This window comes from Zootoca vivipara, chromosome 8 (genome assembly GCF_965207765.1).
Source record: "Zootoca vivipara chromosome 8, rZooViv2.hap1.1, whole genome shotgun sequence".
Classification (NCBI taxonomy): Eukaryota; Metazoa; Chordata; class Lepidosauria; order Squamata; family Lacertidae; genus Zootoca; species Zootoca vivipara.
Window position 1 is genome coordinate 84,612,635 of NC_142591.1, and position 70,074 is coordinate 84,682,708.

The 70,074-nt window shown below is 46.9% G+C and overlaps 4 protein-coding genes across 4 annotated transcripts in view; 2 read left to right on the forward strand and 2 right to left on the reverse strand.

Annotated features, from left to right (window-relative positions):
- Positions 1-4,844: 4,844 nt before the first annotated feature.
- On the forward strand, positions 4,845-9,889 carry LOC118089686 (ly6/PLAUR domain-containing protein 2-like). Its single transcript, XM_035124454.3, has 3 exons — positions 4,845-5,035; positions 6,483-6,602; positions 8,130-9,889. The coding sequence occupies exons 1-3, from the start codon at positions 4,984-4,986 to the stop codon at positions 8,339-8,341; spliced, it is 384 nt and encodes a 127-aa protein (XP_034980345.2). The 5' UTR covers positions 4,845-4,983; the 3' UTR covers positions 8,342-9,889.
- Positions 9,890-10,445: 556 nt separating this feature from the next.
- Positions 10,446-23,553, forward strand: THEM6 (thioesterase superfamily member 6). The gene is made up of 2 exons (XM_035126302.3): positions 10,446-11,338; positions 21,031-23,553. The coding sequence occupies exons 1-2, from the start codon at positions 10,829-10,831 to the stop codon at positions 21,142-21,144; spliced, it is 624 nt and encodes a 207-aa protein (XP_034982193.1). The 5' UTR covers positions 10,446-10,828; the 3' UTR covers positions 21,145-23,553.
- A 6,282-nt stretch (positions 23,554-29,835) lies between these two features.
- On the reverse strand, positions 29,836-37,169 carry LOC118089688 (ly6/PLAUR domain-containing protein 2-like). The gene is made up of 3 exons (XM_088676056.1): positions 37,007-37,169; positions 32,957-33,076; positions 29,836-31,270 (listed from the first exon to the last, which is right to left on the reverse strand). Exons 1-3 carry the CDS (start codon positions 37,056-37,058, stop codon positions 31,047-31,049), a joined length of 396 nt encoding a protein of 131 aa, XP_088532182.1. The 5' UTR covers positions 37,059-37,169; the 3' UTR covers positions 29,836-31,046.
- Positions 37,170-61,239: 24,070 nt separating this feature from the next.
- LOC118090479 (lymphocyte antigen 6E) overlaps positions 61,240-70,074 on the reverse strand; it is a 9,946-nt gene continuing 1,111 nt past the window's right edge. Inside the window, exons 2-3 of the mRNA XM_035126251.3 lie at positions 66,331-66,450; positions 61,240-62,132 (exon numbers count right to left, since the gene is read on the reverse strand). Coding sequence (XP_034982142.1) covers positions 61,924-62,132; positions 66,331-66,450 — 329 coding nt within the window. The 3' untranslated portion in view covers positions 61,240-61,923. The remainder of the gene's footprint in view (positions 62,133-66,330; positions 66,451-70,074) is intronic.

A 70,074-nucleotide genomic window follows, 5' to 3' on the forward strand; every position in this document is an offset into this window, starting at 1 on the left:
ACAGGGTTTACACGATTTCCATCACGAAATCTTTACAGAATCCGCTTACATTGTGTGTTTCGATCTCCTGCTCAGAGCTCAGCATAAGAGCAGGAGAAGAGCCTGTTGGATCAGGCCAATGGCCCATCTTGTCCAGCCTCCTGTTCTCATGGTAAGCAACCAAGTGCCTGTGTGGGGAACCAGCAAGCAGGATTCGAACCTGAGAGCAGCAATCTCATTTCCTGTGGTTTCCAGCAATGGGCATTCAGAAGTATTGTGGTAGCACAGCAGAACCACCACTGCACAAAATGTGATGGATGCAAACATACCTTTTAGCTGACTGCATACTGAATGTTTTATTCTGACTTGTATGGTAGGAATTGTGGCCTGTTCACTAACAAGTCCACCCACCTGTCAAATCTGGTCCATTGGGTGGGGTGGGTGGAGAAGATAAAGATCTGGGTCACTGCCCAGATCCAGTCTCCCCAACCCTGGATTAAAGGGTTTAGTGAATGGCTCAAGCAGAAGAAATGGGTTTTATTAATTTCAACCACTGTGATCAAGCAGCAATGTGAGGTATCGGGCAGTCTCTGAGATATCCCAGATCCAAGTTGCTAAGGACCTTGAAAATTAATACAAGACCCTTAAACTGGGCCAGGTAGCATATGGGCAGCCTGTGGAAAAATGTCAGAACTGGTCTCATACCCTCCAATATTTGGTCTTGCACTCTGGTATGAGCCAACTGACTTGCACCACTAGGCAGTACGAGAAAACACCCGGCTTTTGGTCCCGCGCTTTGGTGTGGCCTGAGCACGGGAGCCAAAATGCAACCTCCTAAACTGGAGAGGTTTCTGTCAATCCGGATTGTCCCCCTTAAAATGGAACAGATGTGTATTATGCCATCTGCCCCCATCAACAGTCTAACCGGCGTGTTTTGCACCAGCTGTAGTCTCCAAGAGTGGACCCACATAGAGCCCATTGCAGTAATACAGCCTTGAGGTTACTGGAGGATGAATTGTGCATTTGAATGATTTGAAGGAAGAGAAAGAGATACTGTATATTCCTGCGTATAAGACTACAGTACTTTTTAACCCAGGAAAATCTTCTCAAAAGTCGGGGGTCATCTCATACGCCGGGTCGTATTTCTTATACGACGAGTATATCACAAACTCTATATTTTAACTGGAAAAGTTGGGGGGGGGTCGTCTTATACGCCCAGTCGTCTTATATGCCGGAATATATGGTAAAACTCTTAGGAGGTAGCTTCAGGATTAGGGGTCAGCAAGGGAGAATGGGAGGTGTGGTTTCAGAAAACAGAGGTTCTTCCAGTTTTCTGAGGATGGTTGAGTTGGAGGAGTGGAGGTCCCAGGGCAGGGAAATGTGAGGGGGGGGAGCCATGAAAAGTGCTGGATACAGAAGGGTCTAATTCAGGCATCCTCAAACTTCAGCCCTCCAGATGTTTTGGACTACAATTCCCATCTTCCCTGACTACTGGTCCTGTTAGTTAGGGATCATGGGAGCTGTAGGCCAAAACATCTGGAGGGCCGCAGTTTGGGGATGTCTGGTCTAATTAATCTCAAGAACACAATAGTAGTCTGCTGGATCAGGCCAACGGCCCATCTAGTCCAGCATCCTGTTCTCGCAATGGCCAACCAGATGCATCTTTGTGGAAACCAGCAAGCAGGATTTGAATTCTAGACCACTCTCTATACGGCTTCCACTTACCACTGGGCAATAGCTAAGATCAATTCTTGCAGGCTCCATATGGTCTCGATTTATATTGATTATTCACAGTAGTGCAGTAATTTCCCTTCTACCTCAGTCACAGCAGCCAACAGGGCCAGCTTACCCATAGGGGCTAGGGGTGCGGGGCACCTGGGCGCCGGGCTCTCAGGGGCGCCGGGACGGGGCCAAGATTTAGAGTCTGGGGATTGAAGAGCCAGGCCAGCCTACAGCTGTGCCAAGCAGTGCAGAGCCTGTTGGAGTGCCGCAGGCTTTTTTGCTGCGGGCACTGAGGCAGCCAGCCAGCTACGCCCTCCTGCGCACCTGTGATTGGTGGGCCATCGAGAGGCCTCCCCAGCACACGCACACTGCTCACAGGAGGCGCACAGCTTCCCTTCCAAGCCTCTGTGGGGATTGCTCTCCTCCCTCCACCCGCAGCGTCATGGGAGAGAGTTGCGTGCCACCCCCCCCCCAAAAAAAGCTCAACAACTCTGAGCTGCCCCCTAAAAGAAGCTCAACAACTTTGGCCTGCCCCCCCAAAAAAATAAATAAATTGGGGGTGCCGGGCAGTTTTTTTGCACCCCTGCGCCAGGTATGCTAAAGACGGCCCTGGCAGCCAATATGGAGAAATGATCTTAACACTTTGGATCGAAGCAGACCTTGCGTGGATGTGAGCTGAATCTGTACCGTAAAATATTTCCCAAGCCTGTGTTGATGCCATGTGGACAACTGCATGCAAGACTTAACATCTGTGCCTGAATTCCTCCCGGAAGACAACTCTTGGTTGCTCTTTTTTATTTTATTTTTAAAAAACACAATAAAACAATAAAGTTTGTAATGAAAATTTTAAACAATTCTTGCAGGCTCTTTGCTGCTCCTCATATTTTTGGTGGAGACTGGACACGAACTTGCTGCAGACGCCAGTCTGCTGAACCCTGGGCCAATTACCTGTTGCTTTTGGGGACATGAATCATCGTGAATCGGCACAAAAATCAGGCGTTTTAGGAGGTCACCCAGAAGCACTTGTAAAAATATTGAACCTCGTGAATCATTGTCCTCGTAGCGGCATGTCGCTTTGGGTTTAGGAGAGGCCTTTCACAGCAGGTGAGCACCAAAGCCTTGACAAAAGGACATGTATTTGTGAGAGAGGTGTGCCCCTCTCAGGTGGGGCCCTTATTCTCTATCTCTCCAGATCACCCTGCCCTCCCAAAAATGTACCCAAAAAAGAAGTTTTTTTTCTGGCCTGAGGCCTAGGAAGGCGTGTCGTTTCGAGACAAAACATTTCGAGAGAAACTCAGCCAAGAGCGGAGAATGGTTTTCTTTTTTGTCCCCACATCTTGGCCTAAGAGATTTACTAGCACTTAGGATGGAATGATTTGTTACCGTACAACAAGGTTGAAAAAAGAGCAGCGAAAAATATAAAGCACCAGCAGAGTTTGAAGGCCCTGGGGAAATGGAATAAAAAGTCTGTTGTGCTTAAGGCTGCAATGTTAGTTACACCTGGGAGCATGCCTTATACACCCAGGTTGTGCCCTCTACCAGCAGGTCTGAGTTGCCTCTGCCACAGTGGGAACTTGCCAATGGAAATTTCTCCTGGTTAACCAGCAGACTGCTAGGTTCTGTGCACATGCAAAAAACAGTCGCCAAGCTGGAAGGCTTTAAAAAAAGGATTTGGTGAATTCACGGAGGGGAGAGGACTATTATTGCAGGGGGTTGGACTAGATGACCCTCGGTGTCCCTTCCAACTCTACAATTCTATGATTGGTGGCTACTACTGTAGCCCCAATGGCTATGCTCTGGCTCCACAGAAGGAGGTAGCAATACTTCTGAATCCCAGTTTCTGGAAAGCAGAGGAGGGGACAGGTGCTCTTGTGCTTGAATCCTACTTGGAGGTTTCTGCATTGGGGCATCTGGCTGGCCATTGTGAGAACATGATGCTGGCCTGATCCAGACAGCTCTTCTGATGTTCTTATGTACACAGGCTCTGATTTTGTACTGAATTGTCCTGCCTTAGTGTTGCATTCATCCCCTCAAGACACTTCTGCCACCAAAAGACAACCTCTCCTCGCCAAACCCTCATCTCCACATTTCCATCCCTCAAGACTCATCTACTGTATGAAGTCTCCGTGGGCTCTGATTTTGTACGAAATTGACCCGTCTGCATTCACCACCTTGAACACAGTGGTGGAATAATAATCTAAATGGGCCAATATTTTCAGAATATCACCTCTACGCAGCATTAATGAGGCTGCATTAATAGAGTGTCTCATTTCAGGGGCCGAAACTTAACTTTTGCAAATTTCTTCTTGCAAAACATGCTTTGGGGTTTGAGGAATTCAAATCTGCTTTTATTTTTTGTGATTGCACAATATCTAGCTTGGTGAGTCTACGTTTGACAAAGAAGCACATAAACAGCTTCCACAAAATGAAAGACTTTTACTTTTCCCTCCTGAAATGTCAGGCAAAATCCTAAATATCAATCAATCAATCAGTAACAATACATAACTCAGGGCCGGCTCTAGGGGTAGTCTAGGTGGCGCAGGGCGCCAGGGCGCCGGCCCAGTAGGGGGGTGACGCGTGGTGGAGCTGCGCGGAAACTGCGCTGTGCCCGCCCACCAGCTGCGGCAAGACACGGAGCGGGGCGGGGGTGCTGGAGCGATCTCCGTACCACGGCGCCAGGGCGCCCAACGTGCTTGAGACGGCCCTGACATAACTGCTAGTACTTGGCAATCATTTTTAATGGTTTCTGTACAATTTTAACACACATGTTACATACCAAGCAAAATGAAATTGCATTGATTTGACCATGCTACCTGTTTTTAGCACCCCTCATTTTGGGAAGTGGAAAGTTGAAAAATTCACCATGCCCTGCTGCGATTACCCTCACCACAAATGGCTTTTGCACCGTCAGAGGCCCAAGACCCCAACAGACAAGAGAGGACTATCTGCACAGATCTCCAGCAATGAGCTCCAGGTAACCCTTCAGGTGCTTTTCTCTTTTCTTTTTTTCTGACACCTCTCTGTTCCCTCTTGTTCCCTCTTGGGCATGTCCCTAGAAGAACAGGGTGGAGGGTGGAGGAGGTGTGGCCGCAAGCAAAGGGATATCTTCTTCTCAGCAACTGAGAGAGCCCTTTCTCCTAGATAGCACAGCTGAGCACAGGACAGGAAAAGGGCGGTGGCCAGGTATATAATAAGGTCCTAGCAGAGCCCGGCAGGGACTTGGAACGGGCGCAGAGGAGCTGCCTGGGAGTGTTCAGAAGCCTCCAGAGTTTGCCTGCAAGGATGAAAGCGTTCCTGGCCGTTGGGCTGGCCTTCCTGGCATCCCTGCAACTTGGTAAGACTCATTTCTATCTAAGGGTGTTGCCGGCGGCTTGGATGTGAACCTGGAATGGTTGCGCGAAGGAAAGAGAAGCTGATCCTTGCCCTCAAGGTGTCATGGCTGGCTTTGGCCACCCAAGGATGGAGAATCTGGAGCTGCACTCTGTACAATCTCAGGGGTGCCCTATGATTTCTTAGAAATCGTGGCATTGTAGAGTTGGAAGGGAAGCAACGGGTCTTCTAGCCCAAGCACCTTTGATGCTGGAATCACAACTAAAGTGGGAGGGGTGGGTTGGTTACTGCTTTCTTCACATTCTTGTTTTCATTATGTACTTCGTGTTTTTTATCTTGTATTTCTGTTGTGAGCCACTCTGGGATCTACAGATCTACAAATAATAATAATTGTAGGGCTTAGCCTTTTTTGTGATGCTGTGGGGTCCTCATAAGTAAGTTCTTGATTGGCTTCTGTGACGGGGGAATTAACGAAATTAATTATTAGTAGTAATAAGAACGTTCAGTCTGTCATTTGACAGAGGGGAAGAACATGGGGTTGTAGACAGTGTTAGTCCTACTCAGAGTAGACCCATTGGCATTAATGGACGTGATCCACCTGGAATTATTAATTTCAGTGGTTCTACTCTGAGTAAGTCTCCGTGGCATGAACCATGGTTTTTTGGTGCTTGATGTCTCAGGGTGCAAGACAAAGGAAAGCTTCGACTTACGACTCATGAATCAGGGCTCACTAGACAGATCTGTCCAGGACACGGGGGGGCACTGTGCTCTAAACCACTGAGCTTCTTGGGCTTTCTGATCAGAAGGTCAGTGGTTCGAATCCCCGCAACGGAGTGAGCTCCCATTGCTCTGTCCCAGCTCCTGCCAACCTAGCAGTTCGAAAGCATGTCAAAGTGCAAGTAGATAAATAGATACCACTGCGGCGGGAAAGTAAATGGCATTTCCGTGTGCTCTGGCTTACGTCACGGTGTTCCGTTGCGCCAGAAACAGTTTAGTCCTGCTGGCCACATGACCCGGAAAGCTGTCTGTGGACAAACGCCGGCTCCCTCAGCCTGAAAGCGAGATGAGCGCCGCAACTCCCATAGTCGCCTTTGACTGGACTTAACCATCCAGGGGTCCTTTACCTTTACTTTTACCTAAATAGATCTATAGCTCAGTGGTGGAGCAGCTGCTTTAAATGCAGAAATTACTGGGTTCATTCCCCAGCATTTCTGGGTAGCACAGGGAATAGAAACTTCCCTGAAACCACGGAGAGCAGCTGCCAGCCGGTGTAGGAAATGCCGAGCTTGATGGAGCAATGCGGTTTGACTCAGCGTATGGCCGTTTCTGACAATCCTTGCAGCGATTGGGCACATTTAATTGTGTAGTGCAGGCAGAACCAAAGCTCCTCTACCGGAGGTGAAAAGGCAGCTTCAGGCATGACGCTCTAATTCCCTTCCCTCCTCTTACAGGACTCTGTTTGCAGTGTTACACCTGCCAAGACCCCACTGACTTCGGCAGCTGCCTGACTATCGCCAACTGCTCCGCAGACAGCACGCACTGCAAGATAACGGTGCACTCGGTGGATTCAGGTAAGGACGTGGGGATGCAACCCAAACCCTGGGTCAGCCCTCCGCCAACCAGGGGCACCCTGGTTTCGGACCGCAAATCCCATTTGGCCATTGGTTGCGCCGGCTGTTGCGAGATGTAGCCCAGAACCCTATGGAAGGCGCCAAGTTGGCGAAGCCTGGCCTAAAGTGACCCTTTCCTCTGTTCCTGTATTGGCCTTTTATAGAATCGTAGAGTTGGAAGGGACCTCCAAGGCTCATCTAGCCCAACCCGCTGCGATCACAGTTAAAGAATCACTTTGATGATGTGCATTCAAAACCACTGGTACTCGGGGAATCTTCCTTGATCCTGCATTCACTGGTTGCATGCAAGTGATCTACTCTGGGCGCACCGGCCAGCGTGAGGATCTGTTCATCTCAACAGAAGGGGGCAGTTTCATGAACTGTGCTGCCTCCCTCCATTGAAGGCAGTGGGGTGTAGTGGTTAGAGTGCCGGACTGGGACCTGGGAGGTGAGGGTTCAAATCCCCCCCTCACTGGGTGACCTTGCGCCAGTCATTGTCTCTCGGCTTAGCCTACCTCGGAGGAGAGTTGTGATATAAATGATCTTAATTACGACACTAGTTAAATAAGAAATCAAGGTGACAAACTTTTAATGAAAGAAATGGAAAATGGTTTATTGAATATTTACTACAAAAAAAACCTGTAAGCAGATAAGAACATTGGCAGGATTATTGTAATAACCTGCAGTTATCATATATTTAAAGTAGATGAATAAACGGTCAAGTTAAGTTAATTTGGATATGCAGAAAATATTAAAATTAAATTTAAGGAACCACAGAAAGAGGGAAGTTCTAAAATGTTAAAATGAAGGTAAATACATTACTGTATTGAACTGTATAAAACTGAAAAGCAAAAATAAAATTTAAAAAAATTATGACACTGGAGCACTACAGGAGCCCTGAACAGGGGTGTAAGAAGCTCCAAGTGATTAATTAATCAATTTATATATTTTAAGCCCACTTGTGATTTGTACCCCCTAATATTCAAGCTAGGCACACTGCCCTTGACAACTTGCGCCTCTGCGCACCTGGGATGCTATCGCCAATGCACCCTTATCTCAGTCTTTCTCTGCCTCCTCATTCCCAAGGGAGCGTCACTGTCCCAAACTGTGGTGCGCATTGCATTCCAAGGTTGCAGAGAGATTTCCAGCCATCAGGAGTGCATCTCCTGTTTATTAGCTCCCATTGATGCACCACTTTGGGGAGATCATCCGGGACATTTAGCAAGCCGTCAGCTAAACAAAGAGCGTCCTCCCAACATCCCTAACAATAGGAACCAGGATATTTCATAAAATCACAGAATTGTAGAGTTGGAAGGGACCACAGGGGTCATCTAGTCCAACCCATTGCAATGCAGGGATATTTTTGCCCAGCGTGAGGCTCGAACCTATGTCCCTGAGATTGAGAGTCTCATGCTCTACCGACTGAGCTACCTTGCTTTGAATAACAACCTTGCTTTGAATAATAACCCTCTCTCATTCTCCCTCCAGGATACCCCTTTTTCGGAAACATCACCGTCACCAAATCCTGTTCCAAAAACTGCGTGCCTTCTGACCTAGATGGGATCGGTGAAACTCGCCCGGTCTACTGCTGTGACACCGAGCTCTGCAACATTGGCTCCGGGCAACAGGCCAGGGCCGCAATCTCCGCCACGGCTTTTATAGCTGCCCTCACTTTCGGCCTCCTGTGGACCAGACTGTAAGGCTTCAGGAAGAGGGCGGATGGATTTTGGAGGAACATCGCCCAGGAAACAGAAGAGGGAAAGGAAAAAAAACTTGGCCATATAATCTAGAGCAGGAAAACTTCAGCAATTTCCAAGCTGTTTCCAAAGGTTTATTGGCATTCTTCCTTCAAACAGACATCAAGGGGTCAAGAAAACTTTGAGTAAATAATTGCACAAAAGAATGAATAGCAGGGCTGTATAATCAGCACCCAGCACACCTTCTGCCTGTAACCTGCTTAGCAGTTAAAAACACACACAAAAAATATTTTAAGGCCTCCCCTACAGGGTTGTTGTGAGGATGGGCCAGAACAGGATTGCAAAACCATTTTGCATGCCTAGTGCTAGATGTCCTTAGCAATAAATAAACAAGAGTGGTGATATGCATATAAATTTGCTTCCTCCCTAACCAAGTGGTGCAAGTTAACGACATTTTGCAATCTGATTTCTGGAAGAGAAGGATTTCTGAAATAGGAGGTTGGGACAGGGACGCTCCAGGTGTCCTTCAAATGACATGGAAGGATTGTTTTTTACAGGGTGGGCTTGAGATGGCAGGACCTCTGAACCGCAAGTGGGGTCTGAGCGCCTCAAGTACAGCGTAACAGGGATCATTCGGGAGACAGGCGGTGCTTGAAAACTGAGAACGGTATAGAAAACTGCGAGAACGGTTTGCAAATAAATATATTTCTGCTTCTACAGCACTTGCCCCTTTCTTGTTGCAATGCTGTTAGCATTTGTAAACAGATGTTTTAGTGTACCTTATCTGTTAGAATTGTTAGATTTGGCTGTTTTAAGGATTTAAATAAAAGTATTTTTTAAAGAATCCCATCTATCGATCACATTATGTTCTGTATCCATCATCACACACACAACACATTCAATATTCGAACATATTACTTAACGTCACCTCTTCACTGAGAAGACGGAGCTATTGATAGAACAAGGTCTTGGTTTTGGTCATTAACATCGTTAAAGAAAGGGGTCCGTGTTTCTTCATTTCATTTCAATTCTTATATTTCTATGCAAACCTTATAGAGGCACAATTACTATTCCATTTATGAAATCTTGTGTTTCAGAAACATGACTCTTATTCCCAGAGGGCCTTCTCGGTAGTGGCGCCCGCCCTGTGGAACGCCCTCCCATCAGATGTCAAAGAGATAAACAACTACCTGACATTTAGAAAAAAAAATCTGAAGGCAGCCCTGTTTAGGGAAGCTTTTAATGCATGACATTTTGATGTATTTTAATCTTTGTTGGAAGCTGCCCAGAGTGGCTGGGGAAACCCAGCCGGATGGGCGGGGTACAAATAATAAATTATTATTATTATTATTATTATTACCGGTATTATTAACAGGATTGCTTTAGTAATACTTATAATTCTAGTTGTTTTAACCCGCTGTTCAGCGACTCTTGTCTCCCTGCTCTTATTCTGGCTTGTTCTTATAATTATTGTATCTTGTAAATTGTTGTATTTTTAGCTGTTTTTAAACCACTAGACTATGAGCGTAATAAACTGGTTGGCTGGTTGTATTTCGATGCCGCTTTTCACTCGCACGAGTCACAAATGTTAACATCATAGTGCATCACAATCACAACATACCGGTAAATCATCGGTAAAACAATGACAAGTCATTAGTATTTATTTTTTATTATTTGTTTGTTGAATTTATATACTGCCCTATACCTGGACGTCTCAGGGCGGTTCACAGAAAAGATCACAATATATAAAATAAGAATAGAAAGAATAACCCAATAACACCCCCCTCAAAAAAAGAGCCATGTTTTAAAAGGGTATAGGATGTCAAACAGGTCAACCAAAGGCCTGGTTAAAAAGAAATGCTTTTGCCTAGAGCCTATAGGGGTATAATGAAGGCGCCAGGCGAACTTCCCTGGGGAGAGCATTCCACAGACAGGGAGCCACTGTAGAGAAGGCCCCGTTCTCCTGTTACCACCCTCTGGACATCTCGAGGAGGAGGCACACGAAGGAGAGCCTCAGAAGATGATCTCAGGGTCCAAGTAGTGAAACAATCACCTTCTATTAACAACACAAGTAATAATAATAATAATAATAAAAAGGCTAAACAGCACAACCACAAGAAAAGGCATATGATAAATTTCACATATTATAAAATTCCTGGAAGGTGTTTTTTTTGCATGGCATTTTTTAACTGTTGAAAAAATAAAAGTAATAATTTTGCAGAGAGCTGGCGATGCACAAGGGGGAGCTATCCAGCAGGCTCGTGCAAGCAAGCACCATCATCGTTACATAAGGCCAGCCGAGGAGACGCTGAACCTGCGCAGGAAGCCGGAGAGGCGGCTCCGCGCGCAATGGAGGAGGAGGGCGGAAGACGGCAGAAGGAAGAGGAGGAGGAGCCCTGCCGGTGACCTTCGCTCTCCGGCGCCGGCTTTGCAAAACGGCTGCAAGCGCAGCACCGCCTCGACGGCGCGCCCAGCTCTTTCCTTTGCGCCATGGCGGAGCTGGCGTGGGCTCTGGGGGCCTTGGCCGCCCTGTTCGCCCTGCTGGACGGCTGGTACCTGCTGCGGGTGCCCGTGACGCTGCTGTACGCGCGCTGGGCGCTGCCCACGGTGTGGGACCTGCTGGAGGAGCAGAGCTTCGCGAGCCGGGTGCTGCCGTCGGACCTGGACTGCCTGGTGCACATGAACAACGCGCGCTACCCGCGCGAGGCGGACCTGGCGCGCTTGGCGCACCTGACGCGCTGCGGGCTCCTGCGCGCCGTCCGGGGCTTAGGCGCGCACACGGTGCTGGCCTCCTCGACGTGCCGCTACCGCCGCTCGCTGCACCTGCTCGAGCGCTTCGACGTGCGCACGAGGCTGCTGGGCTGGGACGCGCGCGCCTTCGTCCTGGAGCAGCGCTTCGTGCGCGCCCGGGACGGCTTCGTTTGCGCGGTGCTCCACGTCCGGCTGCACGTGGTGGGGGCCAGCCCCGCGCAAGCCGTCGAGATCCTCTGCCGCAGGAAGGTGAGTGGGAACCGGGCGGGGGCATGAGCTTAGCCAGGGATTGGGTTCTTGGGGGGCAGCCAGGGTTGCTGAGCTGCTTTTGGGGTTGGGGCAGAACCTCAGATAATGGAGAGCTTTCAATGCTTTTCGATAATGTTTGTGGATCTGCCACCCCCCCCCCCCCAAACAAAAATTATACCATATTGCAATTTGGATTCTATGAAGTGCAAACTGTAATACGATACAGTCCAATATATGAAAAGTGTAATTCGAAATCATATAACATCTGGATCAGGGCATTGCAATGGTTGGGAAATCAGCAAATTCCTAATTTCTTAAGCTCCTCCACTTGGTCCCTACTTTGATGCATTTGAAGAAGTATATTGCAGACCCCTACAAATTCACTATTCAGGAAGACTATTCAGTTAGAATGGTTTTTACAGACCCTCCAAGTGTACCTGTTTTTCAGGGACAGTCCTGGATTTACAGAAGCCGTCCCGGTTTCTGATTTGATGCTGGAATGTCCTGCTTTTCCTTAAAAAGGTAAAGGTACCCCTGACCGTTAGGTCCAGTCGTGAACGACTCTGGGGTTACAGTGCTCATCTCGCTTTATTGGCCGAGGGAGCCGACGTTTGTCTGCAGACAGCTTCCGGGTCATGTGGCCAGCATGACTAAGCTGCTTCTGGCGAACCAGAGCAGTGCACGAAAACGCCGTTTAGCTTCCCGTCGGAGCGGTACCTATTTATCTACTTGCACTTTGACGTGCTTTCGAACTGCTAGGTTGGCAGAAGCTGGGACCGAGCAACGGGAGCTCACCCCGTCGCAGGGATTCGAACCACCAACCTTCCGATCGGTAAGCCCAAGAGGCTCAGTGGTTCAGAGAAAATGTTGGAGGGGATGGAATTATGGAGCTAAGGAAATAACAATACAATCTATAAAGGAGGCCTGTTCAGGGAAGTTATATAAAAACATAATAAAACATTAAAAGTTAAATATGTTGGAAGCAGCCCAGAGTGGCTAGTCAGATGGGGGTCGGTAATAATAATAATAATAACAACAACAATAGTAACAATAATAACAACAACAATTATGGAATGTTGTTGTTGTTGTTTAGTCGTTTAGTCGTGTCCGACTCTTTGTGACCCCATGGACCAGAGCACGCCAGGCACTCCTGTCTTGCACTGCCTCCCGCAGTTTGGTCAAACTCATGTTCGTAGCTTCAAAAACACTGTCCAACCATCTCGTCCTCTGTCGTCCCCTTCTCCTTGTGCCCTCAATTTTCCCAACATCAGGGTCTTTTCCAAGGATTCTTCTCTTCACATGAGGTGGCCAAAGTATTGGAGCCTCATCTTCACGATCTGTCCTTCTTCCAGTGAGCACTCAGGGCTGATTTCCTTCAGAATGGATAGGTTTGATCTTCTTGCAGTCCATGGGACTCTCAAGAGTCTCCTCCAGCACCATAATTCAAAAGCATCAATTCTTCGGCGATCAGCCTTCTTTATGGTCCTGCTCTCACTTCCATACATCCATATATCACTACATTGATCCCCTTCATGGATCAATGCCTTGTCGTGGCGAAGGGGCTTGAGTAACTCAGAGAAGCTATGAGCAATGCCATGCAGGGCCACCCAAGATGGACAGGTCATAGTGGAGAGTTTTGACTAAACATGATCCACCTGGAGAAGGAACTGGCAAGCCACTCCAGTATCCCTTCCAAGAAAACTCCATGGACAAAGACAACAGGCATATAATTATGGAATAGGATGTCCCAATTTTCATCAGATAAATGTTGGGCGGTATGTTTCTATAATTCAGACGATCCCTTTGAGTTGCCAAATTTTGGCCTCCCACAGAGCACCATATTACAAAAGATTGCCACTCTTGGTAGCTTCCAACTTATATAAAAGCATCATGTTATCGTTTATTATTATTTATGTTGGCAGAGCCCCCTCCATCGGCTCCCTCAGTCGTAACATGGCTTGGGAACTGGAGAGATATTTCGGTTAAATCAAAACAACTTAAACAGTTAACCTGGATAGTTCAGTTGGTTAGAACGCGGTGCTATGGGGACCATTTCTCCTGCATTTCAGGGGGTTGGACTAGATGGCCCACAGGATCCCTTCCAACTCTTATGATTCTATGGATTTAGTTTTGCTTGGTAAGTAAGATGTGTGCAAACTTGCATATGATTGCAAACGATTGCCAAGTACCCTACTTGCAGTTATATGTTGATCATATTATTATTATGATCCAGTATACCTGAAGGAGCGTCTCCACCCCCATCGTTCTGCCCGGACACTGAGGTCCAGCGCTGAGGGCCTTCTGGTGGTTCCCTCACTGCGAGAAGCCAAGTTACAGGAAACCAGGCAGAGGGCCTTCTCGGTGGTGGCGCCTGCCCTGTGGAATGCCCTCCCACCAGAGGTCAAAGAGAACAACAATTACCAGACTTTTAGAAGACATCTGAAGGCAGCCCTGTTTAGGGAAGCTTTTAATGTTTAATAAATTATTGTATTTTAATATTTCTCTTGGAAGCCGCCCAGAGTGGCTGGGGGAACCCAGCCAGATGGACGGGGTATAAATAATAAATTATTATCATTATTATTATTATTATTATTATTATTATTATTATTATTATTATTCAGCATTACCTGACATTTTCAGAAGGTAAAATTAAAATTCTCTGGCTTTCCAAAAGCTGCTTATGTGCTTCTTCATCAGGCTTCCCAAGTTGACTGTTGTCCAGTCACAAAAATGATAGCAGGTTTGAATTCCTCACTCCCCCAAAAAAACATTTATTAGGTGTTTTTTCTCTTGCGTTTTTATGCTGTGAATTGCCCTGAGATCTACAGATGAAGAGTGCTATAGAAATTTCATAAATACATTTTTTTAAAAAAACTAAAATGTATTTTAGAGCCATCACTAAAAAAAAATTGGCAAAATAATAATAATAATAATTAAGTTTCACCGGCTAAAACAGCACGGCCTACTGGAGGCAGCCATCCCATAACTGGGCCAGCTGGTCGTGATGGGAACAACCGTTAAAAAATTGGTCCCTGAGTTTTTTACTTTTAGCTTCCTCTTCGCTTGCTCTCCTTTTTCCCTTGTGTGTAAGCCTGTGGGTAGAGACTATAGATTATATATAAGCTCCTCTGGGAGCCTTTTGGGTTGAGCAGAGGGTACAGATGCTCTAAAAGACAGGAAGAACTACTTCCTTTTTCCTCCCAGGAGTTCAAGAGGCAGCCTAAATGCTTTCTCTCCCGTCTCATTTTTGTCCTCACAACGACCTTGCGGAGTAGGTAGGTAGGTTCAGCTGAGAGAGGCACAGCGACTGGCCCAGGTCACACACACACACACACCCCGAAAAAAAGTGCTTCGTGGCTGAGTGGGGATTTGAACCCGAGTCTCCCAGGCCCAACCCTGCCTTTGTATGGAGCACTGTCCAGTACAATTACAGCAAAAGGCCGCCAACATAGGTAGCTTCCTGGGTCCCAGCCACTGTAGAGCAGGCACGTCCAACAGGTAGATCGTGATCTACCGATAGATCACTGGACGTCTGTGGTAGATCACTGGTAGATCACTGGCTCCCCCCAAAGCAGCTCAACAACTTTAGCTCCCCTTAAAAAAGCTCAACATTTTTGCCCTGCACCCCCCAAAAATGTGGCTTTCCTCCTCCCTAAAAGGTCAACAACTTTGACCTGAACCCCCCAGAAAACAGGGCCTTCCTTCATAGAAAAAGTTCAACAACCTTGCTGAACCCCCCAAAAGGGGGTAGATCACTGCCAGTTTTTAACTGTGAGTGGGTCGCAGTCTCTTGGGAGTTGGCCACCCCTGCTGTAGAGTAATCAGCACAAAGTGTTTCCATAGTTTATCTATGGAACTCCCTGCCACAAGAGAAAGGGCTGGCCACCAGCATTTAAAAGAGGGCTGGACAAATGCATTTCCCCATGCATGTTGAATTGTCTAAGGAGATCGATGGGAGACTTTAAATTAGACAGTCCGTATTTCTGTCCTGGCAAAGCTTAATTTGCTCACACATGCCTTCCAAATGTGATTTCCATAGATTAACTATACTTCTGCGTGAAGGAGTTCCCTCCTCTTGTCTGCCCTGAACCTTATTTAATTCCATTTATGACTCCCTTTCCATAAAATATCTCAAGGCGGTTTTGCAATAAAAAGCATCAGCAATAACAGACAATTACCCAGTTCCATATGTGAAAACAATTAGAACAATTAAGAGTGCTTTCATATGTAAAAATAATTTAAAATCCAGTTCGGAAGCCAACCGAGATAAAGGTCTTCCAACATTCAGCTTTGTCGGAGGCAGAAAGGCTCCAGAATACGAGTCGTTGGAAGTCACGGGAGGAGAGAAAATGCTTTTGTGCTTGAATCCTGCTTGCAGGTTTTCCTTTTGGGGCAAGTGGTTCGGCATTGTGAGAACAGGAGCATAGAACTAGAGTTGGAAGGGGCTCCCCAAAGGCCATCCAGTCCACCCCCCTGCAATGCGGGAATCTCAGCTAAAGCATCCATGACAGATGGCCATCCAACCTCTGCTTAAAAACCTCCAAGGGAAGAGAGTCCGCCACCTCCCAATGGGATGGCTAAGAGAGGCCGTAATTATACCCACTATGACAAGCGCAACTGCGCCATTAGGATCCAAACATGCTAAAATCCTGCTGGCCTTTTTTAAATGTATACAGTCATATGTTGGAAGTCGAACGGAATCCCTTCCGGAACTCCATTCGACTTCCCAAAACGTTCGGAAATCAAAGCGCCGGCTTCCGATTGGCTGCAGGAAGCTCCTGCAGCCAATCGGAAGCCCCGTTGGATGTTCGAGTTCCAAAGAACATTTGCAAACTGGAACACTCACTTCCGGCTTTGCTGCGTTCAGGAGCCGGAACGTTTGACTTCCAAGACGTTCGGGATCCAAGGTACGACTGTACTTCTAAAACTGCTGGTTTTTAATTGGAACATTTTCAGGAAAGCGTGTTCTTGACACCTGATTCCATCAGCATTCATAACGCGCGTATTACGTTTTGTGTAACTGCTTAGAGGTTTGGATTAGGGGTTGGCAAGGCTTACCGGGCATGGGCCGGATCACTCCCGCGGAGTGCGACTCCGGAAATCGCTTCTGCACATGCCCAGATGCTGAAAAGTGTGCCTGCGCAGAAACAATTTTCGGCATCTGGGCACGTGCAGAAGCAATTTCCGGTGCTGCGGACATGCGCAGATCCAATTTCCAGCGTCTGGGCATGCGCAGATCCAATTTCCAGAGCCGCGGAAGAGAGTCCCCGTGCCGTGCTGCGCCAGTTTAGCGCAGCGCGTGGGGACTCACTGAGCGCGTGGCTTGGCCAGTTAAACGATCCTCATGGCCGCTTCCGGCCCACGGGCCTTAGGTTGCCGACCTCTGCTTTTGATGATGAAGCATTGCGTAAATCCTGTATAATTAAATATTAAATTGCCACCACCTCCAAATGCCTTCCACCTAGAAAACTAGCATGTCAGGGACAAATTGTGAGCTCCCTGACATCATCTGGCTTCCCATGAGCAGAGAAGCAGAATTCATAGGAGAAGACAAACAACCTCCTAATTAATTACAAACGGGCCAGCTATGTAATTTACAAAGCTTTTGGCAAGGAGAAGTTGCATTAATAAGGCACTTGGAAGATGCTCAGGGGAGAATATTATTGCATGTTCACTCTCACATGCATGCGTTCCTCCCATGTGTCAGCTTCTGTGTCCCAGTGGATTGAGGGGAGTCTGCTACGTAGGATTAGAGAAACAGCAAACAGTCTTACTACACCTTAAAGACTCCCTCCTCCGTTTTTTCTATTCTAAGGGGGCCTTATTCATCCCTGCGGCCTTGAAAGTGTATAGCATCAAAGTGATGGCCACAATGGCCTATGCTGCACCTTTATGGGCGGCCTTTGCAAATCTCTCACCTTTAGAGTCACTTCAAAGCCAATTATTACGCCGACTTCTAAAATTACCAACATGCGTAAGTAATGCGGCGATTCGCTTAGAAATGAAGATCCCCTCAGTGGAGTTAGTTTTATGGAGGCGAGTTTTGATTTATTGGATATCCCTATGGCATAAACTCCCGAACCACTATCTCATTCAATGCATGTGGCGGGATGACTTCACAAATTTGTGGTCAGGAAAAATCCATGCCAAATTGCTGTCCTATGAGATCTCGCCCACTGAATTGCTCAAACTGGATCTAAATGCGGCAAAAAGGTGTATAAATCAAAGGCTGGATGATGCGGAGCTATACCAAAATTTCCTAGCCGGTGGTGGAGTATGCTCGCCATTAAATTTCGGCATAACCCCTATCTACCGTGCTCCGTCCTATTTAACATCGCTTATGGCCGCGTCTCACCGATATGCCTTCATTAAAGCTAGGTTTAATGTTTTTCCAACAAACGTGCTGAGACATAGATTTACTCAGGGCCAAGTCTCTTCAATGTGTGCTTGTGAAATTAAAACATCTGAATCTCTACACCATGTTATGTTTATCTGCCCTATGTACAGTTCGGCTCGTGCTAGTATACTAAATTCCATAATCCAGCCTATGGCTGACAAACCAGTTGACCTACAGCTTGCCTGGGTTCTTCAAGATGTGGACCCTTATATTACTCTACAGGTTGCTAAATTCCTAACAGCCGTCCTCTCGTACAAGAGGCGGAATGGAATGTTAGCTGATTATTTATAGTTATAAGAATTTTCTATAATGACATCAGATATTGATTTTAGCGTAGTGCCTAAATTTTTAATCATAATCTTAAACTTTTCTTTTTAATTGTTAATATTTGTCCTTGTGAGCTGTGAATTGTGTTTTATTATTTGTGGCTTGAACGAGTCCGCTGTTTTATTTGATTTATTTTGTTGTGTTGTGTTCTATGATGGGCGTAAAGCCGAATAAACATCCTGATTGATACACCTTAAAGACTTAACAGGCAGGGTGGATTTGATTTAAATCAAATCGATTTAAATCACAATTTAAATCAAGATTTAAAACACTAGTCAGTAAGGCTTGATTTAAATCACTCGTCAGTAAGACTTGATTTTAATCTTCTTTTTTCCAGAAAGACTCATTTTTGCTGGTGTAATCTTAATATTTACAACCAGAGGAAGATTTCATTTTTGGAATAATAAACTTTTAGAGTACAGTGGTACCTCGGTTTACAAACACAATTGGTTCTGGAAGTCTGTACTTAACCTGAAGCGTACTTAACCGGAAGCGAACTTTCCCATTGAAAGTAATGGAAAGTGGATTAATCCGTTCCAGACGGTCCGTGGAGTACTTAAACTGAAAATACTCAAACCAAGGCATACTTAAACCGAGGTATGACTGTAGTTTTTACAGTAATATCAAAAATTACTGATTTGGTTATACTAGATAGAAATACATAGACAGGTAATTATGAAATTATTGCGAGGTTTAATAAGTGAACTGTTTATATTTGGACAACTTTTCTGCTGTACTTTATTGGAAGGAGAAATATAATCATTTCCTTAATAACAATTTAAACAATTTATTTAACTATAGCAATAACATAGCATATGTATCCGTGTTTGTTAACTGAAGTGGTTAAACAATTAAAAAAAACTTAGACTGAGTTTTAGCACACATGAAAAACTTAAAACAAATCCTTATTTCCTTTGGACTATAATGTAACTTAAATAGAAAACCATCTTTAGAAAGATTTTTCCTCCAAAAGCATTTCTTTTTAAAAATCTGATTTAATTTTTTTTAAAAAAAATTGTCAGCTGCTTGAAGTGATCTCTTAGCTGGCAGGTATATATATACATACCTGTAAAGGAGGAAATCTTGAGCGGAACGGCAATGAGTTGCAAAAATTAGTGAGTGGCTCCTGTGGTGCAGTGATTAGAGCAGAGGTCCCCAAACTTATTTGGGAACCACGTTTCCAGAAAAAGATTACTCGGCGCGCCCCCTGGAAATCTGCCTTCTTTAAGCGGACGAACAGAGAGATGCAGTGCCAAATTTGCATTCTTTTATGTTTCTACCTAACGGATCTATATTTCTACCTAACGGACTGAGGTTGAATCCTGACAAGACAGAAGTACTGTTTGTGGGGGACTCCCTGTCCTGATTGGGGTCACTGTGCCCCTGAAGGACCAGGTGCGCAGCCTGGGAGTCATTTTGGACTCACAGCTGTCCATGGAGGCGCAGGTCAATTCTGTGTCCAGGGCAGCTGTTTATCAGCTCCATCTGGTACGCAGGCTGAGACCCTACCTGCCCGCGGACTGTCTCGCCAGAGTGGTGCATGCTCTGGTTATCTCCCGCTTGGACTACTGCAATGCGCTCTACATGGGGCTACCTTTGAAGGTGACCCGGAAACTGCAATTAATCCAGAATGCGGCAGCTAGACTAGTGACTGGGAGCGGCCGTCGAGACCACATAACACCGGTCCTGAGAGATCTACACTGGCTCCCAGTACGTTTCCGAGCACAATTCAAAGTGTTGGTGCTGACCTTTAAAGCCCTAAATGGCCTCGGTCCAGTATACCTGAAGGAGCGTCTCCACCTCCATCATTCTGCCCGGACACTGAGGTCCAGCTCCGAGGGCCTTCTGGCAGTTCCCTCCCTGCGAGAAGCCAAGTTACAGGGAACCAGGCAGAGGGCCTTCTCAGTAGTGGCACCCGCCCTGTGGAACACCCTCCCACCGGATGTCAAAAAGAAAAACAACTACCAGACTTTTAGAGGACATCTGAAGGGAGCCCTGTTTAGGGAAGCTTTTAATCTTTAAGAAATTAGTGTATTTTAATATTTCTGTTGGAGGCCACCCAGAGTGACTGGGGAGGCCCAGCCAGATGGGCGGGGTATAAATATTATTATTATTATTATTATTATTATTATTATTATTATTATTATTACCTACGTCCGACAACATTGGACAAATAAAACAGGCAAGCTGTGGTCCACTTCCTGGGCGTGGGGAAGCTTGAAAGGGTTCCCCCAATCCCCAGAAAACCCCTCGCCTCCAGCACAACCGCCGGATCCAGGGGAAGCGTTGTTCCTGTCCCACAACGGTTCCCAACCTGGTGGCTAGCGTCATTATACAACAGATGAAACATATACAAACTGTTTTTCAAAAGTTTCAGATACCTGAAAGTGCTGTGGCAGTCATTCAGATTTGGCTCTTTTTTCACGTTTAGAAATCAGATTTTGAGAATGGATTGCTGTGTCTCTCCCCCTCCCCCCCCCCATGTGAAAACCAGCTTTTGTTCCTCCGATATTGGATTCCCCCACCATTCCCCCCTAGGCTTATTTCATAGAATCATAGAGTTGGAAGAGACCACAAGGGCCATCCAGTCCAACTCCCTGCCAAGCAGGAAACACCATCAAAGCATTCCTGACAGATGGCTGTCAAGCCTCCGCTTAAAGACCTCCAAAGAAGGAGACTCCACCACACTCCTTGGTAGCAAATTCCACTGCCGAACAGCTCTTACTGTCAGGAAGTTCTTCCTAATGTTTAGGTGGAATCTTCTTTCTTGTAGTTTGAATCCATTGCTCTGTGTCCGCTTCTCTGGAGCAGCAGAAAACAACCTTTCTCCCTCCTCCATATGACATCCTTTTATATATTTGAACATGGCTATCATATCACCCCTTAACCTTCTCTTCTCCAGGCTAAACATACCCAGCTCCCTAAGCCGTTCCTCATAAGGCATCATCTTCTTTCTCTGCTCTTATAGGTGGAGTCTCCTGAACTTCCCGAAGACATACAGCACTGGTTGAAATACAATGAAGTCAACAGCCAAAAGTTACGGGCAGAGAGCGATTTGCAGGAAAACAACAAGGAAGAGTAATGGGATCCCTCAAACCCACCCCGTTATGTCCTCGGTGCGGGATCCGTCCTGCGGAATTGCTGAGGATTATTAAGACTCCCCCTTTCAGCTACCATGAGATATAAAAGGCCTTGGTGACCCCACCCAAAGCTCTAGTACCGCAGCAGCAACAAAGCCAGCCCATTCGATAGTCAGCCCCAAAGGATTGGGACCACGCGGAGCCATCTTATGGTTCCACCCCGTCGGCAGCCGTACACAGGGAAATAACGTCTCACCAACCCAACCAGTAGTATAGCACTGGACTTAGTAGCGATCCTGTCCTCATCCACTGGGCATTACTCGAGAACAGGAATGCCGTCCCCTGAAACCTGACGTCGTCAACCTGTTCTTGTTTACGAAAGCCAGCCCTGGCCATTCTGCGGTGACCGCCATGGCCCAGAAAGTGTAGGAGAGATGTGTTTTGGGTCTTTGAAAGGGGAATCCAGTTGACCTCTTGATTTGAGATCCCCACAGATCCAGGGCTCTGCAGAAACCAAAGTATAAACGCACAACCTAGGCTTGCGGGGGAGCCTGGGTTGTCGTCTGCTTACAAACTGGAGCCAGCAACGTTGCTCTCCAGATGTTGTTGAACTAAAGCTGATGAGGGTTGAAGTCCACAGCATCTGCAGAGCAGCATTTTGGCTACCCCGATCTACTGTGACGGATCTGCTGCCGTTTCCCATTCGCGCACGGCTGGCTTCATGCTTGAAATCGGAGGTGTGGATCCTGTGGCCCTCCAGGTGCTCCTAGGACTACATCTCCCATCATCCCAGGCCGTCGGCCACTTTGGCTGCGGCTGATGGGAGTTGGGACTCCAAACGAGACATAGAGAAGGCCACAGGTTCTGTGTACCTCCAGTGTTTAATGGAAACAGGTGTGGATCCATTAGAGTCCAGGTGGACCACACAAGACCTTCAACTCCAGGCACCCCCAAACTGCGGCCCTCCAGATGTTTTGGCCTACAACTCCCATGATCCCTAGCTAGCAGGACCAATGGTCAGGGAAGATGGGAATTGTAGTCCAAAACATCTGGAGGGCCGAAGTTTGGGGGTGCCTGTTCAACTCTTTCTGCTGGAAGGTCATGCAGCCTTTCGAGCAGAAAGAGTTGTGCCAGGCAGGTCCCGCCCGTGCCCTTGGCCAGCTGAATTTTCGGGAAGTGGGGGACATTCCAGTATTAGGACTTAGCTCAGGCTTCCTCAAACTCAGCCTTCCGGATGTTTTTGGCCTACAACTCCCATGATCCCTAGCTAGCAGGACCAATGGTCAGGGAAGATGGGAATTGTAGTCTCAAAACATCTGGGGGGGGGCGAGTTTGAGGAAGCCTGACTTAGCTGGAAGGGAATTCCATGTAGCACATCCGATTCCCACAGCCATGCAGGAGCTAGCACCAGTTTAATACAGCAGAGGCAATCAGGGTTTGATGTTCACAGCACCAAATATACAAAACGGGCACAGACTTATTTCATTCTACATGGTTCTTCTGTTCCAGAGAGATTCCCCCCCCCCCCCCGGTACTTCTGGTGAACCAGGAGGGAACCAGCATGGTTTAAAATAGCTTTGAGGGGAAAATTGTTGTTTGTTCTTTATTGTTATTTAATTACTCGGTGCTGAAGGTTGGTTGGTGGTTTTCAAAAGGGTTTTTTTTTTAATAAAAAAAGAAGTTAATCCAGTGGAATAGAAAGACCAACCATTTTGCGCAGGAGATAATCAGCACAGTCTTCAAGTCTTATTTATTTAACTTATTTCTTTTGCACTGAAACGTTGCTTTTTCCGTTCGAGGCGGTTTGCAATCTTAAAGCGAGAGCTTGCAGCCCAGCAGAGGGGGGAGCAAGGGAGGGAAATGGTAAAGATCGGGTACCAGTCCCTACGCAATTTGATCAATTCCATACTGACCACAGAGGGAGCCAGGTTTGGGAGGAGAGGGGTGAAATTGCAGTTGGAACCTGTCAAGTCTCACCTGCATAGATTATGTAGGCAGGTGAAAGTTAAGGCAGAAAGTTACACCAAGTATGCCTAATGCCGTTGCCCTGCAGATGTTGCACTATAACTTCCCATCACCCCTGACCAGCCACCATGTTGGCTGGGGGCTGAGGGGAGTTTGGAGCAATGCTAGGGGACACAGTTGGGTACAGCTGAGTTACAAAATACAACTTCAGGCTGGAGGTGGGCATGTTCTCCCAAGCTCCCCTCCAGTTGACTTGGAAATGACCTGAGATCTCCCCACCAAAAAATGTGCTTGGAAGTCATTCTTTCAAGCTATTCCATTAAAAAAAAATGTTCCTTGCCAGCCCGCCCCCCCTCCTACTGTGGTAGCTTCAATGAACAGTGATAAATTCTACATGTAACGTAAATGCATCTAAATAAATATGAGCTGGTGCTACCGTGTGAGAATATTTGTTTTCTTTGTTCCTGTTTGGGGGGCAAATTCGACCCTGTTTCACCCATTTGCCCATTGCACCTTTTTGCTTCTGATCAAAGTTTGTGGAGTTAAACTATGGAACTCCCTCCCACTGGATGCAGTGATGGGCCCCCGATGTGGGATTGGAATGAATCCAGAGTGGAGTCCAACCTTGTACTTCCGGCAACTCCGGCAGCCAAGCTGGCACCAGACGTCTCGCTCTGCTTTCCTTTGAACCATGTCGGCAAAGGGGGGGGCGAATACAGGGGCGTAGGAAGGCGGAGGCAGTGGGAGCAGTCCGCTCCAGGTGTCATCCCTGAGGAGGGGTGACAAAAACAGCTCCCCCCCCCCCATTGCATGGCATGGCCGCCGCTCTGGGTGCTGATGAAGCTAACTTCGCCACTGTATGGAATTTGCAACCATAGGATAGCTTGGGTGGCTTTAGAAGGGAAGTAGACTATTTATGGCAATAGATGGAAAGGGCTGCTTTGAGACTTGCATGGTGAGAAGTGGGGTAAAGGTAAAGGGACCCCTGACCATTAGGTCCAGTCGTGACCGACTCGGGTTGCAGCGCTCATCTCACAGGCTCTAGTTTAACCCACAGCGCCACCCAATAAGGGGTACTGCAATTAAAATAAATAACAAGTGCCTACTAGCTATGATTTGTATTCTTTGCCTCCGCAGATAGCGACCGTATGCCTCTGAGTGCTGGTTACTGGGGAAGACAGGGAGAGGGCTGTCGCTGCACTCACATCCTGCTTGTGGGCTCCCCATAGGCATTCAGTTACAGAGGTGTAGGAAGGGGGCGGGGGGGACCGCCCCGTGTGTCATCGCTGATGGGGGTGGCATTCAGCACTCCACCCACCTGTGACTCCCAAGCCTACCCCCGAGCCGTTGATAATGAGGGTGACAAAAAATTGCACCGGGTACCACCTGACCTTGCTACGCCACTGGTGTAGGCTCCTATGATGTAAGTAATGGGCACCCAATCATTTTAAGTTAGAGCTTAATAATTATTTCACTATTAATATACTTCTTCTTAATTGTATTTCACTAATAATAAACTTCTTAATTGTATTTCAGTTCAACAATTACTTTGATAACATACATATTTTGTTATGTGCAAATGGCTTGAGATACCTACAGTGGTACCTTGGTTTATGAACACAATTGGTTCCGGAAGTCTGTTCATAAACTGAAGCGTTCATAAACTGAAGCGAACTTTCCCATTGAAAGTAATGGAAAATGAATTAATCCGTTCCAGATGTGTCCGCGGCGTTCATAAACCGAGGTGTTCATAAACCGAGGTTCCACTGTATTAGGTCCCTAAATTACCATATAGCATATATTTAACACAAAAAAACAGTGACAATTTGTTGTTGACAAAGGACAGCTGGACATAGAAAGGGCCCCATTACCTTCAGTAGCTTAGGGCCTCATCAAACCTCAGTCCGGCCCTGGTCCCATGCTTCATTGTTTTGCACCGAGAACTTTAACAGCAGCTGCAAAAGTTGCTTTGTCCCAATACTGTAAATAATTTTCCTAACAAGGAAGCTTTTCTGCACCCTCAAATGTTCGCTGTCCTCACCTGAGCTCTTGCAGCTGAGATGCAGGTGGGACGGTCTTGTCAGACCAAGCAATGCAAATAGCAGGTTGGCCCACAAAACAATGCTCCAGTGCACAAACGCTCTTTCACGAGGCTTAATCCTCCGTTTGTTCGGTGGATTTCAATGCACATACTTCTGTCATTAGACACCGGAGGAAGAGCTGGGACTACCAAAAGGACAGTTATAAAAGAAGGCTTAGCAGAGGGTGAGAACGACATGCTTGGTGCAGTAAGAATAACGGCAAAGATCATTCTATTGTAAAGTGGGAAGGGGCCTTAAGGAACAATTCAAATTGCTGGCTCTGACCTTTAAAGCCCTAAATGGCCTCGGTCCAGTATACCTGAAGGAGCGTCTCCACCCTCAATGGTTCTGCCTGAGGTTCAGCTCTGAGGGCCTTCTGGCGGTTCCCTCCCTGTGAAAAGTGAGGTTACTCCCATCAGATGTCAAGGAAATAAACAACTATCTGGCTTTTAGAAGACATCTGAAGGCAGCCATGTTTACATAATTTTTTAATGTTTGATCTTTTTTCACTTTTTAAAATTATTATTAATATTCTGTTGGGAGCCACCCAGAGTGGCTGGGGTATTATTATTATTATTATTATTATTATTATTATTATTATTATTATTATACCCCCTGCAATGCAAGAATCGAACCCACAACCCTGTGATTAAGAGTCTCATGCTCTAGCAACTGAGCTGTCTCAGGTCCCAGGTTATCAGTTCTTCGTTGCAAAGCAGACAGCGGCATCCTGTCAGAGCTGAACAGCAGTTTACAGGCAACTAACCTACTGAATCAAAGAATTGTAGAAGGGACCCCCAAGGGTCATCCAGTCCAGCCCCCTGCCATGATACCTTCTTTATCGCAACTCTGGCTCACGTTAACCTTATGAGGATGCGACATAGGATTAAATATAGGACGTTCCCTTATACCAAGTCGAAGTATTGCTCCATCTAACTCAGTATTGTCTGCACTGACTGGCAGCGGCTTTCTAGGATTACAGACAACGGACATTCCCAGCAGATCTATTACAAAGGAAATCTCATCTCCAACTTTGTACAGATATCTAATTTCAGGCTTTCTTGGTAATCCTGCTATCTTGGGCTTCATTCAAACCAAATGTCAGCTTTCTCAACGGCCAGGAAGTACATTTTTGTGGGGGATTAGCAGCCAAATCTAACAATGCAATTTTTTGCTAGTTAGCATGAGAAGGGTTAAGACAAAAGATCTGTGTTGCTGATAGGCAGACACTCCAACCATAGAAATGTCATTGGTAGAGAGGGCTCTGTGTGATGCCATTTCCCCTCCCCTCTTGAGCAGGAGGAATAAAAGAAGAATTTAAATGTTCCTCTTTCCTCTCTCTCTTTCACCAGCCATGGGAGCAGACACCCATGAGGCTGCTTATACTGTAAATATAAGTATTTTGTCTCCATTTAATTTCCTGCTGTTGCCGTTGAGAACCGATGCATGACTATGAGTAAGTAAATCATAATTGAAACTTACTTCGCAGCCTGTTGCCTGATTCTTTGTTAAGCGAGGCAAGAAAAGAGGGAACCAGCATGCTTTGCAGCGGGACTAACTTTAAGGAAGGCTATACAGCCTATTTTTATATACTTTCCATTTTTCTGCTAAGGATGGGAATTTAAACTCTGATCAGTTTATGCTCAACCCACACATGGGTGCCTGGAGGGATTAATTACAATTAATATATCCTTTCCTACCTATTAAAACCCATCTCACAATTCTAAGGTGCAGCGCTGATATAGAAATGATCCCTGTGAATCACTGTTTTATTGCTGCTAACTTTGGTTTTTTTGCCAGAGCAGGGCGGTGGCTGTAAAAGGGATCAGGGCATGACCGATGAATGAGATCTTCTGTATTTCAGAAGTGTTCGGAAGTTCATCTCTGCAGATACCCAAATAAACACAGATGTTTTCAAAGTGATTTAAGTCCCACAAGGTGAGAGCAAGCCCACTGAACGCCGCTCAAGGCAGCCGCTTTGACCAGCTTGCAGGGTGTGGCGATGTGTCTTGAATACTTCCCCCCAAAAGCACAGAGATTATTTGCAAGGCTCCGAACTTAAAAATGGAAAGCATAATGCCTTCCATTTCAACAAAAGAGGTTTAAAGACTCTTTGAAGACAAATCTTTTAAAAATGTAGTATAAGCACCAACAATTGGGAAACAGTTGCCTGTGAACACTCCAGTTGGAGAACAGCCTTTACCAAAGGTGTCATGGGCTTTGAAGACACTCGAACTCAGGACGCAAGGGAGAAACCCTCACCGTGATCAACTCCCACCCAGAAACCAATGTCCCCACTGTGGAAGGACGTGTGGATCCAGAATTGGCCTCCACAGTCACTTACAGACTCATTGTTAAAACTATTTATGAAAGACAATCTTACTCGGCTACAAGTGATCGCCAAAGAAGAATATTTGCAAGGCACTAAGCATTCCGTGCTTGAGATCTTCCACAAGGACCGAGTGTGTGCAGCTGGTGATTTACCATTTTTAATGTGCTGTAAGCCACCCTGAATGGCTGACAAAACCCAGACAGATGGGTGGGGTATAAATAATAAAATTGTTGTTGTTGTTGTTGTTGTTTAGTCGTTTAGTCGTGTCCGACTCTTCGTGACCCCATGGACCAGAGCACTCCAGGCACTTCTGTCTTCCACTGCCTCCCGCAGTTTGGTCAAACTCATGTTCGTAGCTTCGAGAACACTGTCCAACCATCTCATCCTCTGTCGTCCCCTTCTCCTAGTGCCCTCAATCTTTCCCAACATCAGGGTCTTTTCCAGGGAGTCTTCTCTTCTCATGAGGTGGCCAAAGTCTTGGAGCCTCAGCTTCACGATCTGTCCTTCCAGTTATTATTATTATTATTATTATTATTATTATTATTATTATTATGAGAGCTACAAATAAATATAAAGGTAATTGCAGGGCTAGAGAGGCAGTGTGGTGTAGTGGTTAGAGTGCCGCACTAGGACCTGGGAGACCAGGTTTCAAATCGCCACCTGGCCATTAAGCTCACTGGGAAACCTTGAGCAAGCTACAGCACAGGGTTGTTGTGGAGATAGGGACTGGCAGGGCTCTGAGGAGTGTGTGACGGAGGCATGGGACCGAGGGAGGGACCCAGGAGAGGGGACCAGTGATTTGTGGGGTGTAACGCCACCCGCAAGCCAGGAGACGGGAGGAGTCACCGCAGTCCGAGGCAGAGGAAGGGTGGCGGAAGGGATGGTTGAAGCCAGAGCAGTAGAAACAGGCACACAACCCATCAGAGGAGGGTATATAAGATGGACCCCACTGTTGCTGGAGCTGCTCTGTAGGGCCCAGACCTGTGGACAGCTGCCTAGAGGCTAGAAGCATATCTGGAGAAACGTTGAAGCTGTTGCAAGCATTTGTCTTGGCAGCAAAGAGTTAACTGTCAGACGTGTGCTTCTTCCTTCTCTGGGACAGGGCTTGACATGTGGATGATTAAAGAAAGGGGGGGGAACCAGGTGATCTCATTGGAATGTAAATGCAATGAATAAAATAGATTATGGGGAAGCTGGGTTGGGCTGGGCTGAGGAAAGATTGAAAGCCAAGTGCTGGGACTCAACAGAATGTCACAGGAGGTTTAACTGGATGAGTCTCGGTGGAAGACAACATCTTAGGCTCCATTTAAAGAACACCTAAAGAAAAGGGACGCGGGTAGCACTGTGGGTTAAACCACAGAGCCTAGGGCTTGCCGATCAGAAGGTCAGCGTTCGAATCCCCGCGACAGGGTGAGCTCCCGTTGCTCAGTCCCTGCTCCTGCCAACCTAGCAGTTCGAAAGCACATCAAAGTGCAAGTAGATAAATAGGTACCGCTCCAGCGGGAAGGTAAACGGCATTTCCGTGTGCTGCTCTGGTTCGCCAGAAGCAGCTTTGTCATGCTGGCCACATGACCTGGAAGCTGTACACTGGCTCCCTCGGCCAACAACGCGAGATGAGCGCCGCAACCCCAGAGTCGGTCACGACTGGACCTAATGGTTAGGGGTCCCTGTAAAGAAGTAACTGCTGAAAAGGTATAGGCTCAATAGGGAAAGCTCAGAGGGCATCAACTGAGCCATGGCAGAAGTGAAAACGGAGAAAGGACATGACAAAACACGAAACTTAGATCACCTCTGGATTGTCAGTGTTTTGCGCGATGGATTAAATCTCACTCTTTGAATGTAGTTCTCTGCAATTAAAGTGGATTGTTGTGCTCTGATGCAACAAATCCATCTATACAACAGCCATCTTCAAATATCTCAAGGGCTGCCCCATGGAAGATGGAGCAAGCTGGTTTTCTCCTGCTCTGGAGGGTAGGACTCGAACCCATGGCTTCAAGTGACAAAAAAGGTGATTCCAACTAAACATCAGGATAAAATTCTAGTGGTAAGAGCTGCTTCACAGTGGAACGATCTCCCTCAGGAGGTTGTGGAGTCTCCTTCCTTGGAGGTTTCTAAACAGAGGTTGAACGGCCATGTGTCCTGGATGCGCCAGCTGAGATTCCTGCATTGCTGGGGTTGGACTAGATGACCCTCAGCATTCCCTCTATTACAATTCTATTAAATTCTCTACAATTCTATCCAGTCCACTTTTACATTAAAAAAAAAAGATTTTGTGGTCAGGAAACTGATGAAATCACGCACGCAACAGTGTGGGATAATTTGCTGATCAATGGGAATTTATTATGATTTATTCGGTTTATACATCCTGCCCTACCTCCCAAAGGAGCCCAGTGTGGCGAGACATATAACCTATCTACACAAGTAAATCAGGACGGATTGCCTGCAAACAGATCACGGTAGGCATTCAACAAAAATGGGGGCATCGCATAACTTCGGCATAAGCTTCGTACAACAAGTTAGGATAAATGCTTGATAAATGTGAGAGGGTTTCTGGAGGGGTACTTTATACATACAAAGAGAATCATGCAAAGCCTGTCCCCAATGTCTCTAACATGCAACAGATCCCTTTCAGACAGCCCCACATTGAGAGGGAAGATTTTAAGGGGATTTTAAGATGACTGCTCTCAGAATCCTGCTTGGCTATTGGGAGCCATGACCAGGTATACATAAATGCACATCTTTAAGATTAAGTGTTCAGTCACACTTCCGCTTGACCTGCATTTTTATTGTATTCTGTAGCGAGGTCCGGGAGATTTTTCTCGTTGCTCCGCAACTGGGCCTTGCGAAATTCCGACCTTCACCCTTCTGAATTGAATCTTATCGGATGAACAGGAAATCCAAAGAGAGGTATTGCTGCTAAAGGAGCTTCAGTGCAGCGAGCAAGACAGGGCTTTCGCAAGGCACAGTCGTGGAACAATGAGAAAAGCTCTCAGATCCGAGGGAGATTAACTAGAAAACAATATGATAAAAATACAAGTCGTGTGAAAGTCTCGCTGCCTCTGCCTGGGGAAAACTGCTCTTTAGCCCTCAATCAGAGACAACAGCAATCTGGGTTTGCCGTGAACTGCTGTTTGTTCAGATTTAGAGCTAAAGAGCAGGTTTTCCCTGGGAAAGGAGTGGGGCAAGGGGGAAACTGCTTGGAACTGTGTTTTCTATACATGGGACGAGCCATGAAAGGCAGAATCAGAGACAATGAGCTGAGCAAAGGGCTGACTTAAACATCATGTCTCTGATTCTCTTTTCAGCCAGGAGGAGCAGGCAGGCCAGCACTTTTCACAGCGCAAAGCATTTTCGCCCCCGTTTTCTTCGCCTGATGAGAACAGGAGCCTGCAATTGTAGGAGGAAAGATAAATGCACAGCCCAACTGAGATACCGAAGCCAAGTGGGGCTTGATCAAGGAGTTGTTGTTGTTTGCGCATGCACACACACACACACACCCCGAGATCTTCTGCCTTTGCCTTCTGAATCACAGTCCAGGCCGGAGGAGGATGAAGAAGGAAGCAACTGAGGTCCCCACCATGATGTAGCTGATCTGCATGCTGGCTGCACCATTACCATCAACTTCGTGGTTGCAGAGGTCTGTGTTGCAGCAGGACACCGGGCGAGTCAAGCCGATCCCATCCGCGTCGGACGGGATGCATCTCGAAGAACAAGACCGCGTGACGGTCGAATCGCCCTGGAACGGGTACACTGCAAATGCAAGTGGCAAGACAGATTAGCCCCTGCCATCCACCCTTCTCCAAAATCCACCACGGTGCAGCAGGTACAGGGTCCTCTGTGCCTCCCCTGTGAATTTTCGCACAAGTGGGAAGTGGAGGCTGGCCGTTGATACCTTGCCAACAGGGTTAAGGGAACAAGAGGACGTTCGGAATCTTGAAATCATCAGGGGGACATGAGCGCTAGGATTCTCTGCAGTTGGGGAAAGACCTGGAAATCTAACCCAACTCTGCAGAGATAAGAAAGCACCTCTTCAGACCAGCAAGAAGGTGGTTTGGAGGCTAGGTGGGTATGTTGGGAATTTGAGGACTGCATGAGAAGCCCACGGGCAGGAAGGAGCTAAGCACAACAACAACACAGACCCCACCCTCATTCCTCACAGCTGGTAATACTGGCTCCAACAGTCAAAGTAGGACTTTGTGTCCACCATGTCCTTCCCTGTCGATAGCCTTATATCTAGACCATTTATATAAGAAGAAATCTGCTGGATCTGGCCAAGATCCGCCCCCCAGTCCAGTCCAGCACAGCTGAATGTTGGAAGATTTAGAGCAGATAACAGAAGGTCCTTCTGCACGTAGCACAAACTATGGAACTCATTCCCCTCCCTGTGGAACACCCTCCCATCAGATGTCAAAGAGAAAAACAGCTACCAGATTTTTAGAAGACATCTGAAGGCAGCCCTGTTTCGGGAGGCTTTTAACCTTTAATTGATTATTTTATTTCATTTTTCTGTTGCAAGCCGCCCAGAGTGGCTGGGGAAACCTAGCCAGATGGGCGGGGTATAAATAATAAATTATATTATTATTATTATTATTATTATTATTATTATTATTATTATTCCCACAGGAGGCAGTGATGGTCACCAAACTAGATGGCTTTATAAATGGATTCGGCAAATTCATGGAGGTTAAGGTAAAGGTAAGGGACCCCTGAATGGTTAAGTCCAGTCAAAGCGACTATGGGGTTGTGGCGCTCATCTCACTTTCAGGCCAAGGGAGCCGGCGTTTGTCCCCAGACAGCTTTCCGGGTCATGTGGCCAGCATGACTAAACCGCTTCTGGCGCAACAGGACACCGTGATGGAAACCAGAGTGCACAGAAACGCCGTTTACCTTCCCGCTGCAGCAGTACCTATTTATCTACTTGTACTGGTGTGCTTTTGAACTGCTAGGTTGGCAGGAGCTGGGACAGAGCAACGGGACCTCACTCCGCCGCGGGGATTCGAAGTGCCGACCTTCCAATCGGCAAGCCCAAGAGGCTCCGTGGTTTAGAACACAGTGCCAACCACATCATGGAGGAGAGGGCTGTTGATGACTACTAACCATGATGCCAATGTTTTGCCTCCACAATTGGAGGCAGCAATGCTTCCGAATACCGCTTGCTGGGAATTGCAGGAGGGTAGATTACTCATGTGCTCGGATCCTGCTTGTAGGTTTCTCACGGCCATCTGCTTGGCCCCTGTGAGAACAGGATGCTGGACTGGGTGAGCCATTGGCTTAATCCAGCGGGCTCTTCTTAGGCTTTTAGCCAAATGCCTACATGAGAACTCCACAAACAGGACCTGAGCTCAACCACGCTTTCCCCATTTGGGGATCGCAGCCCAGGTCTTCGGAGGCAGGCTCTCTCAGAGAGTGGATGGAGAACACAGCCAAGTCTCTCACCTTCTTCGCGGGAGTACATGGTCGTCTTGCACATGGTCTCATTCTGCGAGCAATTGTCCACCTTCATGCATTTTACAGCCGTTACAGGCCTCGGGCAAGAATAACACCGCAAAGCCTGGGCTGTAGGGGAAAGGGTGACAGGAAAAATATTTACTTACACATGTTGCCCACGGGTCTGCTTCTTGCTCAATGCTCAAACCTGTTTCCAATTTTGAAAAGCTTAAAGCCAGCTTAGAGATTCCTTTAATTGTGCAGTTTTCTTCTATTTAAAGATAAGTGTTTGGGGAGGGAGTGCATCAGGACTAAGGTAAAAAAAAAGCGAAGGACCCCTGAACGGCTAAGTCCAGTCAAAGGCGACTATGGGGTTGCAGTGCTCATCTCGCTTTCAGGCCGAGGGAGCTGGTGTTTGTCCACAGACAGCTTTCTGGGTCATGTGGCCAGCAGGACGAAACCACTTCTGGTGCAACAAAAACACCGTGACGTAAGCCAGAGCACACGGAAACATTGTTTACCCTCTCTCCGCAGCGGTACCTATTTATCTACTTGCACTTTGACATGCTTTCAAACTGCTAGGTTGGCAGGAGCTGGGACAGAGCAACGGGAGCTCACCCTGTCGTGGGGATTCGAACTGCCAACCTTCTGATCGGCAAGCCCAAGAGGCTCGGTGGTTTAGACCACAGTGCCACAGAGCATGAGGAGAGGATAGCTAGCTCTTCCCTCTCCAGCCATGTTTCCAAGGAAGACTCCCACTCCCACTTCCACCTGTGCTTAGGGGAGGAAATCCCCATTGGAGCAGAGGTAGATGCCCATTTCAGGATATTAGGCAAAGAAGACATGGCAGTCAATGTATGACGTTATCCTTTCCAAAAGACAAAAAGAAACAATAGGTATTGGAGTGTTACCAAAAATCCCTCCAAAGCTTACAAATTTATGTGCATTTTCAGCACTTCAGCCCCCAACCTCATAGGAATGTACGAACCTGCCTTACGCAGAGTCAGGTTAGCGATGGCGCATCTAGTTCTGTATTGTCAACAGGCAACAGGAACCTGTGGCTCTCTACCAGATTTGTAGGACTACAACTCCCATCCATAGCTGCCAAATTCCGGCCTGAGAAATAAGGGACTGGACCGGAAGTAGCAGGCCGGAAGTAGCGCTGCCACCATTTTGGAACTGGGCGGAGCATGCTCAGAAGCTACTTTTGATGCTGCTCTGCCCTGTTCCAAAATGGCCGCCGCACCAGAAGTCACGCTGCAGCCATTTTGAAACTGGGCAAAGCAGCATCAAAAGTCGCTTCTGAGCATGCTCCGCCCAGTTCCAAAATGGCCGCCGCGCCAGAATAAACTGGGAGGAAACAAAAAATCCATTTTTTCGGCTGGGGACAGCTGGAAAAACGGGGGTTTCCCGGGGAATACGGGAGACTTGGCAGCTATGCTCCCATCATCCCTTGCTGGCCAGGCCTGATGGGAGCATTCGCCAATGAAATGCACATTTTATGCACATCTGTTGCATATGGTACTCCTTTTGTGCATGTTTTTTGAGCACTGTACATGCACTGCAAAATCAAGAGAAATTCTTAACTTGGCTGCAAGTTGCATTCTTGTCCACAAGCACATTTTGGAGCATTGGATGGGACCAAATGAATTCCTCCCCTGTTCTGAACACCAAGACCCCGTAAAGTGGACACAGATAGCTTCACTGGGGTCGGGTATGGTTTGGATACTGTTAGAAACAAACTTTCTTTTAGCATTCCGTAGCATCTAAAGGTAATGCGGCGAGCTCAGGTGTTTCTTGGCCTTCTTAGTGAGGATTTCCAGCTGGCCAAGTCTGTCCACAGCACCTGTGCAAACCAATGCTTCCTTGTAGATTTATGTAACAGCTGACAGACACCAAGCAGAAAATCTGTGTGCCAAGCTCTGAATCAGATCCTTAGAGCTGCTTAGTTTGTGGTTTGTGTGGACAGGATTTTATTACTCTGCTGGTTTTGATTGTTCTGTAAGCTGCCTTGCACATTGGATGAAACGGAGACTCCTAATAACATCAAAGGAAAAGGCAACCAAAAACTCACACAAAATGCAGCATAAAACAGCTTAGCTCAGTGCTAAGCAGGAGGAGGAAATTGCATTTCAGCTCACATTTACAGACCCTCCAAGTGCCCCTATTTTCCAGGGACAGGCCCGCATTCACAGAGTTTCTGATTCGAGGCAAAAATTAAAAGTTAAAAGAAAGTGTTGTAGCTGAGTGGCAAGAGCATCTTCCTCACATCCAGAAGGGTCCCAAGTTCAATCCCCAGCGTCTCCAGGTAGGGCTGGGAGAGACTCCCTTCCTGAAATCCCAGAGAGCTGCTGCCAGTCAGTGTAGACAGTGCTGAGCAACATCACCAATGGTCTGCTCTGCCTACCAGATGCAATCTCCGCTCAGAGCAGCAGCAGAGAGATATTGTCTTGCCTCTATAAAAAGACTAAGGGATCTGCAGGGCCAGATCAATACATTTTGCTACCAGAGGTAAACCAGAAAAGGCTTTTGCAAAATCTCAATAAAAAACCATTGAAGTTTCCATACGGCTGGATTTCCCCGGGCATTTCAGCCATTTCCGCTCTGATTGTTTCCAGCGGCGAAATCCCAGCTATGTCAGGGAAATTCCGGACATATGGCAAGCCTATCTTCGCCATGCAACCTGGCAAGGACTCTGAACAGTCAACAGGTGAAAACTACCACCCCTTATGATCTTAGAGACCTATCTCAATCTTCTTTTCTTCTTTTCTTTTAAAAGCCCTGCTATAGCGCTCAATGAGATTTAAAGCCCAACCGTACGAATGCTTCCCTAGCTGCAAGTCCCATTAAGTTAAATAGGGTTTGCAGACCGATCCTACATATGTTACTGAGCAGGGGCGTACCCAGGATCAAAACTAGGGGGGGGGGCAAGAGAGGGGAAGAGAGAGGGAAGGAAGGAGAGAGGGAGGGAGGGAAGAGAGAAGGAAGGGAGGGAGGGAGGGAGGGAGGAGGGAGGGGTGGGTGGCATAGCTGCCAAGTTATCCCTTTTTTTAAGGGATCTTCCCTTATGCTGAATAGGCTTCCTCGCGAGAAAAGGGAAAACTTGGCAGCTATGGTGGGTGGGTGGGTGGGAGGGTGAGAGAGAGAGAAGGAAGGAAGGAAGGAAGGAAGGAAGGAAGGAAGGAAGGAAGGAAGGAGGAAGGAAGGAGAGAGAGAGAGAGGAGGGAGGGAGGGAGGGAGGGAGGGAGGGAGAGAGGGAGGGAGAGAGAGGAAGGAAGGAAGGAAGGAAGGAAGGAAGGAAGGAAGGAAGGAAGGAAGGGGGGAAGGAAGGATGGATGGATGGAAGGAAGGAAGGAAGGAAGGAAGGAAGGAAGGGGGGAAGGAAGGATGGATGGATGGATGGAAGGAAGGAAGGAAGGAAGGAAGGAAGGAAGGAAGGAAGGAAGGAGCTCCCGTCTGCCCCCCTCCTCAGCTCAGGCTGCTTCCCCCCCCCCCACGTTCCTGTCGCTGGCTTCGGCCACGGAGGGGGCGGAAACAGCCCGATTTCCATAACCCGCAGCGACTTTTCCCCTTCAGTTTTTGGAGGGGAAAAGTGCGGGTTATGGTCCGTAAAATACAGTAAAAAAAATTATTATTATTATTTTGCTTATGGGGGGGCTGCTGCCCCCCTGCCCCTCACTGGGTACGCCCATGTTACTGAGCAGTAAGTTCCAAGGGAATGCAGCCTGACTCTCCTGCCAAAGAGAGCCCACCGCCTTCTGAGGGAGTCCGTTCCGCTGGTAACCAACTCTTAGCCTCAGAAAGTTCTTCCTGGTGTTTAGTCCGAATCTCCTTTTCTACGACTCGAAGCCATTGATTCAGGTCCTGCCCTCCGGAGCAGCAGAAAACAAGCTTGCTCCATCTTCCATGTGACAGCCCTTCGGATATTTGAAGATGGCTATCCTAACACCTCTCGGTCTCCTCTCCTCCGGGCTAAACACCCCCAACTCCCTCAATTTAACTCTCAGCCAACAGAAACATCCAAAAAAAAAAGGATCTGTGTAAATAAAGGGGCCTTACCAAACTCAGCACAGCAAAGAGCAGCCAGCAAGGCAGAAAGAAGCACCTTCATCCTGCTTCTTGAGCAATGCCTTGCTATCTTAGCATTCCAGTTTTGCTGGTCGACAGCTCGGACAAAGGCAGAATTTGGATTGTCTGCCTTTTACTCTCTCTCTGCCTTTTACTCTCTCTTGTTTTCCCCCCAACCTATCATGTCCCTCCTCTCTGGAACAATATTGTGCCGGAAAAAAACAAGTTCCCTTTCAATCTGGAGAGGATTAAGCTACAGGTACCTGAAACCAAAAACAAACACACCTCCCTGATGTTTTCTGCCCCACATCTGCTAGGAATTTGCTACCCAACCCCCCAGCGGTCTCTCTGGATTCCTGCTCTGCCTTGGGGCCTTGCTTTCTTTGCCTTTTGGTGATCCACAACAGAAATTTGCTTTATTAATTTTAAGACGAAAACGAGGGGATTTGGGGATATAATATACAATGAACTCAAAAAGATGTTTGAAATTTCTTTTGTTAAAAAGAAAAAAGAAAAGACGGAAGCCTGGGTATAATTGGCACAGACCAATTCCCCCCAAAATGAAGAAGGTCTTTATGTACTCAACAGTGGCAGCAAGAATCATAATAGCAACACAAAAAAAGGAAAGGAGAAACTAACCCGACTAAATTGGACTGGCAGGCAAAACTACTAGAATATAAAGAATTAGCAAGAATGACAGGAAGAATTAGAGACATTAGGCTTTGATAATTCAATGCAAAAGATGTTATTAAGTGTGTTGAACTGATCTTGGGGGTGGGTTGTGGCCCGACCCGGGCTGAAATTGGTCACCAGTCAGTGGTAGAGCATCTGCAAACGATTCCAGGTTCAATCCCTGGCATTTCCAAGCAGGGCTGGGAATATCGCCTCCCTGAAAGCTTGAAAGCTTCGGGGACTGTCTTATTTTTTTAAAAAAAATAAAGAAATACATGAATTATGTATTTCATAATTATTTTGAATTATGGTGCGGGAGGAGACTCTTGAGAGTCCCATGGACTGCAAGAAGATCAAACCTATCCATTCTGAAGGAAATCAGCCCTGAGTGCTCACTGGAAGGACAGATCGTGAAGCTGAGGCTCCAATACTTTGGCCACCTCATGAGAAGAGAAGAATCCTTGGAAAAGACCTTGATGTTGGGAGAGATGGGGGGCACAAGGAGAAGGGGACGACAGAGGACGAGATGGTTGGACAGTGTTCTCAAAGCTACCAACATGAGTTTGACCAAACTGCGGGAGGCAGTGGAAGACAGGAGTGCCTGGCGTGCTCTGGACCACGGGGTCACGAAGAGTCGGACACGACTAAACGACTAAACAACAAGCAACAAAGAAATACAATGTGTTCTCTTCTACCTGGGGATTCAAGCCCTCCCTCTGCCACCTGGGGGTGGCCAGGCAAACCTGGAGACATCAGGTTGGCCCTGGAGGGCAGGTCTAGCAACCCTCCTCTTTTGGGGTTGAAAAATGCTTCCTGCTCTGGCAGAGTCAGCCTAAATCTCCCACGCCTTTACTGAGAATTTTCAAATATTTGGTCTTTCTTGTTCTGCAACTGCCAGAGGGCAGCTTTTTGCTGCACCGTGATCATGTTTTCGTAGCTTTTAGCCTAAGGCTTCCCCCCTGTGCACCCATGGTTTGGGAATAAGCGCATTGCAGTGTAACTCTGCTTTGCTGGATCTCGTTCCCAGCGATAGCTTCCTGGCGTCCTGTTAGTGGATACGAAAAGATCAGAGCAGATCAGTGGCTTTCCAGTGCAAACAGAGCTTCAAATTTTGCAGAGGGATTTATTGATCCCTGATATATATATTGAGATTCGATGCAAAGCTTTGTGCCATGCACTTTGGCTGTTTTTGTTGCTCTTTCTATCAAAATTGTTCTTTTTCCTTTTTCTTTTTTATTTACTTAAATGCTTATATTTTTGTGATGTAGTGGCATAGATCAAAGTGGTTTGCAACAGTATCAGATAAAATAAACTACGGCAGTTCCGTAAAACAAATGGTCATGCAGTTTAAGAGGAAAGTTAGAACCTGGGGCTAGCATTATAACCAGAGAAATTTACGCAACAATCCACAAGTCTGAATGTAACCTCTCTCACATTCTCTCTCACTCATTCACACAGCAAATCCATTCATAAGCACCCAGCCCGCCACTTCATAGACAACGTGGAACATTGCAGAGAATCATAGAACTGGAGAGTTTGGAAAGTACCCCAAGGGTCATCTAGAACAACAAACTGCAATGCAGGAATCACAACTAAAGCACCCCTGGAAGATGGTCATCCAACCTCTCTTTGAAAACCTCCACACACCTTTCCACGGAGATGACAGGCAAATTCGCCTGCAGAGAGCTTTAGAAGGCCCCCAGAAACAGCACCTCTGCTGTCATTTTATTTTACCAACAATGTGAACTGACATGTGCGGCCGGGATATTTTTTCTCATATTGAATTTCCCAGAAAAATACGATAATGGTAAGACTTGGGTGGTTTCATGCAACTTACCTGAAACTGGCTGAACGGTGAATTCCTTTTTCTTTCTTCCCCTTTGCATGCCTGCTGTTCTTCTTCTCTTCTCTCTTGTGATTAAATACAATAAGCAAGGTGGAGACACCTGGGCAAAAAATGAACAATTCCCAGAGTTCCCTGTGAAGACGAATTGATTGTACAACCACTCCAGGAATAGTGCCTCCTTGAAGGGAATGGAAGTCTCCTAAGGACTCTGAACACCATGGGCGTACCCGGGGAGGGGAAGGGGGGCAGCTGCCCCCCCCAAAGAAGCAAAAAAATGCCGTATTTTACGGACCATAACCAGCACTTTCCCCCTCCAAAAACTGAAGGGGAAAGGGGCAAACGGGAGAGGTGCTTTGCTTTAGCAAGAGCTGCTCGGTCTCCACTTGCTGGGGGGGGGGGGGACACAGCTGTAACAAAAACACATCAAATAAATAAAGCAAAGTGGCTACTGGTAGTTAAGCAGTGGAGACAATGGAGCAGATATCTGGGTGTGGTGAGGGGATTATAGCGGATGAATAGGGAAGGGAGAGGGATTTCCCTGATTGATACAAAAGATTTTTTTCCTGGTGGTTGTCGCTTGACAGGATTTTGGGCTTGACAGGATTTTGGACGGGTGGGGGAACTGAACATTTGCATGACTTCTCTAGCTTTATTTGCTTACTGTGGGATACATGAGTTTAAAAAGTGGAATGAAGGGATACATTCCAGAGATACAGTGTCCAACAATCAAAAATGCATAACCTAAGGCTAACAAGTTTTCCTTTAGGTTTATACGTTTGTATCCCCTTTCAGGCAAGATTTGATAGCTCACCACTTCACCCTATTGTTCTTCAGTGGGAGTTGTTAATGTGCACTCAGGGATCACATTAAGAGTTCTATTGGCGATTTAATGAGGGTGCAGAGGTCTGCCGCCAGCTCCGTCGGCAGGATTTGCCTCGGGCTCCGAGGCAGCCCAGCTCCGCGAGGGGGGGGGAGAGCCGTGAGGGCGACGCGGCCCCCATAGAGCCCCAGATAGTGCTTTCTGGTGGACGAAGTGCTCAGCAGTGCTCCGTTCGCAGGCCCCTTTACTTCCCAGTAAGCTCGGAAAGAGCCCCGGAGAAAGTAGAGACAGGCGCCGCGGGAGCCATTTTGAGCGTCATCTTACCCTCGCGGGGTGAAGCCCTGACACCGGCGGAGGAGAGCGGCGGATTCCCCTAAAGTAAGGACTAAATCACTTGAAAATACCAAAGACTGCTGAATTTAATTTAATTAGAAGAATTGGCAACAGGGGGTAATCTAAAAAGGGAGTCGATTACCCCCCCCCCCCCGAGAGACAGCGAGGCAGTGAATTAGCCCTTGGCTGTCAAAAATTTACTAGGAAGTGGACTTAGAAGCTCCCCTGCAGCAGGCGCAGGGGGGAGGATTGATTTTAAATGGACTGCCTGCAAACAGTGTTATTTGGCAATAAGAAAGTCCCCTTGAAAGCTGGACCCGGGTCCATGGACAGGTCAGTGAATGGACTTGAGAATACGAAATTAATAAAGAACTGGATTACAATATTGGAGTTGGAAAGGAATAACCTGGTGGTGTTTAAAAAGTGTTGTTAAAATATGGACAATGGATTTAAGAGATATATGGTGTCTTTAAAAAAAGGAGAAATACACCCAATTCAATCAAAAAATGGCGAAGAGAGAGTTGAAATTTGATTCCTGCCATTTCCGGCTGCTCAAACAACTAGAGGCACATGAAATTTGAGATGTCTGAGAAAGATCTAGCCACAACAACATCACAAGACCTTGTTTGGCAAAAGATTTCCTTTGTGCTCCTGGACATTAAGCAAGTGTTAAAGCAAAATACAGAACAGCTGCAGGAGTTTAACAAATCATGGAGAGACAGAGACAGTACAAAAGACTCACAAATACAAACCCTAGAAGAAGAGGAACACGAAGAACATAATGGCCTACAAGTGGGAGATGTGGGGCAAGATTCAGACCTTTCCCAAGAAGTCCTCAAAAAAGAAACAGCGGACACTGCTGAACTCCTAGTGAGAGGAGGAGTTCAGGGTAAAAGCTAGAAGATGGAAGGAAAAAGGAGGAAAAAAGAGACAGACAGGGAGATTGACAACGTAAAGAATTGGCTTCGAGACATAGAGGGGGGAAAGAGTGCAAAGGAAGAGGGGAGGGATTGGACAACAGGTGTAGTCAGGAAGGGGTGGCAGAGTTTGTGGAAAGAACATTGGGGTTCGATCTGGGAAAGGGTGGGAGTGGGATGAATAAGTAAAGAACATTCTTAATGGACTGATATGTATGGTTTGATTTGGGTATGACAAACGGAATTCACTGAAATGCCTAGGAGACTTGGCCACAGCAGTAGGGGGGATGAGATTAATTAATTAATGATAAGGAAAGAGGATAGATTAATTGATTTAAAATTGAAATATATACATTCCTGGTAAAAAACAATAAGTTAAGGGAAGAAATAAAAGGTAGAAGAATTGAAATAGAGTTGATCTAAGTTTGGGAATTGGAAGTATGAAAATGAATATTTAGATATATAAATATGAAAACCATGTGCAAAATAGAAAAGTTAATTTTGAGTATTAAAAAGGATTATATTATTATTGTGGAAACTGCCTAACTGATAATTAACAAGGAACCCAGAGTGGGGGGAGTCGGGGAAGTCCAAATTGTAATTGTTATGATAATGATATGAATTAAGAAGTTTTTTTTCTTGTTCAGTATTTTTCTTTTCCTTTTTTTCTATTTTATTTTATTCTCTTTTTTGGCCTTTTTTAGGTCTTTTTTCTTGCTTGTTTTTGTCTTTTTGTTTTATTGCTCTATGTATGAATGTAATTTGATTATGATGTATTTTCAGACATGAAGTTAATGGAAAATGAATAAAAATTATTTTAAAAAAAGAGGGTGCAGAGGATTCAATTTGACTGAGGTGGCTCTGCAAGGCTAAAAGGAAGTGAATAAAAAAAGGGGGGCTGTAGCTTTGAAAGACACAGTGATGTTTATAAAAAGCAGTGGTGTTCCAGTCTGCCCCTCCTCCTGCATCTGTATACTGTAAATCAAGCAGAGAGAAAGCTGCTTACAAGGCTCCTGTACAGGTGTACCGGTATCTTCCTCTTGCTGCAGAGTTCCAGCATCACAGCGTCACCCAGAGGCACCCACAAATGTGAGTTATCCCTCTCTCTATTTCTTCCTTCCTTCCTTCCCTCCCTCCTTCCATCGTTAATAAAATACTGGGAGGGGCAGGTAAGCCCCACATAGAAAGCCCATCAACATGGGGGGTGACTCTTTCAAATACGGTATTTACCAGTGGGGGGGGGGAGGCACCTAGGCCTCTAGGAGTTGGCTGCTATGCCTAGGACAATTCAAGAAAGCAGAATGATGCATATGCTATGGTAATATATCAAGAGAATCATAGAATTGTAGTCGGAAGGGACCACAAGGGTCATCTAATCCAACCCCCTGCAATGCAGCAATTTTTTCCCCAAGGTGGAGCTTGAACCCACGACATGGCTGAAATATTATGCTGATATGCAGCAACGCCTCGGAGCCGTCATGACTGCGCCGTGCCTTGCCCTCACCCTCGCCCGCCCTGCCACCCCCTCTTGTCTGCCCGACCCTCCCGTCCTCTCCAGCCAAGCAGAGTAGCCGCCAACGCCGCCAGCCCCAGAAGCACAAGGTGGCCGCTGCAGCTGCCGCCGCAATGTCTTCAGGCCTGCTAGCCCTGTAGCCCTGCCCACATTCCCACTTCGTGGCCCCGCCCCATCCATGCCTTGGCCCCGCCACTGAACAACCATGTTCCCCCCCCCCCTAGTTTTGATCCTGGGTACGCCCCTGCTGAACACCCTGAACAAACTACAGCTCCCAGAATTCTTTGGGGGAAGCCATGACAGTTTAAAGTGGTATCATGGTCAGGGCCAGATGTAGGTTTGATGAGGCCCTAAGCTCCTGAAGGTAACGGGGCCCTTTATATGTCCAGCTGTCAACAACAAATTGCCACTTTTTTGTGTTGAATATATGCTATATGTTAATTTATGGACCTAATAGGTATCTAAGGCCATTTGCACATGCAGAATGTATGCACCCTATATATAGAAATGAACAAACCAGTGATATTTTAGGGAGCAGGCTAGCAGGCGGGGCCCATTACTTATGGTACATCGTACATCCTTGTTCAAATTAATTGAAACAAAGCATTTTTTCTATCTTACTCGTAATCCTGTACTCAAAACAAACACGAAAAGTCAGTTGATCCTTATGGTGTCGGAAGCCTGCAGCCAATAGAAGGAATGATGCGCTCGCCACAATATATTGAGGTTCTACGAAAGAGAGCTATTCCAGAGCTGGAAAAGAGGCTGTCACACATCGAAAGTGGTGACGAAATTTGTTATGTACTGAGCTGAATCCTAGAACAATAGGATCCAAAATACAGCAGTCTGATTGGTTCGTAGGAGCCACCCAATCCAGCTCCAGGTGGAAGTGAATCAGCAACCTGATGGGCCTGCAGAAGCAGCCAATCAGGCTGCTGGCAGAAGTGACTCCGCAACCTGATTGGCCTGCAGGAGCAGCCCTGAAGTAGCCAATCACACAAGGCCTATTGTGTAAATAGACGTTTTGGGGAAAGAGGCATTCTTCTCTTCTTCTCCTTTTGCTACCGTACTACAAGCTGAATAAAGAGCATGAAATTCATGCTTGACTCTGAGTATATTTCAAAATTCATGACAGAACAGCAAATACAGGTACTTGATTGGCCAGGGAATTCCCCAGACGTAAATCCCATTGAGAATTTGTGGGCTATATGCAAAAGTCGCCTCCATGCTGTAGAGTGTACAACTACGAAGAAGCTCATTCAGGCGCTGATTCAAGTGTTGTACAGGGATCCGAAAATCAACAGTGACTGTTAGAAACTATTAGACTCCATGCCAAACCATGTTCAAATGCTGCTTAAAAATAGCAGAGGTCATATCTGTTACTAATGTACGTATATGTGAGTTTTGTATATGTGAATTTTGGGGACCCAGGTGGCGCTGCAGGTTAAACCACAGAGTCTAGGGCTTGCTGATCAGAAGGTCGGCGGTTCGAATCCCTGCAACAGGGTGAGCTCCCGTTGTTCGGTCCCAGCTCCTGCCAACCTAGCAGTTCGAAAGCACATCAAAGTGCAAGTAGATAAATAGGGACCGCTCCGGCGGGAAGGTAAACGGCGTTTCCATGCGCTGCTCTGGTTCGCCAGAAGCAGCTTGTCATGCTGGCCACATGACCCGGAAGCTGTCTGTGGACAAACACCGGCTCCCTCAGCCTCTAGAGCGGGATGAGCACCGCAACCCCAGAGTTGGACACGACTGGACCTGATGGTCAGGGGGCCCTTTACCCTTTACCTATGTGAGTTTTGTACAATAAACTACATTGTTTGTTTCAATTAATTTGCACAAGGGTGTAGGAGCCTACACAACACAAAACACTGTTGCTATATGTAGGTTTTATTTGGTTTTTTATTTATATTTTGGAAATGTACATCCAGGGTTTTTTCTCTTTAATTTTTTTGTGGGGGCCCCAAGAGATTGGGGCCCTAAGCTATAGCTTGTTTAGCTTATACGTAAATCTAGCACTGATCATGGTTCTTAATTTAACGGTATGGAGTGAATGTGGCCTTGAATGGCTTGGAAAGGGGATCAGGGCAAGTCCATGGAGAAAAGACTATTGACGACGACTAGCCACAAAGCCTAAATGCTGCCTCCAAAATCAGAAGAGCACAGTGCCATATCAGCTTCTGGGATTGTTTTCATGCCTGGCCTGTGGACTCCCTGGAGGCCATCTTTGGCTACTGCTGGAAACATCATCCTAGCTCAGTTGCTAGAGCATCAGACTCTTAATCTCAGAGTTGTGGGTTCGAGCCCCACATTGGGCAAAAAGAGTTTATTATCCATGCAGTCGTACCTTGGTTCTCGAACGCCTCGGTACTTGTACGTTTTGGCTCCTGAAAACTCAGAAGTGTTTTCAAAGGTTTTTTGGAATCCGAACGTCTGATGCAGCTTCTGCTGGAATGCAGGAAGGTCCTACAGCCAAACGGAAGCCGTGCCTCGGTTTTCGAACGGTCCCAGTAGTCGAAGAGGCTCCCGGGAAGAATTAAGTTCGAGATCCAAGGTACCATTGTATTCCCTAATCAAGCCAATAATCGCAGTTCAAAAGAACTCACTACTTTTATGCCCGTAGCCACAAGACCACTCAGAACTAGGAAGAAGCAAAAAAGAATCCCCTCAGACACCATATGGTACAAAAAGCTTTTATTAGCCATTTCTAAAATATCCGTACATCATTTAAAAGTGCAAAAAGGCAACGCTGGGTCCGGAAGAGTTTGCTGCTCGTTGGTGGCCATTTATTTCCCGAATGTCCAGCGGTCCCCACAAAGCTCAGATCCTGAGCCATTTAACTTTTGCTTGGGAATATGTTTCATTTATCTCTCCTTTCTTCTGAGTAACGATCTCCCCAGAAAATCTCCCCAGAAGGGGTTCAGTCTTTTCATTACCAGACGGAATGTACAAATTTCTTTTATGATTTAGTCTTACTTGTGGATAATCCTGTGCCTACTCCTCCCCTTTTTTCTTTTCGCATCTTTGCAAGTTCTCAATAGGAAAAGTTAAAAATAGAAAGTAGCCATGAGCTACCAGACATGACTTGATGGCCGCAAGCTGACCCAAGCCTCCAAACTGTCCGCAGAAGTCCAGCTTTTGGTACATCAGTCTGCCGCTGGTGCTACTGGGCTTTCCTCCCTGAAACAGACAGTGTCCAGAAGGCAAGGCAGCAATAATAATAAAATATAAGCTACAGGGCCTTTTTGGTGGTGGCATTACTCTGTGCGCCTTGGCTAAAACTGGCCGCCCAGATAGACGGCTTGCTTTCTGGGCAGGGGCTTCTCCGTGGTTCCGTTCTGCCCACCCGGGATCTCAGTTCCAGGTCAAATCAAAGCTGTGATGACAACCAGCGCCACTAGCACAAGCATGCACAATCTTACATTCGCTGTGCCGTTGCACCTGTCCTCTTGACAGCAGGTGTAAGTATAAAGTGACGGCCAACTGATTTTGGCAATCAAGCAAGTGTTGGAGCAGCGTTGCTCCATAGCAAAGCCGGTGGGAGAGGTCGTTTCTAAAAGAGAGAGGATGGGAAAGGGCCATGGTTAGAAAGCCATATTTTTTTTCGTTGACTTTCGAGAAAAGTCGAGCAACATAATAATGCATAAGATGGAGTAAGTGGAGAGAGACAGTTTTTCTCCCGCTCTCCTAACCCTTGAACTCATGGGCATCCAGGGAAACTGAATCCTGGAAAAGTAATAACCAAAAACCAACGTACTTCTGGACACATCCATAGTTAAACTATGGAAATCACTTCCCCATGAAGCAGTGATGGCTACCAATTTAGATGGCTTTTTAAAAGAAATAGACCAATTCATGGAGGAGAGGGCTACTGATGCCTGCTACGCACAATGGCTATGTTCTTCTGCCTCCCCAAACTTACCAGTGTAACTCGTGCAGAAGCGATCTGTTTCAGAACAGTTCACAATACTTTTACAACCAGAATAATCCGTTCCACTGCAGTTATAACATTGCAGGGAAGAAGCTGCAAGGAAGAAGCAACTTTTTAAAATAAAATAAAATGAAACACACAGTAAAGAAGGGGGAGAAACCAGTCTTTGCTAGGACTTTCAAATGAAACAGGCTAAGTACTGGAACTCTCTAACCAGGGATCCCCAGGTCTCTCCTAAGTAGGTCTCGTAAGACCAGAGGGCATCTGAGCAACCAACCATGGGGAGCTGGCTGGCTGCTGGGCCAAACCATGTCCTTGTGCTCCTTTCCAAGATGCTCACAAGAATCACAGAATTGCAGAGTTGGAAGGGAACCCCCAAGGGTCATCTAGTCCAACCTCTTGCAATGCAGGAATCGGAGCCAAAGAATTCTGGACCGAGACCACATAACACCGGTCTTGAAAGACCTACATTGGCTCCCAGTACGTTTCTGAGCACAATTAAAATTGTTGGTGCTGACCTTTAAAGCCCTAAATGGCCTTGGCCCAGTAGACCTGGAAGAGCATCTCCACTCCCATCGTTCTGCCCGGACACTGAGGTCCAGCACCGAGGGCCTTCTGGTGGTTTCCTCCCTGTGAGGTTACAGGGAACCAGGCAGAGGGCCTTCTTGGTAGTGGCGCCTGCCTTGTGGAAAGCCCTCCCATCAGATGTCAAAGAGATAAACAACTATCTGACTTTTAGAAGACTTCTGAAGGCAGGCCTGTTTAGGGAAGTTTTTAATGTTTGATCTTTTATCGTGTTTTTAATATTCTGCTGGGAGCTGCCCAGAGTGGATGGTGAAACCCAGCCAGATGGGCAAGGTGTAAATAATAAACTTGTTGTTGTTGTTGTTGTTGTTGTTGTTGTTGTTGTTGTTGTTGGCAGATGGCTTCTCCAACCTTAAAAACCTCCAATACTGGACAGAAAACCACTTTCTGAGCTGGTCCATCCCACTGTCGAACAGCTCTTAGCCTCAGAAAGTTCTTCCCAATGCTTAGTTGGTATTTCCTTTCTTGTAATTCGAGAGGTCCTGCCGTCTGGAGCAGGAGAAGGCAAGCTTCCTCCATCTTCCAAGTGACAGCCCTTCAGATCCTTGAAGGTTGCTATCCTTTCACCTCTCAGTCTTCTCCTCTCCAAGTTAAGGAGGTTTTTCCAGGAGCAAATGACCACCGTGTCAAAGACTCACCTGTTTTAGTCCACAAGATGGTGGTCAACAGTAGGACAGGAAGAACCTTCATCATTTTGCGTCTCCCTCCACTGCTAGGATGAAGCAGCCTGCCGTGAAGAGTCCCAGTTTCCCTTTGGTGCACAAAATCATCACATCAACAATTAAGCCAGGAAATACAGTGGAACCTCGGAAGTCGAACGAAATACATTCCGGAAGTCTGTTCAACTTCCAAAACGTTCAGAAAACAAGGCGCAGTTTCCGATTGGCTGCGGGAAGCTCCTGCAGCCAGTCGGAAGCTTTGGAAGTAGGGCCGGACATTCGGGTTCCAAAGAACGTTTGCAAACCGGAACACTCGCTTCCGGGTTTGCGTCATTCGGGAGCCAAAACGTTCGACTCGCAAGGCGATTGGGATCCACAGTTCTCTCCTTTGTGATTCATGCAGCCAGGATGGTTGGAATGTGAAAGGAGGTGGTACCATTTAAAAACATTCTGCTGAGAGCAGAATGCTGAGCCAGATGGGACTTGGGTCTTATTCTACCATCAGACCAAAGGCCTATCACATGTCTCGCAGTGACAACCGAGTGCCCTTGGGAAGCCCAGTAATGCAAAAGTGCTCTCTCCCCACTTCCGCTCTCCCCACCCCCCAGCAACAGAGATTCAGAAGCTGTGGGATGTGGGGGGCTTCCGGTTCAGCGCCAGCGTCGTCCGGCGGGGTCCGTCTCGAGCTCCGAGGCGACCCGACTCTGCAAGGGGGGGAAGCAGTGGGAGCGCCGCTGCACCCCATAGAACCCCAAATCGAGCGTTTTGGGGGCAGAATTAGCCCAGCAGCGCCCCAATCCCGACTCCCCAACTCTCCGGTAGGCTCTAATAAGAGCTCCGGAGCGAGAAGGGTCGAAGTAGCGGGGGCCATTTTGGAGCGCCATCGCTACCCTTGCAGGGAGAAGCTCCGTGCCGGAGGCGGAGAGTGCTGGATTTTTCCAAAGAAGGATTTGGCAAATCGAGAGACCGTGAGTAAAGAAAGGGGAAAAAAAGATTTAAAGACTTAAAATTCGGAACGGGGGTGAGATTTTAAAAACGGAGCAAATGACCACCGTGTCAAAAAAACGGAAGCCGATCTCCCCCCTCCTGATTTAAAGAGGAAGCAGCTTAAGGAAGACTCCCGGTGCCGGGGCATAGTATTTCACCGCTTGAATATCCCCAAAAGCGGACTTAAGATTCTCCCCCAGAGGCAGGGTAAAGGGGGAGAATGGTTTTAGACTGTAAGAACCCTTACAGGGGGGGAGAATGAGAAATGATGTTAGAAGAAAATTTAATAGAAAATAAGGATGTTATTGATATAAGATTGGAGAATGTTGAAAATAGAGTGGGGAATATGACAAGAAAACTGCTCAAATGGTGTTGAAAATGAAAATCAGAAAAGGGGGAGGTAGGGGAAGCCCATAATACAATGTTTTGGAAAAAAGATTTATCCTATTTTTTATATATATCTTTTTTTAATTTCTTTGTCTCTTTTTCTTTTTCTTGTGTTTTTCTTTTATCTTTTTCTTTTTGAGGATTTTTGGTTAAAGTTTAAACAGTTGGGTGGAAACTCACCTACTCTCTTCTCACTATCCTAGGACCCCTCGGTGGCAGGGGGGGGTTCCTGGGGTGAGGAGGGAGGGGTGGAGATAAGCCCAATTATAAAATGCACCATCTTCGACTGCGCACTGTTCATGGGAATACCTTGTGGCAGGAGGTGTCTTGTGGAGGGTGGGTTAGAAGAAGATGGAAATTATGTACTTAATTGTGTATGTGTTTTTGTTTTGTTAATATGCAAAAAAATTATAAAAATTATTTAAAAATAAAAAATAAAAAAGAAGCTGTGGGATGTGATCCATGAGAGGCTGTCAAGTACGACATTCCTTGTAATCCTAGAGAAGACATGCAAGGGAATATTTGGCCCAGCCATTTAAAACTTCCTGTTCCTCCTGGCTGGAGCATTCTTCCTTTTGCATGTGATAGAAAGTGGGCATGACCTCACCTGTCCAGGTAACAAAAGGATGAGTCACACAGCACACTTCCCTCCTCTTTTTGACTTCCTTCTTCATTTGACCAGTTTTTAGCTAGGACTGCTCTGCTAGATCAGTGAGACGCTGGCTGGTGTGCCGCGACGTGCGGCAACGAGAAGGGCGATTTGCATTGTCACGTGCCTGGCAGCCGCCAATAAACACCAATGACCCACCGGAAAGCAATATTTCTCCTCCTCTTTCCCAAAGCTCAGTGCAAACGAGCCTGGCGGCCGCCAATGCTCAACTCTGACCCACCGGACGGCTTGTGAAGCCTTATTACAGGAGATTGCAACCAACACAGCAATTGGCAAGTGTTTCTTACAGTCATAATTATAGTCAATATAGGGCAGCACAGAGTTAATTTTTAAAACTTTTTTAATGGTGGTGTGCCTCGTGATTTTTTTCACGGAACAAGTGTGCCGTGGCCCAAAAAAGGTTGAGAAACACTGCGCTAGATCTCAGATAGCAGAAGCACTGGGATTATTCCCGCAGACTGTACATATTTGTAACTAAATCTGCCTTCCGGAATCCAACTGTGAACTGATGTGAATAAACTTCTTTTATTGACTTTGAATAAGATTGTGACGTATTTATTCTTTTAAGAGGGATTCAAGGGAACTTACCAGGAATATACAATTCAATCTGAGACAGACTGAATTGTATAATTGTGAGAGGCCACATGAGCCTGCAACCAACTATCTGCTGTGCATGTAAAAGGGGAATGTAACTCTGCTAAGTAAAGGAACTTGCTAGCGCAAGTTACAGGTAGGTAGCCGTGTTGGTCTGCCATAGTCGAAACAGTTGCTGGAGACACCTGAAGGGGTGGATATTTCCATTAAGCCCCACTTCCAAGTTTCCCTGCCAACCCCTGGACACAGTCAGTGCATAAGAAGAAGGGGAAACAATTGCATATTCTGAATTACAGTGGATGCCCAAAACTACATTTTAGTCAAACAACAACCCCACCTAGTGGTCCCTTTGGCGAGTTCTTCACAGGGACAAATTCTGCTTTGTTCCTATCTACAGAATATTCCTTTAATGTTCAGAAGTATTCCTTTATAAAAATTACTCAGAATTTTATTCCTTTACAAAATCACACTCTCTCATGGAGAGAGTGGATAGAGGAAAGTTCTTCTCTCTCTTGAAGACCTCCAAGGAAGCTGCATGTTTAGAGGATTCAGGACAGGAAAAAGAAAAGGGCTTAAACTATGGAACTCCCTGCCACCGGAGCACATCCACTAGGACAGCTTTCAAAGAGGATTGGACAAAATCATGGAAGAGAAGGCTTTCAATAGCCACCAGCTAGGGTGGCTATGCTGTGCCTCCATAGATTTAACAAAAATGCTCCAGGGAACCTGAACGTCCGGCCTTACTTCCAAAGCTTCAAACTGGCTGTAGGAGCTTCCCGTAGCTTAGTTTCCTGGGACTGGGAGTTCCACAGCACGAGTGTCAAAATGGCCCAGTTCAGATCACAGGGGCCCATTTGTGTTTGAAGCTGAACACTGGTAGATTCAGGGCAGATAAAACCTGTGGAACTCCCTCCCACAGGAGGCCACCAACTCAGAGGGCATGTAAAGGGCAAACTCACAGAGGAGATCAATAGCTACCAGCTGGGATGGCTATGCTAGTAGGATGCTTCTAACTGCCGGAGATCACAGGAGTGGGGTGGGGGGGGGTGCTCTAGTGCTCAGCTCTTGGCTTGCAGTCTTCCCAGAAGAGGCATCTGGCTGGCCACTCTGAGAACAGGATCATGGCAGACTAGATGGGCCATTGGTGAGATCCAGCAGTCTTGTCCTATTTTTCTTACCCTCCATCAAGGCAAGGAGGAAGCGTTGGTGAAGATCAAGGACACAGCACAGAGAGGTCAAAACACCCATGGATACAGTGGACCACCAATGAGAAATGTGGCCTGCAGAAAGGATGGGCATGGCCAGGATTTTTTTGGGGGGGGGGAGGGAGAACCTGTTTGCTATGTATTTTTATTGATTTAGGGGGGTCAGCTGCCCCTCCCTACCCCCGTTGGCTACACCCATGGCCTAGGGAGAAGTCTGGAGAGCAACAGGCAGCCTTCTGACTTTGAGGTTTCTCACGCCAGCTGCAAAGATGCTTGACAAGATTACGTGGGATCCTTAACCCACGAATGCTAGACCACATTGCTTGTCTGCAGCCAATCAACCGCCCTGCCTGGAAGAACATTCCCACATGGAACTTGATTTCTCACCTTCCTACCCAGCAGGATTGCCTCTGCTCCCACCCCAGCCCTCTTACCTGTGTCAGTCAGCCGTGTCTTTTCTCAAGACAGCCACCGCCAACCCGCCCCGGAACAGGACTTGGCAGCTAGAGTCCTGCTGGACCCGGGGGACGGTAGGAAAAGCTCAGTCTGTTCCAACTACCAGTATGTGTGTGTTTTAATATCTTGGACAATGAAAGAGCATGGGGAACAATAACCTCCTGCCATCATCGCAAGATGCTGAGGCATGGGGAAAGAAGCACAAGGGTGTCACAATGGAGGCAGAACTATAGATGTTGGCGGAATGTTTGGAAAGAATGTTGACAGGAGGCAGCCGACCTTGGTGAGGAGACGCCAGAGGAAAAGATCCCCGATAGATTGTATATTTATTAATTAATTTTGACAAAGTAATCATCATAAATAAGTAAGAATAAAAATGTTCACCCCACCACCGAGATCATTCCGTTGTAACTATCCAACCTCCCAAAATTTCAACACCTCTTGCGATGGTTTGACCCCTTTCCCTTTTTAACAGTACAAATTCTACAAACACCCTCCCTATCTCCTCAAAATCATTTTCTCCTGCATATTCCCCGTCTTACCTTAATGATAAATGTTAATTTATTGTTAATAGCTGTATCCCACCCCTCTTTGTACCATTTCATATTCTGCTTGCCCCTTCCACTTCCTAGCTATCGTAATGTGTGCAGCTGTCAATATGTTTGTGAGCAAGTCCTTCACAGCCTGCGAACCTTCCACCCCATCGTAAATTGGTAATAATGCTACCTCTGGACTTTCGTTCAGCTTTAACCTCCCTAAACGTAGAGAAATTGTAATTATTTACTCTTGTAAGGTTCTCTAAGCCTCTTCCAGTGTCCAGTATCTAGTGTCCAGTGTTTATTACAGAGCCTGCAATAAACCCAGATGCCAACTTTGCTGCCACATACACCCGGGACAACACCATTACTGGCCCCAACAACATCCAACATAGGACTATTTAATTGCTCATCTTCTAAAATTGTGCATTCCATCAAATGCCAACAGTGCCCTTCAGCTCTCTATATTGGACAAACAGGCCAAAACCTACGCCAAAGGATAAATGGACATAAATCTGACATCAGGAATCACATGACAGAGAAACCAGTAGGAGAACACTTCAATCTCCCAGGATATTCTATACAATATCTCAAAATGGCTGTCTTATTATAAAAGAATTTCAGAAATAGACTGGAAAGAGAAGTTGCTGAATTGCAACTTATTACCAAACTTAAAACCATGGAGAGACCTGGTCTGAATAGAGACATTGGATTCTTATTTCATTATACATGATAAGCTATCTTTAGCCATCCCACCCCTTGCTTTTTCCTGCAAGACCAATTGCAGTCATGAAACAGTCGTTAACAGTTGTCAACAGGTTTACCACTCCTATCAGCTGGTCACCTATTCCCACCACCCTTCTGAGTAATACCCCTCTCCACCCTCTCACTATATATAAGGGTCTGGTACTTCTGTTTCAGAGTATCTGAAGAAGTGTGCATGCACACGAAAACTCATATCAATGACAAACTTAGTTGGTCTCTAAGGTGCTACTGGAAGGATTTTTTTTTTTACTTTTTGTTTCAACGTCAGACCAACATGGCTACCTTCCTGCAACTAGGATTTTAAAAAAACATTATTTAAAAAATTGAAACCAGAAATTGGGGAACTGCTGTGCAAAGATGTGTTCTTAGGTGCCTGCAAAAGCCAGACAAAATAAAGTCGTTCTCAGCAGGTGCTTAAAAGTTAAAGCAAAAGCAGCCTGTTGGCAGAGTAGTCCAAAGGATTGGGTCCACAATTATGTGTCTCATTAGGCAAAACTGGGCTACCTGCTGAAAACGACATAAAGGGGGGGGGGGAGATCTTCCATCTTGCAGTTCAACTTCCTGATCAATATAGCTGTCAAAAATATGCCAACTTTTTCCCCTCTGCGATTTCTTTCCATGTTCTTATCTAGCTGGCCCCACAGGGTAACTTAGGACATTTTATTTTAAAAAATGCTGTACTTTTGAATTTTAAAAATCCCTACTATGACCCAAGTTCCGCTTAGCAACTAGAAGGGCTGGTGGATGTTAAAAGGAGGCCACCTCTTCTGTCAATGGCTCTTGTGGTCTCTTTCAACTCTATGATTCTATGATTCTAACATAGATGCGATGTTTTGAATGAAATGATCATATCGCGTCTCTGCTCCATTTTTGAATCTGCAGTCTTTCATCATGGGTTATGTTCTACTCCAGAGGTCGGCAACCTTTATCAGAGGATGGGCTGGTTGACGCTCCGTCTGTCGGGAGGATGGGCCGGAGCGTGTATGCACATGCGCTCTTCCGGGTTGGAGGAGCGCCCGTGCGCATAGGCGCCATCAACCCGGAAGTCAGTCCCTGCACCGCACCGGTAAGAGCGGGCAGCGGGGGTCGCCATGGGCCAGTTAGACAATCACAGGCTATGAAGGACTTGCTCGCAAATTTATTGCCAGCTGCACGCATTATAATAGCTGGGAAGTGGAAGGTGAAAGGAGAATATGAAATGGAGGAATGGTACAAAGAGGGGTGGGATACAGCTATTAAGGATAAATTAACATGTGTCATTAAGGTAAGACGGGGAATATGCAGGAGAAAACGATTTTGAGGAGATAGGGAGGGTGTTTATAGAATTTGTACTGTTAAAAAGGGAAAGGGGTCAAACCATCGCAAGAGGTGTTGAAATTTTGGGAGGTTGGATAGTTACAATGGAATGGTCTCGGTGGTGGGGTGAACATTTTTATTCTTACTTATTTATGATGATTACTTTGTCAAAATTAATTAATAAACATACAATCTATCGGGGATCTTTTCCTCTGGCGTCTCCTCACCAAGGTCGGCTGCCTCCTGTCAACATTCTTTCCACACATTCCGCCAACGTCTATAGTTCTGCCTCCATTGTGACACCCTTGTGCTTCTTTCCCCATGCCTCAGCATCTTGCGATGATGGCAGGAGGTTATTGTTCCCCATGCTCTTTCATTGTCCAAGATATTAAAACACACACATACCGGTAGTTGGAACAGACTGAGCTTTTCCTACCGTCCCCCGGGTCCAGCAGGACACTAGCTGCCAAGTCCTGTTCCGGGGCGGGTTGGCGGTGGCTGTCTTGAGAAAAGACACGGCTGACTGACACAGGTAAGAGGGCTGGGGTGGGAGCAGAGGCAATCCTGCTGGGTAGGAAGGTGAGAAATCAAGTTCCATGCGGGAATGTTCTTCCAGGCAGGGCGGTTGATTGGCTGCAGACAAGCAATGTGGTCTAGCATTCGTGGGTTAAGGATCCCACGTAATCTTGTCAAGCATCTTTGCAGCTGGCGTGAGAAACCTCAAAGTCAGAAGGCTGCCTGTTGCTCTCCAGACTTCTCCCTAGGCCATGGATGTAGCCAACAGGGGTCGGGAGGGGCAGCTGACCCCCCTAAATCAATAAAAATACATAGCAAACAGGTTCTCCCTCCCCCCCCCAAAAAAAATCCTGGCTATGCCCATCCTTTCTGCAGGCCACATTTCTCATTGGTGGTCCACTGTATCCATGGGTACATTGACCTCTCTGTGATGTGTCCTTGATCTTCACCAAAGCTTCCTCCTTGCCTTGATGGAGGGTAAGAAAAATAGGACAAGACTGCTGGATCTCACCAATGGCCCATCTAGTCTGCCATGATCCTGTTCTCAGAGTGGCCAGCCAGATGCCTCTTCTGGGAAGACTGCAAGCCAAGAGCTGAGCACTAGAGCACCACTCCCCAAGTCCTGTGATCTCCGGCAGTTAGAAGCATCCTACTAGCATAGCCATCCCAGCTGGTAGCTATTGATCTCCTCTGTGAGTTTGCCCTTTACAAGCCCTCTGAGTTGGTGGCCTCCTGTGGGAGGGAGTTCCACAGGTTTTATCTGCCCTGAATCGTCCAACGTTCAGCTTCAAACACAAATGGGCCCCTGTGATCTGAACTGGGCCATTTTGACACTCGTGCTGTGGAACTCCCAGTCCCAGGAAACCAAAGTACGGTTTCCAATTGGCTACGGGAAGCTCCTACAGCCAGTTTGAAGCTTTGGAAGTAAGGCCGGACGTTCAGGTTTCCTGGAGCATTTCTGTTAAAACTATGGAGGCACAGCATAGCCACCCTAGCTGGTGGCTATTGAAAGCCTTCTCTTCCATGATTTTGTCCAATCCTCTTTGAAAGCTGTCCTAGTGGATGTGCTCTGGTGGCAGGGAGTTCCATAGTTTAAGCCCTTTTCTTTTTCCTGTCCTGAATCTTCTAAACATGCAGCTTCCTTGGAAGTCTTCAAGAGGGAGAAGAACTTTCCTCTATCCACTCTCTCCACGAGAGAGTGTGATTTTGTAAAGGAATAAAATTCTGAGTAATTTTTATAAAGGAATACTTCTGAACATTAAAGGAATATTCTATATATAGGAACAAAGCAGAATTTGTCCCTGTGAGGAACTCGCCAAAGGGACCACTAGGTGGGGTTGTTGTTTGACTAATTCAGAATATGCAATTGTTTCCCCTTCTTCTTATGCACTGACTGTGTCCAGGGGTTGGCAGGGAAACTTGGAAGTAGGGCTTAATGGAAATATCCACCCCTTCAGGTGTCTCCAGCAACTGTTTCGACTATGGCAGACCAACACGGCTACCTACCTGTAACTTGCGCTAGCAAGTTTCCTTTACTTAGCAGAGTTACATTCCCCTTTTATTTTCACAGAAGATAGTTGGTTGCAGGCTCGTGTGTCTCAATTGTCTGTCTCAGATTGAATTGTACGTTCCTGGTAAATTCCCTTGAATCCCTCTTAAAAGAATAAATACGTCACAATCTTATTCAAAGTCAATAAAAGAAGTTTACTCACATCAGTTCACAGTTGAAATCCAAAAGGTAGATTTAGTTACAAATATGTATATGTGGATCTAACCCATATGGGGGAATAATCCCAGTGCTTCTGCTGAGAGCTAGCAGAGCAGTCCTAGCTAAAAACTGGTCAAATGAAGAAGGAAGTCAAAAAGAGGAGGGAAGTGTGCTGTGTGACTCATCCTTTTGTTACCTGGACAGGTGAGGTCATGCCCACTTTCTATCACATGCAAAAGGAAGGATGCTCCAGCCAGGAGGAACAGGAAGTTTTGAATGGCTGCACCAAACATTCCCTCGTTTGCGAACGTTCTTTGGAAGCCGAACGTCCGTCCATACTTCCGAAGCTTCAAACTGGTTGCAGGAGCTTCCCACAGCCAACCCCAAACCACGCCTTGGTTTCTGAACGTTTTGGAAGTTGAACGGACTTCCGGAATGTATTTCGTTCGACTTCCGAGGTTCCTCTGTATTCCCGGCTTAATTGTTGACGTGATGATTTTGTGCACCAAAGGGAAACTGGGACTCCTCACGGCAGGCTGCTTCATCCTAGCGGCGGAGAGAGACGCAAAATGATGAAGGTTCTTCCTGTCCTATTGTTGACCACCATCTTGTGGACTAAAACGGGTGAGTCTTTGACACTGTGGTCATTTGTTCCTGGAACAACCTCCTTAGCTTGGAGAGGAGAAGACTGAGAGGTGAAAGGATAGCAACCTTCAAGGATCTGAAGGGCTGTCACGTGGAAGATGGAGGAAGCTTGTCTTCTCCTGCTCCAGAGGACAGCACCTCTCGAATTACAAGAAAGGAAATACCAACTAAGCATTGGGAAGAACTTTCTGAGGCTAAGAGCTGTTCGACAGTGGGATGGACCAGCTCAGAAAGTGGTTTTCTGTCCATTATTGGAGGTTTTTAAGGTTGGAGAAACCATCTGCCAACAACAAGTTTATTATTTATACCTTGCCCATCTGGCTGGGTTTCCCCATCCACTCTGGGCAGCTCCCAGCAGAATATTAAAAACACGATAAAAGATCATACATTAAAAACTTCCCTAAACAGGCCTGCCTTCAGAAGTCTTCTAAAAGTCAGATAGTTGTTTATCTCTTTGACATCTGATGGGAGGGCTTTCCACAAGGCAGGCGCCACTACCAAGAAGGCCCTCTGCCTGGTTCTCTGTAACCTCACAGGGAGGAAACCACTAGAAGGCCCTCGGTGCTGGACCTCAGTGTCCGGGCAGAACGATGGGAGTGGAGATGCTCTTCCAGGTCTACTGGGCCAAGGCCTTTTAGGGCTTTAAAGGTCAGCACCAACAATTTTAATTGTGCTCAGAAACGTACTGGGAGCCAATGTAGGTCTTTCAAGACCGGTGTTATGTGGTCTCGGTCCAGAATTCTTTGGCTCCGATTCCTGCATTGCAAGAGGTTGGACTAGATGACCCTTGGGGGTTCCCTTCCAACTCTACAATTCAGTGATTCTTGTGGGCATCTTGGAAAGGAGCACAAGGACATGGGTTTGGCCCAGGAGCCAGCCAGCTCCCCATGGTTGGTTGCTCAGATGCCCTCTGGTCTTAAGAGACCTACTTAGGAGAGACCTGGGGATCCTGGTTAGGGAGTTCCAGTACTTAGCCTGTTTCATTTGAAAGTCCTAGCAAAGACAGATTTCTCCCCCATCTTTACTGTGTGTATTTCATTTTATTTCATCTTCTTCCTTGCAGCTTCTTCCCTAGAATGTTATAACTGCAAGGAAACACAGTATTCTGGTTGTAAAAGTACTGTGAACTGTTCTGAAACAGATCGCTTCTGCACGAGTTACACTGGTAAGTTTGGGGAGGCAGAAGAACATAGCCATTGTGCCTAGCAGGCATCAGTAGCCCTCTCCTCCATGAATTTGTCTATTTCTTTTTCAAAGCCATCTAAGTTGGTAGCCATCACTGCTTCATGTTTAACTACGGATGCGTCAAGAAGTACATTATTTTTTGGTTCTTACTTTTCCAGCATTCAGTTTCCCTGGATGCCCACGAGTTCAAGGGTTAGGAGAGTGGGAGAAAAACTCTCTCTCTCCACCTTATGCATTATTATGTTGCCTTTTGCTCGCCTTTTCTCGAAAGTCAACGAAACAATAAAATTGTGGCTTTCTAACCATGGCCCTTTCCCATCCGCTCCCTTTTAGAAATGACCTCTCCCTCCGGCTATACTGTGGAGCAACGCTGCTCCAACACTTGCTTGATTGCCAAAATCAGTTGGAAATCGCTTCATACTTACACCTGCTGTCAAGAGGACAGGTGCAACGGCACAGCGAATGTAAGATTGTGCATGCTTGTGCTGGTGGTGCTGGTTGTCATCAGAGCTTTGATTTGACCTGGAACTGAGATCCCGGGTGGGCAGAACGGAACCACGGAGAAGCCCCTGCCCAGAAAGCAAGCCGTCTATCTGGGCGGCCAGTTTTAGCCAAGGCGCACAGAGTAATGCCACCACCAAAAAGGCCCTGTAGCTTATATTTTATTATTATTGCTGCCTTGCCTTCTGGACACTGTCTGTTTCAGGGAGGAAAGCCCAGTAGCACCAGGGGCAGACTGATGTACCAAAAGTTGGACTTCTGCGGACAGTTTGGAGGCTTGGGTCAGCTTGCGGCCATCAAGTCATGTCTGGTAGCTCATGGCTACTTTCTATTTTTAACTTTTCCTATTGAGAACTTGCAAAGATGCGAAAAGAATAAGGGGGAGGAGTAGGCACAGGATTATCCACAAGTAAGACTAAATCATAGAAGAAATTTGTACATTCCGTCTGGTAATGAAAAGACTGAACCCCTTCCAGGGAGATCTTCATCGTTACTCAGAAGAAAGGAGAGATAAATTAAACTTATCCCCAAGCAAAAGTTAAATGGCTCGGGATCTGAGCTTTGTCGGGACCGCTGGACATTCGGGAAATGGCCACCAACGAGCAGCAAACTCTTCCGGAGCCAGCGTTGCCTTTTTGCACTTTTAAATGATGTATAAATGGCTAATAAAAGCTTTTTGTACCATATGGTGTCTGAGGGGATTCTTTTTTTGCTTCTTCCCAGTTCTGAGTGGTCTTGTGGCTATGGGCATAAAAGTAGTCAGTTCTTTTGAACTGCGGTTATTGGCTTGATTAGGGAATACAATGATACCTTGGATCTCGAACTTAATTCTTCCCGGGAGCCTCTTCGACTACTGGGACCGTTCGAAAACCGAGGCGCGGCTTCCGTTTGGCCTATTAGGTCCATAAATTAACATCTAGCATATATTCAACAACAAAAAACAGTGGCAATTTGTTGTTGACAAAGGACAGCTGGACATATAAAGGGCCCCATTACCTTCAGGAGCTTAGGGCCTCATCAAACCTACATCCGGCCCTGACCATGATACCACTTTAAACCCCCAGGCCTTAGTTTGCCTACCCATGAGATAGGGCCTTTTCGGGTATGCTGGCGGACAGGAGAGAAGCAACATGTAGTCAAATTTCTGCTGGGGACCACCTCTTTCTGTGGTCTTGAGATAAGGGGTAGGCCAGGGGTCAGCAACCTTTTTTAGCCGTGGGTCGGTCCACCGTCTGTCAGACCACGTGGGGGGCCGGACGATATTTTGTAAAAAATAATAATGAACGAATTCCTATGCCCCACAAATAACCCAGAGATGCATTTTAAATAAAAGGACACATTCTACTCATGTAGAAACATGCTGATTCCTGGACCATCCATGGGCCGGATTGAGAAGGCGATTGGGCCGCATCCAGCCCCTGGGCCTTAGGTTGCCTACCTGTGCACTACATGCAACTGGAGGCGTGCTGCGACGTGAAAACAGAAGAGGGGAAAATGAAGTAAGGTAAAAACCAAAATGTATTTATTAAAGTTCAGAAAGCACAAGAATACAGTGTGTGGAAAACCCACATAGCTTGCAAAATTGTCTAGACAGTGTTAACTTTTTAACGTAAAATTTTAAGAGGCAAAAACAAACAAACAAACAAAAACAACCGTGTTCTAAATCCCAACATTGCTCTTTATGTAAAATGTGACAAGCAAAACACTGGATCTAAATTCAGAATTTACAAAAAAAAAAAATCATCCGAGGGGTTTTCCTACCCCACCCCACCCCCAATCGATTTTGCCTCCTGGTGAGCCATCAAGCAAAAATCACTGTTTAAGGCCCCTGTTTAAAGCCCACCATCGGGATTAGGAATGTTTCGTTCAGCGGAGTTTTTGGCTTCTCTTTGGTGCAAAATTCTTCCAACAAGTTGCACCTCCTCACCTTGGTGTGCAGAAATCCCAGCAGCCTCAAGGGGGCAGTGTTGCCATACAAAACATCTCATCTCCCCCCCTACCCCCCCCCAAAAAAAGAGAAGTGGGAAAGGTCTCTCCTCTTAAGACCAATACAAAGTGCAGAGAGACAGATTCATTGGGTTAAAAAGCAATGGAACTATATGCCATTGAAAACACGTTATCTTGGGGCTTCTCGGCGGAGAAAGGCTGAGCAGATTCCTTCTGCGTGCAGAGATTTCTCAAAAATCACAGCTTGGGTCCAAAGAGGTAGAAGAAACTGGCCGCGATCCCAGCAGCCAAGACCAGGTGGTTTGTTTTGACGCTGCTGGCTCCGTTGGTGTTGCATAAGAAAGACGAGCAGCAGCTGACGGACGTGGCCGCGAAGCCAAGGTTGATCCCCATTTGCGGGCAAACCGAAACACAGCCTTTGGTGATGGACTGCGACGCATAACCACCTGGAAGGAAGGAAATGGGAGTCAACAGAGGGGACGCTCATCAAATTTGCAGAAGACAGCAAACTGGGTGGGGCAGCTAATAGCAGGGAGGACCTAATTGGGATTCAAGGCTGGATCATTCTGCCCGGACACTGAGGTCCAGCGCCGAGGGCCTTCTGGCAGTTCCCTCGTTGCGAGAAGCCAAGTTGCAGGGAACCAGGCAGAGGGCCTTCTTGGTGGTGGCGCCTGCCCTGTGGAACGCCCTCCCAACAGATGTCAACGAGGAAAACAACTACCAGACTTTTAGAAGACATCTGAAGGCAGCCCTGTTCAGGGAGGCTTTTAATGTTTAATAGAATATTGTGTTTTATTTTTCTGTTGGAAGCCGCCCAGAGTGGCTGGGGAAACCCAGCCAGATGGGCGGGGTATAAATAATAAATTTATTATTATTATTATTATTATTATTATTATTATTATTATTATTATTATTATAGCTGCGTCGTAACCAATAAAACGAATTTCAATAGGGACAAATGTCTGGTTCTGCACTTAGGCAGGAAGAACCAGATGCACAAATAAAAGATTGGGGGGGGGCACCTAGCTTACTAGCAGTGCATGTGAAAAGGATCTAGGGGTCTTGGTGGACCACAAACTTAAGATGAGCTGGTAGTGTGATGCAGCAGCAAAAAAAGGCAATGCTGTTCTAGGCTGCAGCAACATTAGACTAGTGTCCAGATCAAGGGAAGTCATTGTACCGTTCTATTCTGTCTTGCTCAGACCACGCTTGGAATACCGTGTCCAATTCTGGGCACCACAATTTAAGAAGGATGTTGACAAGCTGGAACATGTCCAGAGGAGGGCAACCAAGGGTCTGGAAACCAAGCCTGATGTGGAACGGAGCTGGGTATGTTTGCCTGGAAAAGAGGAGACTGAGAAGAGATAGGATAGCCTTCTTCAAATATCTCAAGGGCTGTCCCAGGGAAGAGGGAGCAAGCTTGTTTTCTCCTGCTCTGGAGGGTAGGGCTCAAACCAATGGCTTCAAGTTGCAAGAAAGGAGATTCCGACTAAACATACAGAAAAGCTTTTTGACAGCAAGAGCTGTTTGACAGTGCAACCGTCTCCCTCAGGAGGTTGCGGACTCTCCTCCTTTGGAGGTTTCTAAGCAGAGGTTTTTCTGGAACTCTCTAGCTTTCTCCATAATCCAGCGCATGTTTGCAATTTGGTCTCTGGTTCCTCTGCCCCTTCGAAATCCAGCTTGCACTTCTGGGAGTTCTCGGTCCACATACTGCCTAAGCCTGCCTTGTAGAATTTTAAGCATAACCTTGCTAGCGTGTGAAATGAGCGGAATTGTGCGGCAGTTGGAGCATTCTTTGGCACTGCCCTTCTTTGGTATTGGGATGTAGACTGATCTTCTCCAGTCCTCTGGCCATTGCTGAATTTTCCAAAATCAGAGACCAAATAGCAAATATGCGCTGGATTATGAAGAAAGCTAGAGAGTTCCAGAAAAACATCTACTTCTGCTTCATTGACTATGCAAAAGCCTTTGACTGTGTCGACCACAGCAAACTATGGCAAGTTCTTAAAGAAATGGGAGTGCCTGATCACCTCATCTGTCTCCTGAGAAATCTCTATGTGGGACAAGAAGCTACAGTTAGAACTGGATATGGAACAACTGATTGGTTCAAAATTGGGAAAGGAGTACGACAAGGTTGTATATTGTCTCCCTGCTTATTTAACTTATATGCAGAATTCATCATGCGAAAGGCTGGACTAGATGAATCCCAAGCCGGAAATAAGATTGCCTCAAGAAATATCAACAACCTCAGGTATGCAGATGACACAACCTTGATGGCAGAAAGTGAGGAGGAATTAAAGAACCTTTTATTGAGGGTGAAAGAGGAGAGCGCAAAATATGGTCTGAAGCTCAACATCAAAAAAACCAAGATCATGTCCACTGGTCCCATCACCTCCTGGCAAATAGAAGGGGAAGAAATGGAGGCAGTGAGAGATTTTACTTTCTTGGGCTCCTTGATCACTGCAGATGGTGACAGCAGTCCCGAAATTAAAAGACGCCTGCTTCTTGGGAGAAAAGCAATGACAAACCTAGACAGCATCTTAAAAGGCAGAGACATCACCTTGCCAACAAAGGTCCGTATAGTTAAAGCTATGGTTTTCCCAGTAGTGATGTATGGAAGTGAGAGCTGGACCATAAAGATGGCTGATCGCCAAAGAATTGATGCTTTTGAATTATGGTGCTGGAGGAGACTCTTGAGAGTCCCATGGACTGCAAGAAGATCAAACCTATCCATTCTGAAGGAAATCAGAAGAGAAGAGAAGACTCCCTGGAAAAGACCCTGATGTTGGGAAAGATGGAGGGCACAAGGAGAAGGGGACGACAGAGGACGAGATGGTGGGACAGTGTTCTCGAAGCCACCAACATGAGTTTGACCAAACTGCAGGAGGCAATGGAAGACAGGAGTGCCTGGCGTGCTCTGGTCCATGGGGTCACGAAGAGTCGGACACGACTAAACACAACAAAGCAGAGGTTGGTAGTCATCTGTCATGGATGCTTTAGCCAAGATTCGTGCATTGGAGAGGGTTGGACTAGATGACCCTTGGCGGTCCCTCCCAAGTCTACAATTCTATGTTTTCCCAACTGCAACAATACCTAGAAATTTTCTTGACTTCCCCTTCAGCTGTTGCAGTGCACTTGCACCGGGAATGCTATCTGATGATCCTGTTTGCGTGTTTGGATGACGATGGGCCCTCACCCCTCCCAGGAAAGCAACAGCAGCCCGGACCCAGAGAGTTGCTTCCATATCAGACGTCAAGCGTGGGGCGAGTAACAACACAACTGCAAAGGAACAACTGGAAGCTCAACCAGTCCTCCAAACTATTCCTCGACCGTCAGGCAACCGCCTAGTTAGAGGCTCACTGACCACGCTGATCTGCTGACAGATTCAAACTGCAAGCATTCCCCGGGGGCGCAATGTTTGCATCTGCAATCAGACAGACCCAGGCTTGCCACAGGTGCCAGTGGCAATAGTGACAGGCATTATCCAGGCACCCAGTGCATTTTGCAACTGGCGCAGGTCCAATGGCGACCCCATGGAGACCTCTAGGTGCCAGGTTGGCAACTGGGGAAAGCAAAACGTCCCTTTGAGAAGGATCTGAAATATTTTCCCGGAAGCTCGCTTGTGTTTTCTTCTGGGTTGTTTCATTGAATGTTTTAACGGTGTTGTCAACCGCTTTTTGAGTTTTGTTCTTTAAACTATAAAGTTTGTATAGAAATGAAATTAATAATAGGAAGAAAAAAGCAGCAGCAGAAGATTGGGAAAAGGTGGCACATAGACATTCCATTGTGGAAACCGTAACCCAGGTATAAGGTGCCATTTGGCAATTAGGTTGTATATCTGAGTTTCTGACACTGGCTGAACCCCGCTGAAACTGTCACCCTACATGTGGGGTTCTTGACAGGTAAAGGATAAAGGATTCCTGGACGGTTAAGTCCAGTCAAAGGGGACTATCTCTCTTTTCAGGTCCAGGGAGCCGGTGTTTGTCCGCAGACAGCTTTCCGGGTCATGTGGACAGCAGAACTAAACCGCTTCTGGCGCAATGGAACACTGTGCGGGAACCAGAGCGCGTGGAAACGGCGTTTACCTTCCTGCTGCAGTGGAACCTATTTATCTACTCGCACTGGCGTGCTTTCAGACAGCTAGGTTGGCAGGAGCTGGGACAGAGCAACGGGAACTCACCCTGTTGCGGGGATTCGAACCGCCAACCTTCTGATCTGCAAGACCAAGAGGCTCCGTTGTTTAGACCCGCATCCCTTGGACTTGACAGGTTGGCCCATGGGGAGTGGGGACTCCAGCCTAGCCAGCCAAAATAAACCAAGACCCTTATCCCAGGCTGCCAGACTAGATGGGCTTTGGGTCTCCATCGGGAGAGTCTTGCCCAGGCACCCCCAAACTGCGGCCCTCCAGATGTTTTGGCCTACAACTCCCATGATCCCTAGCTAACAGGACCAGTGGTCGGGGAAGATGGGAATTGTAGTCCAAAACATCTGGAGGGCTGAAGTTTGGGGGTGTCTGGTCTTGCCTATCCATCAAGTGATGAAGGCTGATTGTAGCATAAGACAGAAAACCCCACAGGCTATCAACCCAATAATCTCCTTGCCTGGTAAAGCAACCCTCGTGTCCCCAGTTTAAAATACACCTACCTACTCCTGCACCAACGTAGACGGTAGCACAAGAGGTTTCTGAATCAGAGCAAATCTGCCACCTCCAACAGCCCCAGTTCGATTCCGCTCCATCACAGTACCAGCACACCAGCGAGGAAGCTGAAAAAGAGTTAAAACAGTCCCCGAAATTAGACAGACGCAACAGTTTCCTGCTTCCAACTCAGCAATATCCTCTTGTTGCCAGGGCTTACGTCCGAGTAAGCAAACCCAGGATGGAACTGTAGGCCAGGCATAGGCAAACTCCGGCCCTCCAAATGTTTGAGACTACAATTCCCATCATCCCTGACCACTGGTCCTGTTAGCTAGGCATATGGGAGTTGTAGTTTCAAAACATATGGAGGGCCGGAATTTGCCTATGCCTGTTGAAGGCGCTTTCACTCATCCCACAACCCACTCAACTGTTTTGACGTTTACAGTGGAACCTCGGTTTATGAACACCTCGGTTTATGAATTTTCGGTTTATGAACACCGTGGACCCATCTGGAACAGATTAATTCATTTTCCATTACTTTCAATGGGAAAGTTCGCTTCGGTTTATGAACGCTTCAGTTTATGAACAGACTTCCGGAACCAATTACACCCATGCTTCAGTTTATGAACGCTTCAGTTTAAGTACTCCGCGGACCCGTCTGGAACGGATTAATCCACTTTCCATTACTTTCAATGGGAAAGTTCGCTTCAGTTTATGAACGCTTCAGTTTAAGTACTCTGGAACGGATTAATCCACTTTCCATTACTTTTAATGGAAAAGTTCGCTTCAGTTTATGAACGCTTCAGTTTATGAACAGACTTCCGGAACCAATTGTGTTCATAAACCGAGGTACCACTGTATATACCTTTTTAACTTCCCCTTCCAGCCAGGGTGGATTTTATTTAAATCAAATCTATTTAAATCGCTAGTCCGTAAGACTTAATTTGAATCACTTTTTTTTACAGAAAGACTAATTCTTGCTGGTATCATCTTAATATTTACAACCAGATGAAGGTTTCGTTTTTGGAAGAATAAATTTTCAGAGTAGTTTTTACTGTTCTATAAAAAAATTACCGATTTGGTTAAAAAGGTAAAGGGACCCCTGACCATTAGGTCCAGTTGTGACCGACTCTGGGGTTGCGGCGCTCATCTCGCGTTATTGGCCGAGGGAGCCAGTGTACAGCTTCCAGGTCATGTGGCCAGCATGACAAAGCCGCTTCTGGCGAACCAGAGCAGCGCACGGAAACGCCGTTTACGTGCTTTCAAACTGCTAGGTTGGCAGGAGCTGGGACCGAGCAACGTCACAGGGATTTGAACCACCGAGCTTCTGATCAGCAAGCCCTAGGCTCAGTGGTTTAGATCACAGCGCCACCTGCGTCCCTCAGTAAACTAGTAAACTATTCTACTTCCCCCTTATATCCTCCCATTTCTGCTAAACTGTCTCGGGGGAAGAAGGTGTGCGGCATGTGACTGGTGTCCAAAACTACGCCCCATGCGCCATCAAGCACTGACGTTCTTTCCACACCAGTTACACACACATTCTTTTTTACAATTTAAAATACTCTTTTTGCATCCTCAATATATCCATGACTTCCCTTCTTCTCTTTCCATGGTTCATTTTAGCAAGCCTAAAGGTAAAGGGACCCCTGACCATTAGGTCCAGTCGCGACTCTGGGGTTGCAGCGCTCATCTCCCTCTATAGGCGGAGGGAGCCTATAGAGCTTCCGGGTCACGTGGCCAGCATGACTAAGCGCTTCTGGCGCCGCCAGAGCAGTACCTACTTATCTACTTGCACTTTGACGTGCTTTCGAACTGCTAGGTTGGCAGGAGCTGGGACCAAGCAACGGGAGCTCACCCCGTCGCGGGGATTCAAACCACCGACCTTCTGATAGGCAAGCCCTAGGCTCAGTGGTTTAGGCCACAGCGCCACCCACGTCAGTTAAAGGCCATCTGTGAATCACTTTCCTGATTAAGGAAAGCAGTTTCCAAAAGGCCTCCTCTCTGCCTTCCGTGTAAACCTGGGGGGGGAGGGGGGTGTGAGGCTGCCAGTATCTGACCTCCATTATAACAAATAAAATAAATACAGAATACTTCCATTGTTCACCAGAGGAACCCGATTCCTCCCGAGATACAACTCTGCAGCTGTTCATTCAATTACGGAGCATAAGAATGTAAGCAGAGTCTGCTGGATTCGCCCATTGCCCCCTCCTGGAGTCCAGCATCCTGTTCTCGCAATGGTCAAGCAGATACCTGCAGAAAACCCGCAAGCAGGATCAGAGCACAAGAGCAGCTCCGCCCCCCCCCTCCTGTGGTCTCCAGCAACTGGGATTCAGAAGCATCGCTGGAGGCAGAACGTAAACCATAGTGGCTACTGCTAGCCATCGATATCCTCTCCACCACGAAGGACCAGAATGACTGAAGGAATACAAAAGCTTTTTTAAGAGCAGGAAAAGGCAGGTCAGGGTTTCTGGCAAGTACTGGCAGGCTTGGTTTTTTGTTTTGGTTTTTTACAATGCTCTGTTTTCAATAGGGCATAAATCACTTTGGCGGTGGGGAAGGGCTTTGGAGAGTGAGTCAAAAGCAACCATATTCATTGAGAGAGAGAGAGAAAGGGATGGTGCCAGCAGCCCAAGAAGAATCAATCCATAACACAGACCACCACCCAGGGGCGTAGCCAGGATCAAAATTAGGGGGGGAAGGCACAGGAGGGGAGGGGCCACAGTGGGGCAAGGAAAGCCATGGTCGTTCAGGGACGAGGGGGCGCCAGGATCAGCCCGAAATCGGGCTGCTCCGACCCCCTCCTCCCCCTCCGCAATCGCCGGGGCGAGCCACCCGCCCCACAGCCAGCCAGGGAGAAGGGAGACGTCCCTTCTAGCCGGCTGGCTGTGGGGCGGGTGGAGGGAAAGCCCCAGAGCCGCGCAAAGCGTTTGGCTGGCTTTCCCTCCACCCGCCCCAGAGCCAGCGAGAAGAGAGACGTCCTCTAGCCGGCTGGCTGTGGGGCAGGCGGAGGGAAAGCCAGCCAAACGCTTTGCGCGGCTTTGGGGCTTTCCCTCCACCCGCCCCACAGCCAGCCAGGGAGAAGGGAGACGGCATCGGGCAGCGGGGCAGGCTGGCCATCGGCCCTGCTTCTAGGGGGGGCAACTGCCCCCTCCTCCCCCCTGCCTACGCCCATGCCACCACCCAATTTTACTCATTGCAAACGACTAGCTGGGACAGGCACTAAAAGCCATAGAACCCTGGAACTAGCATTCCCGGAAGAAGAAAAAGAAAACATAAATGTTTCCGCTGTAAAATATTGCTCTGGTGTCTCTCTGGCACATCTGTTTATCTCAGTGATGGCCAAACTTGGCCCTCCAGCTGTTTTGGGACTCTAATTCCCATCATTCCTGACCACTGGTGGTCCTGTTTGCTTGGGGTGATGGGAGTTGTAGTCCCAAAACAGCTGGAGGCTATTTCTTCCCGTTCGTACCATCCCAGCTTTTACATCATCCCTGTAAATATCCACAGCACCACAATGGGAGCGACCACAAAACCCGGAGTTTTCTTCTAACGCTTGTAAGAGGCCCTGGCAAGGCTCCAGACCCTCAGACAAAGAAGGTTGGGGGGAAAACAGACCTCGTGGACTGCTTCCCCTTCCCCCACCCCCCCTGGATTTTTTGGCACTCTGCTGCTAGGATAGGGGCTGCCACCTTCTCTTCCCGGCCCTGCTCCCATGCATGCAAGAGTTTACAGAAAGATAAAACAACAAAATC

What these genes read in the sequence shown, in the direction of transcription:
- LOC118089686 (XM_035124454.3), top strand. Translation starts at nt 4,984, where the DNA reads ATGAAAGCGTTCCTGGCCGTTGGGCTGGCCTTCCTGGCATCCCTGCAA. An exon ending in CCTGGCATCCCTGCAACTTG is followed by an intron (nt 5,036 to 6,482) that starts GTAAGACTCATT and finishes CTCCTCTTACAG; the next exon opens with GACTCTGTTTGCAGTGTTAC. An exon ending in GGTGCACTCGGTGGATTCAG is followed by an intron (nt 6,603 to 8,129) that starts GTAAGGACGTGG and finishes TTCTCCCTCCAG; the next exon opens with GATACCCCTTTTTCGGAAAC.
- LOC118089688 (XM_088676056.1), bottom strand. Translation starts at nt 37,058, where the DNA reads ATGAAGGTGCTTCTTTCTGCCTTGCTGGCTGCTCTTTGCTGTGCTGAG. An exon ending in TCTTTGCTGTGCTGAGTTTG is followed by an intron (nt 33,077 to 37,006) that starts GTAAGGCCCCTT and finishes TTTCCCCTACAG; the next exon opens with CCCAGGCTTTGCGGTGTTAT. An exon ending in CATGTACTCCCGCGAAGAAG is followed by an intron (nt 31,271 to 32,956) that starts GTGAGAGACTTG and finishes TTGCATTTGCAG; the next exon opens with TGTACCCGTTCCAGGGCGAT.
- THEM6 (XM_035126302.3), top strand. Translation starts at nt 10,829, where the DNA reads ATGGCGGAGCTGGCGTGGGCTCTGGGGGCCTTGGCCGCCCTGTTCGCC. An exon ending in AGATCCTCTGCCGCAGGAAG is followed by an intron (nt 11,339 to 21,030) that starts GTGAGTGGGAAC and finishes CTGCTCTTATAG; the next exon opens with GTGGAGTCTCCTGAACTTCC.